Source organism: Phyllostomus discolor, chromosome 1, assembly GCF_004126475.2.
Source record: "Phyllostomus discolor isolate MPI-MPIP mPhyDis1 chromosome 1, mPhyDis1.pri.v3, whole genome shotgun sequence".
Lineage (NCBI taxonomy): Eukaryota > Metazoa > Chordata > Mammalia > Chiroptera > Phyllostomidae > Phyllostomus > Phyllostomus discolor.
Genome location: NC_040903.2, coordinates 128,015,541 through 128,087,629, shown reverse-complemented (window position 1 = coordinate 128,087,629; position 72,089 = coordinate 128,015,541).

The following is a 72,089-nucleotide window of genomic DNA, read 5'->3' as shown; positions in this document are numbered from 1 at the left end:
TAGGTATTTGTTTGTGAGACTTGGGGTCCCAAAAACATGATCTGAATTTATCTTCCCACCCTTTCCCATAAAAGCTCTAATTCCAAGGTTAGGATAAATAGAAGAGCCAGTTGTTTTCTCTCAGTAATGATATTGTTGTATTTGTTGTGTGTGATTTTCCTGGAAAATTGTTCAGCTTCAGACCAGCAGTTTCCATTGGTGAGACATTTTGGAGATGGGCAGCTCTGTTTCCTGGGCTTCATTCTCATGTGCTCCTTTCTAGAACTCACATCATATATGCTCCATTGAAGCCATAAGAATTACTTATTTTTCTATAACAAGCATTTGGAAAACAAATATTGATATTCCTAATTCACAAAACAAGCATACTTTACTATATCTTGTTTTATAATCTTTTTGCTGCAGGCTACCACATGGGCAAAATGCAGACAACTTGTGTCTGTGTTTACTTAATGTCCTCCAAATGTCCCTCACATTTTTCACTGTGCTACATTGGTAGAACTGGAAAAAGAGCAATATTTCTCAATCTAAGATAATATTTCCTTCCATCAGACATTTAGCACTTTCTAAAGTAACATTTGCCCATTCTGGTATCACCCAATCTCCACAATATTTTAAAATTTGCATATATTAAGGTTTAGTCTTTGGTCTATAAAGTCCTATGAGCTTTGACAAATAAATAGTTTTATATATCTACAATGAAAGAATTATAATAATAGACTTACTACCCTAAAAAGTCCTTTCTTCTTCACTTATTCAACCTCTCCTACCAAAGAAAATCCTGGCCATCATTGATCTGCTTACTGTTTCTGTATTTGCTGTTTCTAGAAGGTCAACGATAATAAAGTATATAGTCTTTCAGACTGACTTCAGTTAGCAAAATATGTTTATGACCTATTTCTTTGTAAGACTGTATAATACTCCTCTTTATTGCTGAGTGGTATCTATAGTAGAGGTGTACTACAATTTTTTAAATCCATTTATCTATTAAAAGGAATCTTGATTGTTTCCAGTTTGGAGTAATTATGTATAAAACTATCATAAACATAGTAAAGTGAAGACATAAGTTTTAAGTATGTTATGTAAATACCAAGTTATGTGATTGCTGGATAGTATAGAAAGACCATGTTTAGCATATTAATCCCTAGTTGAGCTAAGTTATATAAGAAAGACTCAATATTTGAATTACAATGAATATATCCATCTTCATTTGCTTGTCAGAAATCCAAGCATTCCTCTATCTACATGGTTTTCTAACCTGCATGATATAATCAATCACTTCCTATTAGGATCAAGCTTCACCATCCCAATAGTTATTATACTTTCCTTCATAGAGAAAACTCATCCCCTGATGTAAAGAAAGATCCTTGGTTTTTCCTTCCTCATGGCCTCTCCTGACCCATGTTTGATTGCCTTTGTCTTGTTTAGTAACTATGTACTCCTATCTATCTTTTGCCCTAATAGCTAATACTTACTTTAATTTACCTAGTTTCATGCCAAAGACTCCTAAGCTGTATTAGAATTAAAAAGTTCTCTCCTCACCCTGGCCAGTGTGGCTCAGTTGGTTGGAGTATCATACCATAAATCAAAAAGTTGCAGGGTTGATTCCCAGTCAGGGCACATGCCTAGGTTGCTTCAGGGTTTGATACCTGGTTGGGGTGCATATGAGATACAACAAATAAATGTTTCTCTCTCACATCGATGTTTCTCTCCCTCTCTCTCTCCCTCCCTTCCTGTTTCTCTAAAATCAATAAGCATGTCCTAGGTGAAAATTACAAAGTAATCTCCCTACACAAACCAAAAACAGAGCAGCAGTGAGGCAGTGCATGCAAGATGGCCTTTTGTTTTCTCCCATCTTTTCTGTCTGTGTCAGCAGATTTCACACATAAATCGAGCTTATACCCAGTAGTATATCCAGAGGTAGTGGTCACATGGAGGCAAGTCAGTAACCCCAGTATCTTTGGGGCTAAAAGAGAAGGTACCCTTATACTTCACCCACGTTTACTGAGTCAGTATATTTCAGTGTTCCATTTTTGCTGGATTGGTACCAAGGTCACAGTTGGGAGGTGAATATCCACCCCAACTGGACCTGAATGCCATACCTAAGTAAGGAGACTGACTGCTGAAAATACTGATTGAGTGGGATCCAGAGTCTCATCACAAAATACTCAAAAGTCCAGGAAACCACTGAAAAGTAGTCATTATAATAAGAGTTAGGAAAAAAATTGAATTAAAAGGCAATGGACAGAAAATAACATTAGCTGACTAATGTTAGGGATTACATAAAAATTTAAGGTATAATTGAAAAAAGTTAATTAACAATTACACTCTTGAAACAAAAGAATAAATAGAATATCTTAGCAAATATAGAAATGTAAAACCTAATTACAGAATCAAAACTGAAATAACCAAAATGAAAACCTCACCAGGCAACTCAATAATTGGAGATGGCAAGAAATCAGTAAATTTTTTTGAGAGGTTTACCTTGTTCTCAGAGAGAGAGAGAAGAGAGAGAGAGAGAAACACCAATAGACTGTCTTCTGCATTCCACTCAACCAGTGATTGAGCACCCAACCCAGGCATATGCCTTGACTAGGAATTGAACCAGTAACCTTTCAATTATAGGATGATGCTTCAACCATCTAAGTCATGCTGTCCAGAGCATTAATAAATTTCCAATGTATGTGTATTTTTCAGTACCACAAAGAGAATGAGTTGCTGATGTAATATCAAAACATTTCTACTTATGACATTGTATTAAAAATTTTTTTAGATTAAAAATTTAACCTAATAATTTATTAGACGGCTGTATGTACTTGATTTATATTTTAAGTAGTAAGTTAAAAAAGAAGTTAAGCTAAAAACTTTAAAAATGTAAGCACTTGCAAGTATTTATATGTTCAAATTAAAAGCATATTGTTTATGCTTTTGCTACTTTTATTTTTCAGTCCTTCATTCACTAAGATTCCCATACAATGAAAACAATAATAAACTTTAAATCTGATAATCTTGACTGTGGTCCTGTGGTCCTGGCTTTACCTGTAAATCACAGGATTTGGATCAAGGCATTTAACATTCTCCTTAAAATCAGTGTCATTTTAGAAAGAACATACACCATAGAGCTAAATTGCCTGGTTTATATCTTAGTTCCACCATTTACAGCCAGGCAGATTTTAACAAGTTATATAGCTTCTCTGTTCCTTAGGTCCTTCATCTGTAAAATAGGAATAATTATGATACCTAAAAAGGAGTAAATACATATAAACTACTTTGAAGATTGCCTGTCATATAATAAACATAGTGTTTTTAATCTTTTTGTAATGCTTCCTAAAAGTGAAGAAAGTATTTATAAAAATATGTGAAAGTAATATGAAACAACAAATGCCATAGAAAAATAAAACTTACTGCCATTTTTCCCTAGAAGATCCTCTAATCAGTAGCCCATATTTCTTGTTTATATGTTCATCTCTATCCAGTATTAGAATAATTTTGAAACTATCAATATTTTTACTATATATATGATATAATAGAAATCATATATATATTATAAAAAGATTTGAAAATGTATTCATGGACTTCACAACTTATTATCAGACAACAGATACTTTTTACCTTAGTCTCTCCCTTCCTCATATTACACTCTTAGCAAAAATCAAGTTTGAAGAACTTTGGCACTTGGGTTACAGTCCAATGTGCTTGAGAAAGAGGAGAAATTGGATCAATTACTTATATCACTAACTTTTTGGTATGGACTTATAATAAGTTCAGTGAAGAATAAGAAACAATTTCAGCCATCTTATCAAATTTGAAAGTCATAAATTTTAAGTCAAATTGAAAGATATATTTGAGTGACAAGGAATGAAATTTACATCTTAAAAGCTTGATATTGAAACTCTAGACATAAAATCCAAACTTGGGTATCTCTAATCCCATTTTAATAAAACCTTGAAGGATAGCAATTTTTAGGATGTCTAATATAAAGGATAAAATATCATCTCCATCAAATGCTCTATAAACAAATCTCAGCCTTCTCTCTGTCTCTTTCTCCCTTTCTCTCTCTCTGGCTATACACACACACACACACACACACACATTTACGTTTATACTACACATTCATGTAGTATGTATTTATGTTTATTTATATTTATGTTTATACCACACACATATAGTATAAACATAAATATAAATAAATTGGTCAATATTAAAACTGAATAAGCAAAAATATACCTGAATAGAATAAGTTCTATAAAGGTAGTATAAATTAATATAAATATTTGTAAAGTTTTAGTTAACAATTAAAATGTATTCATTAGTAATTAGTTAATATTTTAAAATATTTCATTTAAGGAGTACTAAAAATGGTGAGAATTTTGGTGTAGTACTTGCTTAATGAAAAATTCACTAGAAATCATTGTATAAATAATGAAAATATTTGACCTTCAATGTCTAGAATTATGCTATTGAATGGAAATATAATTAAAGTTAAATAATTTAAAAATTTTCTCTTAAAATACTTAAAATCTAAAATAGAAATAGAGGAAATTAATATAGTTTTAAAAATATATCAAAATTATCATTTTAACATGTACTCAACAGTTAAAAAATATATTGATATATTTCCTATTGTTTTGGTTTCTTTTTATCCTAAAGTTTTGTAATTCAATGTGTATTATATTTAAAACACAGCTAAATTTGGACTGGCTGCATTTCACATACTCAATAGCTGCATGTAACGACCAATTCCTGCGTTGGACAGAGCAGACTTAGATGGCATGAGAAAATATAAGGGAAATCTTTACAGAGGTGATTGCTGTGTTATCATCTCTGACCATAAAGTGTCCAGATGCTGTCATCTGATTGTTGGCTGAGGCAATTCCTAGTCTTTAAACATCCTTGCCAGGTAGGGAAATATTTTTAAGAAAAATATCTCAGTTTTTCTGAAACATATACATGTTAGGTTTTATGTTCATTTACTTTAAAATTTGCAGCCTAGTTTTTAATAAAATGTCAAATTATCAGCTAATCTTCAAATTAGAAAAGCAGAAGTGAAAGTAAAGGAAACCATTTCATAGGAATAATTAAGAATTTATCTTACCCTTTGAAATTCTGGGTTTCATAGTCAGAACATTGCCTTCAGAATGGAAGTTTAGACCATTCATGAATGTCACCACCAATTATCCTAGATAACTCTCACAAACTAATAAAACTTCTATCACTTAGAATAATGACAGTTTTCCTGACAGAGGGAAAGGAACATAGCAAATTAACTACTGGACCTTAAAGACTGGACCAGAAAGGTGATACTTGCCATTTTTGGTAGAGTATATTGATCATGCTAAGTCACATATCCAGACCTAATTTGAGAGGGCTGTGATGAAAGATTTGAACAAGCACAGAAAGGAGAATTGTAGAAGTGTATTTGTGAACAGTCCTAAGCTACTACAGGACATGATAGAAGCACAAGTCATGTTAAATGAGATAATGGCAGCCAATTTTAATGACTTGATGAAAGTCATATATTTCTAGATTGAAAAGACACACTTAGGTCCTAGAAGGTTAATGCATATTAATTCTATATCTAAACACACAGTGGAAAATATATTGATAGGAAATATTAGAAGGAATGCTAAACAAATGAAAGTCTATTTAAAAATTGATCAGTGGACTGATGGAAGATATCTACTAAAAATACCAGAAAATGTTAGTATATTTAAAATAATTCAAAGGAAAGAATTGCAATAAGCAATTGTGAGCACAGGTTATGGTAAACATGCAGGTAATTAATAAATTTGTATAATTGGTTTGTTATTAGGCAACTTATTTGTGTATAACTAAGCTGCATTTCTACAGTGTTCTCTTTGTAATGTGTCAGGTGGGTTAGACTGAACTACATTTCCCCAGATTCCCTTCCCTGCATATTTCTAGTTAGCCTGGGTGACAAGGGACATTATTTCATGAGATTTGGAAATCAGTAGCAAAGCAATAGCCTTTTTTCGGCCTGGAAGTTTAAGAAAAAAAATTTTTAATTAAATTTATTGAGGTGACATTGATTAATAAAATTATATAGGATTCTTCTGTACATTTCTATAACATATTATCTGCATATTATATTCTGTGTTCACAACCACAAGTCAAGTCTCCTTCCATCACAATTTATGCCCCCTCTTCTACCTCCCCCCACCTCCCTTTTCTTCTGGTAATCACCACACTGTTGTCTGTGTCTATGAGGGTAGTTTTTTGTATTTTTTAGGAATTGTTGTTTGTTTGTTTGTTTTGCTTATCCTTTCACCATTTGTTTGCTGACTTTACCTTGCTGGAGAAGCTCTGGGCAAGCAATTGAACCAACTCTTTCAGCATTTCTGCCTTCTGGACCAGGTGTGTACTTAGTACCATAAAGACAAATTCCAACTTCCCTTTAAGAATACATGTTAACAGGGTTGGAGATGACAAGATGAACATAAATTTCATCTTTTCTTGTGGATTCCAGCCTGCTCTTGCTCATAGGTCTCAGATCATTTTCATGGGATTAAGTCTGTCTCTACTCTCCCCTTCTCCACATCCTCATTTCCTGATCTTTAGACGTCAACCTCTGTGGAGGACGGTGAAGGTTGGCATCAAAGCTAAGGTTGAGTGCTTGGCAAAGCCACACTTGGCTGCTTGCATCTGCAAAGCAGATCCAAGCAGGTGGCATCAGCAGCCAGGACCAGTGGGAGTTGAGAATGAAATAGATAATCGAAAGCTTCAGCTGAATGTGACTGTAATTTTTGCAGAAGACATATTTATCTTTTAGATAGCCTGAGAACAGAACAATCTTTACCTGCAGTATCCCCTTAAGTCTGCAAAATTCCTTGAGCTTTAGATAACCAACCCTTATAAATTAAATGCAGAAATCATGTTCAGAATCATTGCCTCTCCATCAGAGGACAATGACCCACCTGACCCCTGCTTTTCCTTAAACTGTTGCATTGTGTCTTTCTTCATCTCCCATCAGCCCCACTCAGGGACCTTCACTCTGTGCTGGTCGTGGCAAACCTCCATTATAAAACACAAAGGCATTTGCCTTAAAGAGACTCTTGAACCATTAGTCACAACTGCATAATGCCAAACCCTTGCAATGGCTCTTTCACTTTACATAAAGGAGTAGTTATTCTTCTCTTATTGAGCTCTAATACAAAATTTGGTATTGATAGTGTTTCTGACAGACCAGAATCTTAAGCATATGCTCTCTGATTTTTTGGGTTATCTGGAATTGATCTGATTAGATTAAATGGTATTAGTGATTCTCTAGTGATAAAGAAAGTAATGATAGCTCCTGGCATTCAGTGGCAAATCATTACCTGAAGATAATGAAAATATCTCCAAAAGACAAAATTCTTAATGAAAAAGCATTTGTTGCCATAGAATGTTAGTAAATATGAGAATTATATTGTCATCTCATATGTGCACTGGAGACCATGTGGAAAGAAAATGCTAAGCTCAAGGTATCAAGTTAGTTTTGAATTCAAGGTCCATATAAGGGACCTGAAAGTTTCTGTGACTGTTCCAAAAGAAACACTTACATCTGTAGCCGCAAGGATGAGATTTCTGAAAACAATATCCAAAATCTACTCCTGCAGTTTCCTGAATTACAGTGCAAATTATGTTCCTAATCATGCAGTATATCTTAGGAAAGCATGAAATCTTGAATGCTGCTGTATGGGTAGATTCCAATGAAGCTGGAAACACTGAACTCTTTATTTATTTTAATTTAATTCATTAGGGTGATATTGGATAATAAAATTACATAAGTTGCAAATGTACCATTCTATAATACATCATAATATATTGTATTATGTTTGTTACAGGGTGCAGCCAAGAGGGGGACCCCAAATGGGCATTTGAAATGGGGTTCAGAACTCAAGGTGTCCAGAGTTTAAGATGTCTTCACCCCTTCCCCCACAGGTGTGAGTTGGGGGAAAGGGCACACAGAGCAAGAACATGCAGGGCAGCTTTTCAGCTAATCCATGGCATGGTCATTTAACATACCTATAGCCTCTGGCTTGCCACTTAGATATGCTAAATAACTGTGGCCCTGCTCTAGGCCAGGGGGATGGAAAGGGACCTCCCCTCTCCAAGATGTGACTGAGGGGCAGGTCCACTGAGTTACAGCGCCTACGTGGGAGCTCGGAGAAGATTGGCTCCATGACATGGGGTCACATCTGCCCAGACCCATGATGGCAACCAGAAAAGCTGGAAAGGACAGCAGAGTGTGGCATGTGAGGCTGATTGCAGGAGGAGTCGGAAATGGGGCTGCAGAGGAAGATTGGTGTGGGGATTTAAACCCAGACATAGCAGCCATTGGGAGGAGAAGCACGTGGTTTTGGCTGAGTGGGGACTCCCATGGCCCTGGGAGAGAGGACCATGTGCCTTTGCCAGAGTGGGGACTCCCAAAGCTTTAGAAGAGGGAACCACCACCTGGTTTTAGCAGAGATCCCAGCGACTCAGCTGAGGGTGCCGGGAACCCAGGGAGGTCTCCCAGTCGAGATGGAGTACTAACTGGGAATAACCAGAGGACTGTCTGAGCCATGGACTTCTATTCCCTTTCCTGAGATATGGTACTCTGGACTGGGCAAAGGGAGAAGAAAGGACTGTGTGTGTTTGTGGGTGTTTTAAGGGACTTCAGGATTTTTGATGAAGACATTAGGTCACTACTTTAAGTTTGTATAGCATTAAATAAACATTTCCTTTCCTTTTCAGGAATCTCTGGCATTGAGAGACATCTTTCCTCTGGCGGCAGACATAATGGACCTGGGGGCTTCTTTCAGTAATAGTATATCATCCCAGGCCCCCCCTTGTTGTGCTCTGTAACATGTTCACCATACAAATTAAAGTCTCTTTCCATCACCATTTATCTCCCTTTACCCTCCTCTACCTACCCACACCTGTAGTAGACCCTCCTGTGTGGCATGGACCCAGCTCCCACTTAGAGATGCACAGGACCCATGCCCATGGATAGGTTCTTCTGTGGGGAATCAGGCCTGCAATGTACCTAGGCCGCTTTTATACTTGCTTTTTGCTAAAACCCCCTCACCCTGAATTGAGGACATTTACTGCAAAGCAACTTCCTAAAAACCATGCTGAACTTTCCAAGGATGAGTATAACTGGTCTGACTACTTTTGCCTTTTCATTTGCAAATATCCCTCTTCTGTGATGTGATTAACAGCATTGGCTCCTTTGTTTTCTGTAAAAGGTAACCACCTAAAGTGAGCCTGTGCAGAGTTAATGAGGACCTTCTTGTAATGTGCCCAGTAAGGCAATAAAAGCTCAGTGGAGCAAAGGCTGAGGTTTTTACTCCCCTTGAGAGAAAAGCCATGCTGTCCCTTTTCCTCAACAGGACTCGGTAGTCTGTGTGAATGTCTCATTTTATCCATAATGATGTGAGCCAGGGCCTGAATCAGCCACCTCACTTTGCCTTTGCTAATCCCCATACTGTTATATGTGCCTATGAGGGTTTTTTTTTTTTTTGCATTTAACCCCATCACTTTGTTCACCAGCCTCTCAACCCCCCTTTCCCTCTGGTAGTGAGAATATAGGCTGGTATAGCCACTGTGGAAAACAATATGGAATTTCCTCAAAAATTTAAAAATAGAACTGCCTTATGACCCAATGTTTCCACTTGTGGGAATATCCAATGAACCCAAACACTAATTTGACCCAGGAAGCCAACCTGTTGTAAATTAGACTTGCAGAAACCTAGATTACTATCTCTGGTGAGAATCAGGAAGCTAAACAATAACTTTTGAAACAATTGCCTCCAAGTTTTGAGGACTTTATTAATAACTGAGAGCTTTCCAAAGTGTCCCAGGTTCGATTCCCAGCCAGGGTACATGCCTGGGTTGCAGGCCATAACCCCCAGCAACCGCACATTGACGTTTCTCTCTCTCTCTCTCTATCTCCCTCCCTTCCCTCTCTAAAAATAAATAAATAAAATCTTTAAAAAAATAACTGAGAGCTTTCCTTATTTTTGTTTCTGATTCCCGCATAGGACCAACCAGAAAAAGTCAAATATATACTCTCGCCAATCCCATAGGATACTCTGCATCTAGTTAGCCTCCCTCAGCATCCCCATGTCAAGTCTCCATTTAAGCTCTACCTAAGACCTTCCTATTTTTTATGACAAAGCTTCCCAACTCCCATGCCTACTTTTGAGTCTTCCAGAACACAGGTGATGGTGGGTGACTCTCTCTTCCTCTAGCAAGCTCTCAATAAATAGAATTTGCCTTTCTCATTAGGTTGGTCTTCTTTTATTTCCACAAAACAAATCACTATTTACAATAATCTGATGTTCAGAGAATTTTGGTTTGGCTGTTTGACAATGCTGTCCTGAGAACCAAACAGCTGGGCAGCCTACCAAAGTCCAACTCAATCTATTTAAACAGACAAGCTTTAGACCTAGTAAACAGATTGCTGACTCAAATCACCAAACTAGAAAGTCACAGTTCCAATAATATCTCAAATTGTCAATTCATAGACCCAGAACTTTTTGAATGAAGAGGAGGTTATGTTCCCTTAAAAAAAGAATCCTGCAGCACTGACAAATATTTATATAGTTAATCTCTCTTTCAACCTTTCCCAAGGGGACCTATGGTGATTATTTTTATTGAAATAAATAAAATGTATACTTTTATTTAGTTAGTTATCTATTCCATCTCCAATTATAGAGTGCATTTTCTTATTTGTGTGGGATGTATGCTAGGTTCAGAAAAATGATTTGATTTTAAGACCCGTGAGAATTTTAATTTTTGTATCTTCATTCTTCACTATTTAGAAAATAAAAAGTTAAGAACCATATGATTTCACTTTTATGTGGGATATAAAATAAAGCAACAAAGGAATAAACAATAAAAACAATCAAAAACCCATAGGCACAGATGATTATATGGTGGTTATTAGGAGGAAGGAGGTGGGGTAGTATAAAGGGTAAAGGAAGTCAATTATACGGTGACAGAAGAATATTTGACTTTGGGTGGTGGGCACACAATGCAATATACAGGTGATAATCATGGAATTGTACACTTGAAACCTATGTAGTTGTATTAAATAATGTCACTCCAATGAATTTAATTAAAATTCTTTAAAAGGATATAGATGAATAGTGTTAATTATGAATTATATTTTAGATGGAGTAGTAATATATAAAATAAACTTGAAGCTTAGATAAAAATATGCTTTCTTCTGTTTATTTGAAGTGTGTCCATTCAATGTAGTTTCCTGTGTATTAAGACCTCCATGTATTTTCGCTTTGTTTATGTGTGTACGTGTAAGAGAGAGAGAAAGTTTTCTATTACTATGCAACAGCATGAAATCAGCACTTTCTCACTGACTTTATTATCTTAGAGCATCTGTGGGTCACGAGTCCAGGTGCAGCTTAACTGGGTCCTCTCCTCAAAGTCTCATTAGACTGTAATCCACATGTCAGCCAGGACATATTCTTAGTAGAGGTTTGGCTGGGGAATGCTCCTCTTCAAGTACTTCAGGTTGTTTGTAGAATACATTGTGGTTGCTTCTTCAAGTCTAGCTAGCAAAGGGACTCTCTGACCTCAGGTAGGGACTCAGTCCTTAAGAATTTCTTGCCTGACTTAGGCAGGCTCATCAGGATAATATTCCCCTTTGTAATATAAAATTCAACTGATCTGGGACCTTCATTATACTTTTAAACCACTCACCCTTTTTTGGCTAGATGAAAATCACAGTTTCCATTTTTATTCAGAGGAGGGGATTTCATAAGCTTATAACTCAGTGGGGTCTCCTTAGGGTGTGTCCACTGCAGGGTGACGTACTGAAAAGGTCAAAGGGAAGGTCAATGGAAGGAAGGAAGGCAGGCAGGCTAAAAAGGAAAGCATGTATGAAAGGAATTCTGGAAATAAATAATCAGCTACAAAATTTATTTCTTACTTCTTCCATAAAGACCACCCTCATCATATTCCACTATTCTCCAAGATTTAGACCTGCCCCACCCTTTACTGTGTTCTTTGTTTTCCATTGTATTAGTTAGGGTTCTTAGAGAAACTAAACCAATAGTATATGTGTATGTGTATATATATATATATATATATATATATATATATTTACATATATTATACAATATTATTATATATGAGATGTTACATACTATAATATACAATATATGCTGTTGATTCAGTTTCTATAATATATATTATAATAATATGTACTGTATAGTAATATATAGCATATAGTATAAAATATATAATTATATATAAAATATTTATATTACAGAGCTTTATTATAAGGAATTGGCTCATACAATTATAGATGCCAAGAAGTCCCATGATATTCTGTTTGTAAGCTGGAGACTGCGGAAAGTCAAGGGTCTGGTCCAAGTCCAAAGGCCTGAGAATCAAGAACACTGTTGTCCAAATCTGAGGGTAGGAGAAGACCCATGCCAGCTATAGCTCACAGGCACCAAGAGAATTATCCCTTACCTTGTCTTTTGTTCTACTTAGGTTTCCAACAGGTTTCATGAGGCCTACCCTCATTGAGGTGGGTAGTCTGCTTTACTAAATCTACCAATACAAATGTTAATTTCATCCAGAAACACCCTCAGAGATGCACTCAGAATAATGTGTAATCAAATATTTGGGTACTTTGTGTCCCAGTCAAGTTGACACATAAATTAATTTTCACATCCTGTACTCAGTGTGGATATAACCCACCATGACATTTCTGTATTTATTTTGCTTTCAGATTTTGTGCCCCTTACAAGCTGGTGAGTTCCTCAAAATCAGGAACTCATTCTAATTCACATTCCCCCAAATGTGAGCAAATTAGGCAGAGGAAACACTTGGTTAAAGGTATTTGAGGAAAAGAGGAATAAAGTAGAGTGCCTGATACATTCCATGGATGGAGCCAGGCACTCTCACTTGCTACTGGTTCACTCATTGACATTAACACTAACATTAACATTAATTAATATAAAAGAGTGGGGTTACATAAAAACAAAAATAATCTGTGATATTGGTAAAAACAAACAACCTTTTGTATATATTATGATGTCAAATGAATAGACGTCAAACATGAACATCATAGGACATTTGAAAAGCATTCTGTGAAATTCATGGGATCCTAGTTATGGCAACCCCTTGACTTACAATTTAGCATATCTGAAAATTGTGCCTTTGCAGGGTGGCAGGTTATATGGATTTGGGTTTTTTCCCCCCACTTAGCTGTGACTTTGGAGGAGTTACTTTCTCAGTTATTTATCCATCAACTGACAGTAATAATAGTTACTGTTTCTGGGGGTAATATGAGAGTTCAATGAGTTGAATACAGTGACTTTGGTAGCAAATGAAAGGAGTGTTAATTGATGCATGAAAAAAAATACTGCTTTTGCATCTTGGGGAGGGGACACCCCACAAAGTACCATAGTAAAGTAGCTAAACAAGTAGAAAACAAGTTAAAACAATGCATATTTAGAAAGTAGAAAAATAAGTGGTTGCCAAAAATGGTCTGTTCCCTAGTTTGTTTGCTTTACTTATAATAAATGTAAAAACTAGTTTACATCTCTGAGTTATTGGCAAACATGAATTATACAGCTATAAATAATTTTGAAAAAAATGTTAAATGTTTCTTAACTGGCCTTTTAAAATATTTTGCCCATATGCCAACCCTCTTTTTCTATTCTTTTCCTGTTCATTGTATATTTCATTACTAATCTTAAAGTTAACTTGAAGAAGGTGGTGATTTTTAAATTTATAGTAACATACAAGCCTCCAATCAAATATCTGGCTTCATAATCAGATTCCCTATGCAACTTCTTTCAGATAGTACAAACCATGTCCCAGGAACATATACTATGATGCTAAGAACAATTGATACTAGCCCAAGCCAGTAGCTAACTGGTAAGAAGATAATTAAAATGGAATCAATAGTTTGCTATTTGTCTCCTTATATTTCTAATTTTCTTTCACTTTATCCCAGACAGGTACAGATCACTGGTTCAATGAATGGCTGTACTGACCAGAATGGATAAAGTTCTCAAGTCACCTTTACCACTCAGAGATTTGAAAATCAAAGAGTTGGGAATGTAGTATATCATTACTGAAAATTTTAGTTCTGCCTTCTTTTTCCACTTTTACCCAGTGAAGAACAGGAATGAATTTTTCATTAAAAATGGTAGCTTTAGATTACCAATGAATAGTATTTCTCAGCTGTTCAGCTCAACCAACAGCAGTAGGTTATGCAACAATACTGATCTAGATAAATTTAAAATGGCACATTTGATAGTATATATTTTATTTTACACTGTAAGCACTAGTGAATATGTTGCACTTTTTGGTGTCATTGATCAGGGTATGTGGTAGGTGTTTGGCATGATAATTTATTTACAACCCAAACCCCAAAATTACATAGGTGCTATTGTCATATTAAAGACTGAAGTTCAGAGAAGTTAACACATAGTAAGTTTTAAATCCAGGAACTAAGTACATTTCTGAAATATCTCCAATGGATACATCTGTAGCTTTTTATAATTTTTAAATCTTACTGTTAGTGATATTTATGCCAAATGTTTTTCTGCAACTTTGGCTTGATTTTAGAATCATTCAAATGGAAATCAAAGAAGAGTCATCTAGCTATCATCAATATCACACCTGCATTTTTTTTTTTACAGTTCAGTACATGTTCAATTGCATTCAAAATCATTCAAAGGCTTTTCTTTTCTTTCTTTCTAAGTCATTATTACTTAGATGGTTTCTCTTCATTAGGCTGAATAGGAGTGCAGATTTCCAATTCCTTGGAGAGATTCAAAGCTATCTATCCCTGTTACCTTTTCATTATTCTTTCAGAGGCTCGTTTTTTACCATCTGGTAAATTTCAAAGGCCAAAATGTTCACTTCAGACATATTTTCTGATTCTTAGATAAAAGTCATACCTGAAAGCATAGTATAAGCGAAAAGAGATGGAATCTGGAAGGGTTAGGGAATTTCAGTGTACTAAATCAGTTTCAGGATCAAAACTTTGTATTTTATTTTTGGTTTTCTTGCTTAGTAGAGAGCATCTAATTTATGAAAACAGTTTCTACATGCATAATTTTTCATTCATCTGGCTTAGCTTCTTAAACTTTCCCACCCATTTATACAAATTAAATCTTCTCTTCTAGGATTCCTTTCATAGTTCTTTTCTTTATGTCCAGACCTCCTCTTTTTTATCCTTCTCTGACTTTTATTGTGCCTATCATTTCCTCTTTTCACTGCAACTGTTAAGCTTAAAAAAAATCAGAAAGCTATTGATGTCGCTATCTTTCTCCTGTCACTTTCATCAGAAAAAATAGAGTTCCAATGTGCAGCATCCAGTTGCTTAGCAACAATATTTTCAGCATCCCTGTCAGCATGAAGAGTGTGAAGCTGTGTCTGCTAATGTGGCTGCATTATAAAAAGAGCATAGTTTAACTGGAAATAGGAAAAAAAAAATGAAAAATTCAACAGTCTCAGAATATAATGAATGCAGAAAATGATGAGCCCTTTTTCAGAGGGAGATTTTTTTTGTTTTTTGTTTTGCCACATGACGTATCACTTAGAGAAAAGTTTGTTCCCTCTAAATCAACACTTCAGCAGTTATGTAATCAAAAATGCCAACATGACTGTGTTCTGAATCAAGTTATTACACTGCCCAGTTACTTTATTTCTTATTCATGTATTTACAGTTCCAGGAATAATTAGCATTACTATGAAAATTTCTGGCACAAGCTAAAGTAAAAAGCATTTAATTATATATTTTCAAAGTTTGTTACCATTATTTATTTTAATAAATAAGAACTAATAGCTTTACTATAGAAGTGTGTGAATTATTTTTAGGAATTTTTATTTTAATCACACAGTGTCTTTCTGTAACAAACAAGTATTTTTCCATGTTTAGTATCTTATGAAGATTTTTAAATAAAATGTTTTTATCCTTTATATTTATGTTGTTTATGGTGATGTGCTTGAAAGTGGATAGATGATATAAAGACTGAGATTTATAACCACTATAATTAAATATAGATATCTTTTTAATTAGAATATAAATACTATTTATATATACCTTATATTTTATAGTCACTTTTAAAATTCATTTTATATTGTTTTAGAATTATGTTTTTTATTAATTCAGAAAACGAATTATTAACTTACTTAAATTTGTTTGTATTTTATACATTTTAATATAATGATGTTGTATTCTATTATGGATGAGAGTAGCCAAAGCTATTAAATCTTGTGTTTCCAATTTTGCTTTGACTTTTATCTGCTTTGTAATCAAGACCATGTTTTTAATTTATCTAAGATAAATTTTGTTCATCTTTAAGAATAATACTTCCTAATTTCTGTTGTACAACAAAAATTAAAGTAAGATAATGAATGTAAAATACTAAACATGTCTGATAGCAAAAATAATCAGTAATTTAAAGCTACTGTTACCCAGAGATTTTTGCAAATAGACTGCCTAGAGCAGATGAATTTTTTCCAGATACTTCCTACTTTCTTATAGAAATACATGTTTAATCATTAAATTATACTGGGAGTAGCAGCATTCTTGATAGTAAATGTTTAAGTGTAAAGGATCCAAAGAAGTTGATGAGTCATAAAAAATTAAAATCTTAGTAATAACCAGAAATGTTGAGTGGGTAGACATTAATATTTAATGTTTGTGAATGTCCATATTGGACTGTGGGCAACATGGAGATAAAGTTCTTTATTTCCATAATTATGGCTTCTTTCTTTTGTGAAAGGAAAGTCTTCCATTTAAAAAGTAATAATTTAACTTAGCATAATGGTATCCAGTTCCACCCTTGCTGTCACAAAAGGTAGGACTTCTTTCTTTCTGCTATGTAGTATTCCATTGTATAAATATCCCAGAATTTTTTAATCCACTCATTTACTGATGGACACTCAGGCTATTTCCAACATTTGGCTAGTGTAAATAGCACTGCTATGAACATAGGGGTGCACAAGTTCTTTTGAATTGGTGTTTCAGGATATTAGGGTATATTTCCAGCAGTGGAATTGTTGGGTCAGAAGCCAACTACATTTTTAATTTTTTTATGAAATTCTATCCTGTTTTCTATAGTGGCTGTACCAGTCTGCATTCCCACTAACAGTGCACTAGGGTTCCTCTTTCTCCACATCCTGGCTGGCACTAGTTGTTTGTTGATTTATTGATGATCTCCATTCTGATAGGTGTGAGGTGGCAGACTATTGTGCTAAGTGAAATAAGCAAGCCAGTGAAAGTCAAATTCCATATGACCTCACTTATAACTGGAATCTATTCAACAAATTAAACTAATGACAAAAATAGAGCCAGAGACATGGAAACATGGAACAGACTGACAGCTGTAGGAAGGGAGGAGAGAGGAGCATAATTGTAGAAGGAAGGGGAAGGACTTAGTTAAAGAACATGTTTGAATGACTCATGGACATGGACAGTGGAGAGGGGATTGACTGTGGGTAGAGTGGGTTGAGAGGGACAAAGGGGAAAATAAATATTGTAATAGAATAGATAATAAACAAACAAATTAATTTAAAAAATAAAAGTTAACTTCATGTTTAAAATGGCAGAAAATTATCTCCAAAGACCACAAATGGAAATATGGAAATATTTTAGATGGTGTAAATTCATAAGAATGTAAAGAAGGGCTATAAAACTCTGCAGACACTGCCATTTAAGAGGATTCATCAGTGCTGACTAGTGTGGCTCAGTTGGTTAGAGCATCATCCCATAAACTGAAAGGTCACAGGTTTGGTTCTCAGTCAGGGCACATACCTGTGTTGTGGGTTGTCCTAGTCAGGGCACATGTACCAGAAGCAACCTGTACATGTTTTCCCATATCGATGTTTCTTTCCCTCTCTGTCTCTCTCTCTTTCCTCTTTCTTAAAATTAGTAAGCATGTCCTTGGGTGAATACAAAATAATAATAAAATAAAAGGATTCATTAGCTGGCAGTAAGGCTAAGGAGTCATTAGTTAGGAATAAAAATGTGCGCTGTATTTCAGGAAAAAGTCAATTGAATATGTGTCCCACTGAAAGCACTCAGAACTTTAAGATAATGAACAGGCAATATGGAATGTGGAATTATGATATGAGGTTAAGGATAAAGATTCAATTTGGATTTAATATGAAATATTAGACCCCTGTATTCTTGATACCTTGGAAGAGCACTTTGCAGTCAGACGAATAATGATAGCTTCTTACAAAAATGTCAGCATTTTGGCATTTGAGAATTTCAAACTCCATCACCATTTTTTTTTTGAACAATTGCCCCAAAGTGAAGATCTCTGGACCAGCCCTACAGAAACACATTTAGAATCATATTTATTGACTCATTCTTAACTCAAATACGTATAGAACCACAGTGTATTTGAGAAAAGTTTGGAATACAAAACACATAATGAAACATAAAATAAATGTTCAGAGAAGCATAAAAATAAAGAAATCTAAGATATTCTTAATGACAATAATGAAAATATTGTCTCTGTAATATGTAAAGAATGCTGAAAATAAATTAAAAACCAAACAATTTATAAGTTAGAATTTTGGAAAAATTTTAGGTTGATGAAATAGCTTCAAAAGGAGTACAAAAATAAATAAATAAATAACCAAAGATAAAAAACATAAAAATACAACCTAAAAACTCCAATTTCTGACTCATAGGATTTGTAGGTAGAAATAAAAATATGAGACTAATGTAATTTTCGAAAAAAGTGAAAGCATTTCTAGAGCCGAAGGATGAGAGTATTAGATTATAAGGAATTCAGTAAGTTCCTAGTTTCCCAAAATTAAGCAATATCTGTATATAGACATATTATTATAAATTATCAGAACATCAATGATAAACATTAAAAATTCTAGAAACTGAACAATATAATTACAAATAGATGACTTGCAGAAACTTTGCATACAATGGGACAATAGATTAATAGACTAAATGAAATTTATTTTAGATTTAGGATAATGTATCCTGCTAATCTCTTAATCAAATATAAGGACAAATTAATAAAATTTTCAGATATTCAAGGTCTCAGAAATTTCACTCCCCGCATATTAAGGATGTTCTTTTGTAAAATCTAAATGTAAACCAAGAAAGAGGCAGGCACAAAATATAGAGGGGGTACAACCCATGAGATGTTTAGAAGTATAAGGAATAATTGCTTCAGATAGAAACAGAAATATTTAGGGCACAATGATACAAGGATCAAGGAACAAAGAGGAGCCCAAGAATTTTTGTATTATCCTTGACAAAATGAAATGACTAAAAAGATGTCAACGTTGATTTAAAAAGGGGATTTTAAAACTCTAGCAAACACAAAATGTTGTATAACAGGGAGGGGCAGGGGAGGACTCATAGCACATTGTGCAGTGAATAATATTAAAAAGTCATAACATATACTGATTTTGAGTGTTTTGTGAACTCTTAGTGGTAACCCATGAACAAACAGTATTACGTATGAACTAATATTATACAAGTGAAATGGAGTTCTCCTGGAACTCAGTTTTAGTTCTGATGACAACAGACTATTCTTTCCATCTGCCAATCATCTTCAAACTAACAAACAAGAACAAATAAACAAACAAAAATAAACAAAATCTGAAACAGTAGAAAAAGTCACTGGGTTTCATTTTCTTATCATCACCATCATCATCATCACCACCATCACCACAAATTTAGCTGATGCACCTATTTATGTTTCAGAGTGCTTTAGTAATAAAAGCAAGGACTTTGCAAAATAAAATTTTCTATCAGATAATTAATCTATTTACATGGCAAGGGATAAAGGAAAATAAAACAATTGATTATTATGAAAGTGCTGTTAGTGTAAGGATAGACATCTTCTCAATTATTTTTTCCTGCACACAACTTTTGGCTGGTTTTATTTTATTTTTTTAAATCTTTAAAAAATTTTAATCTTTTTTTGTTAATATTTGAATACAGTTGTCTCCATTCCTGCCCCCTCTCCTCTCCCCTGTCCCACCCACCCCCACTTCCCACCCTCAATCCTACCCCTCTTTGGCCTTGTCCATGGGTCCTTTATACATGTTCTTTGAGGACCCTCTCTCAATTACTTTATAGTGGGTAGCTATGATGACTATGGTAGGAAATTCCTGATCTAACCGGTTTATTTAGTTTAATTCATTTCTTTTTTTTAAAGATTTTATTTATTTGCTTTTAGAGAGGGAAGGGAGGGAGAAAGAGAGAGAGAGAGAAACATCAATGTGCAGTTGCTGGGGGTCATGGCCTGCAACTTAGGTATGTACCCTGACTGGGAATCGAACCTGTGACACTTTGGTTCACAGCCCGCACTCAATTCACTGAGCTATGCCAGCCAGGGCTAGTTTAATTCATTTCATGAACAGCCAAACATACCTACCCATGACTTAGCAATTTTCTAATGTTTTCTCTATTAACCTTTATATAACTAAATGAAACAAAGATATTATTTTTAAAAATAGGTTGTAGTTCTGGCTAATATCAGCCTTCTTTCAGAAAATGAACTTAAAATAAAGCACAAAGATACATTTTCTTCTTTTTTTACCCTTGAGGTAATGTTTTTGTAGAGAGACTGTGACATGATAGACTATTGAATATGCAAAATTTATCAAGCTATATATTTTTGTAAATGTTGCTTTGTTTTCTCTGTTCTAGATTTTCATCATGGATTAGTCTAAAATTTAAATTCTAATGAGTCTATTTTTGTCATTTTCCCCTAGCTTTCACTTTCCAATGTGCCTATACACATGTGGGTTAAGTAAGAATTGGGTCATATTTGAAGTTAATCATTTATATCTAGAAAATATTTCAAAATATTTTAATAGATTATCAGTTCATTTTTATTATATTAGAAGTGGATCTAAAGAATAAACAGTGTATGCAGTTTTAGATGATAGATATTTTATTATTCCGTATGTCAAAACAGGAACTTGGCAACACAGTTCTCAAAGGTGAAAAATAGTAAGTTATTTGTTCTAATGACTCATTTACCTCACTTGTTTATTATTCTAGTCATTAATCTATATATTATGTAAGTATTCTTTTTATACACAGCACACCAATAAGGATGACATTTTATTTCCTATAATGGCTTTTTTTTTCAACTTTTGGCTGTTTTTGGTTTATGCAATTTCTTCATTTAGTATTTTTACTGTTTCTTATTCACAGAGAAAATTTAACTTCTAGTATGATAAAACAAAACAGTTTGTTGCTGCTTGTTTTATGGTAATGTCCTTTCTTTAGTGTAGAACTGATCTAAAGTAAATTGTCAGTCTTATCTTCAGCTGAAGGTTGGCATTAGGTTGAAAAAATCTCTAGCTGTGAAAGAAATCCCTGTATATTTTTATCATGACAGGTTTGATCATTCTCAAAGCTAACTGTTGCTACATAACATGGATTGATTCATTATGTTTTATCCTAGCACTAACAAATTTTAATTATTTAAGTATAAAGAAATATATCAATATGTTATTATTTTTCCAAAATATGACATTTTATCCAAATATTACACAAATGTAAAAGACACTTTGTTATTCTGGGTTTCTCACAGAAGGCCTAAATGTTTCTGAACAAACAAAACATTTTGTAATGAAATTAAACCATGTTGATGAACAAATCTATTTCTTGCAGGATTTAATCTTGGTCATTGATCTTACTCCAAAGATGTCCTTATTAAATTGTGTGAGATAGGCAAAATATCTGCTTTGAGAGAGTACAGGTTTTTTTAGCTTGTAGTTCTTTGCTCTAAGGAGGAAAAATAGTCAATAAAGTGTTTTAATGAAAGTTCAGTGCAAACTATGCCTTTATGAACTTTAAAGGGGAGTAAAAAGCAAAAGTGAAGGAGAAAATAAGAAGAGTTAGAAGTCAGGACATGTGAAAATAATTGAACAAAATGAATTAGACATCCTAATTTTGAAGAGTCACAGTAAAGAAATCCTGATAAGAAGAACTTTGTTATATGAAATAATGTAAGAGCATCAAATATAATATGACCATATGTTAGTGTAACATGAGAAATGGGGAAAATTTATAATCCCAGATCTCACTTCTCTAATGATCTGTGATATTCTACTGCCCCCCAACCTCAAACACAGGAAGAAAATGTGACGATATTTTTTAGGATTTCTTAATCCATTTTCATTATGATTAATTCTTCAACTTTTCTTTCTCCAATACACCCACATTTTAAACCACACAATAGACATCCAATAAATTCTTATTGAATAATAAATGAATGAAAACATGTTATAACAAAGGAGAAGTATTTTTAGTGAGTGAAGAATATAGCATTTATTTAGTAATTCTGTGTCTTAAAATATATTTCATAACAAACTTGATGAGTGCTATGAGCTTGATATTTTTCTGTAGTAATTCTTTTTTTTAAGATGTCATTTATTTATTTTTAGAGAAGGAAGGGAGGGAGATAGAGAGAGAGAGAGGAACATCAATGTGCGGTTGCTGGGGGTCATGGCCTGCGACCCAGGCATGTGCCCTGACTGGGAATTGAACCTGCGATGCTTTGGTTCACAGCCCCAGCTCAATCCACTGAGCTACACCAGCCAGGGCTCTGTAGTAATCCTTAATGGATTTCAACATATAGAATACACTCTGGCTTTTATATATATTAAAATATTTTCTAATTTTTGTTTACTATAATTTTAAATATTTTGATGATAAATAACAAATTTTATGTGATCATTTTTCAGCATTTGGTTTTATTAAAATTACTTATTTTATTAAAATTACTTATTTTGTGCATAAAAATGTATGTAGCCAATTCCCAATTAGGAAAAATATGTTTATATCTTGTATCTTTTATAATTATATATTTAGACAATTTAGAATTTATTTGTGTATGATTTGAAGAAGGGATCTATGCCAGAGAATATTTGGCGTGACAATATAAATTATAGATTTTTTTCAGTAAAAGAATCATGCATTTATTTGGGTATGACAAAGATTATAGCTAAACATATATGCAAGCCTTCTCTCAGTTAAGTAGTTAGGTAAATAAATTTATACCTGTGAGATGTGGTTAAAAAGATTATGTTGGACATCTGAAAGACTTTCTTAAATGGAATTGAATAAACTAAAAGCACACTCCTATTAATGTCTTTAACTTATTAACACACAGATCATTCTATTCCTTTTTTCATTAGAATTAACTCTTATACTGTGGGGAACAACTTTATCAACCAGAATACAGTGTTTACCACCATTCCCCTACCTTCAGTATTACAGTCTTCACTCATTTCCAGAGTTATTTAGGTCAGCATGTTTTTTCTACAATGAGGTTGTTTCATTATCTAGAAAAACAGAAATATTCTTTTGTCACCATCTTCATTCTCTTGTGGTATCCCCAGATTTCTTAAATGATTTTGATTTAACAAGCATACATTAAGTTGCATGTTTTGCGCTGTAATGTTCTACCAATTTTGACAGTGGATAGTGTCATGTATACACCAGTGTTTATCATCCATGGTAGCTTCACTGCCTTAAAAATTCCCCTCTATTTCACATATTCAATTATATTCTTGTACCACAATACTCTCTCTCTCTTCTGTAGATTTCTAACTAAAGTCAGAATTCTAAAGTACTATTGTGGGGGAGAATCAAGTCAAAACCAAATTTCAACACTGATAGATAGCCAGGTAACTTGTCTGGTATTCTGCAGCCAACCATCTATACTTTTCCAGTAGTCATGCTCTTATGTAATATTTATGTAAACCACACTCATCTAATGCAAAATTGACTCAAAGCCTAATGGTGCCCATAAGAAGTGTTTCTCTAGTGAATGTAAGCTGCAGTACCAGTTTATTACCCAGAGAATCAATGGTATCTGACCCATCTGTAGTTGACCAGAGGCAGACAGAGCTTGAGGCAAGTACTAATAAGACAACTACAGAAGAGATTCCAGTCCTAGGCAAGTAAACATGTCACCTTTGAGAAATAGATTTGACATGATATATGGACCTAATAGAGAGTAACTAACATACCAGGGACAACAGGTGACAACCTATCATGGATCATATTACCGTACTGATGATATTTCATTTAACCAGAGGCAGCACTTAATCCTGTTCTCCGATATGGTACCACATTCCATGAGAACTAGCTAATTCATTAGGTGAGTGTTGGTTACTATAGCTACTTTTTATTATGGAAATATCAGATATTTGTCCCCCTTGGAATAGAAACTCAGCCTAGATTTATATTTTCTATACCTGCAAACATATATCATCAGTACTACCATTTCTGAGTTTTCTGAATACTTTTATTCAGCATTATTGTTTCTCATATAATAATATTACTTCTGTCCAAGGAAATTATTTTTCTTTTTTTAAAATATTTTATTTATTTGTTTTTAGAGAGGGAAGGGAGGGAGAAAGAGAGAGAGAGAGAAACATCAATGTGCGGTTGCTGGGGGTCATGGCCTGCAACCCAGGGAATTGAACCTGCAACACTTTGGTTCACAGCCTGTGCTCAATCCACTGAGCTACACCAGCCAGGGCTTAGGAAATTATTTTTCAATTAAATTTGAAGATAATTGATTAAAGCTTATAGTTTTTATGTTTCCCCTCTTCCCCAGACCATTGGTTGTATAGAACTATATAATGATCACTACAGAAACACTTCAGAAAAAATATCTTAACAGTTTGGGATGCTATTCTAATGATTGCAAAACATTCTCTGAAACAGGCTGATACATATTGCTTTTTATACCACAGCCAACATATGCCCTGTGTTAGAAGAAACAAGGGGAAAAATAAACTGCCCATTTTCAACATTTTGACAACCGTCTTTGCCACTCTGGGTTCCGCTTCTTTGAGCTTTTAGAATCCGAATGTGAAATACTTCTATCAGAAGACAATCCAAGTAACCACCACTTAATAAGCTCTGCTTCCTTGGAGCACAGCCAAAATAGGGGAAATGCTGTTTGACTCATAGATTTTGACTATCAGTGTTAAAAATAATCACTACTATAAAATTAGGTAAAATAAAAATATATAGATGGAATCAAAGGAAAATGCGGGGCACATTTTAGAACTTTGATGATTCCCCAACATTTCTGGTGATTCTGGGAAAAAAAACCCTCCTTTTAAAAATATTTTTAAATAAATTAGTTTTTTTTATTCCTAATTTTGGAATTGATAATACCTCCAGAAAATCAGTGTAGTGAAAGATGTTTTTAAAGTGGACACTAAATGCACAAAGCATAAAGGAAAAGACAGACTGATTTAACTAGGTTATAATTCAAAACAAATTCAGAAAAAACATGTTCTTAAACAATAAAAAGGCAACTACTTCCTTTTTACAAAGCATACATTGATTCATGTTATGTCCTCAAAAAGACTGTAAGCATCTTGATGTTAGGAATTATCTTATATTGATGGTGATTAACAAATATTAATTAGGGTATTTAACTAAACTTGAATATTATAACCAAAGATTTTTTTAAAAGACTATACCTTAGAAAATAACATACATGTGAAAGATTAACATCTATTTTTATTTGAACATATAAATTTAAATTATTCAACAGTTGAAACAAATTACATAGTGATCCATTGTTGTATAGGAGACCATTCTGCATGGTATGGGAAATGTAGTCCAGCCCCCACTCAGAAAGGCCAGTGGAAAGTGAGGTCTAGCACACAGGACCCATGCCCATGGATAGGTTCTCCTGTGAGGAATCAGGCCCACATTGTACCTAGGCTGTTTTGAGACTTGCTTTTTGCTAAAACTCCCTCACCCTGAATTGAGGCAGCAAACGTTTATTGCATATCTTTAAAGTAACTTCCTAAAATCTATGCTAAACCTTCCAAGAATGAGTGTAACCAGTGCAACCACTTTTCGTATTTGCAAATATCTTTCTTCTGTGTTGTAATTAGCAACACCCTCTCTTTTGTTTTCTGTAAAATGTAACCACCTAAAGTGAATCTGTGCATAGTAAATGAGGACCATCCTGATGTAATATGCCCAGAAAAGCAATAAAAGCCTGCCCAGGCAAGAGACAGGGCCAGCCCTCTCTTTCACTGAGAGAGTAGCTGTGCCATCCTTTTTCTCCACAGGATCTCTGTAGTCTATGTGAATTTATCTTATCCATAATGCTGCAGATACTGTGGGCCAGTGTCCGCATTATTGTTATAGCCAATGAAATGACATTCTCTAGTAAAGTTTGTATAAGTCTATCACATGGACTATAAAATGAAATTCATGTGGCAGTTTGGAAATAATGCTTCAAAAACTTTATAATGCTCAAATTTCTTAATTTTCATGTTTTTAATAAAGCCAAATAAGAATCACCAAAAGCATGATCAACAAAATATGAAAGCCACCCAGAAAACAATTAAAAAATAAAGCCACAAACAATAACTTCAAAGTCCTAAGCATGGAAAAATAATAGTCATTCAAGATGTATCTGGTTTTATACATTAAAATCTTAATTGCCAATATAACTGTACTTGGAGATAAGACCTTTAGGAGGTTATTAAGGTTAAATGAGATTATTAGGGCATGACCCTAATGAAATAGGATCTGAGGCCAAAAGAGAAGACCATTTCTATAAACCAGGAAAAGAGCTCTCACCAGCAATCAAATCAGCTTGTGATTGATCTTGAACTTATCAGCCTCTGGAACTATGAGAAAGAAATGATTTCTGTTGTTTAAGCCAGATGGCAGTCCAGCACTGCCTCAGTCAAAACGCCCTCTGGAGACATTGGCTCTCTCCTGTGTTCTTCCTGCCTGGCTAAGGGCGACATAATACCAACCATTCTCCTTGTGGAAAGTCAGTGAAATCTCAGTGTATTCAGATTGCTGTTTATGGCTTGTGTAAAAGGTACACGTGCAAAAAAAAAACCCACAAAAAAACCTTCCATATACCATTCAGTTACTATTTAAAGCAAATATACATAGATTTATTTTTACTCAGATTTATATTTTTAAACATAAAGGGTACATATTACAAACTTAATATCTGTTTTACAGTATTACATTTCAATTAGTATAACATGCAATTGAAGTTTAAGGAACAGCCCTTCACTGAAAATGGTGATAACTTCCATTGGTTCCATATTAGATAAGATCAACTATTAACAAGTATAAAACAGTTCCTTTTATATAAAATTTTAATAAAACCTAGCCTTCAGTTCATTGTTAATAATGTAGAGTGAGCAATGTTATCTTAATGTAACATTTTAGAAATTTAAATTTGTAGGCCTTCACAAATACTCTATTCTTGAAAATTCTACACGTTAAAATACATTTAAATATACAATATTTTTTCTTTTATATCTTTTCTTAACTATTTATTAGTCAACTCAAGCTGCCATAACAAATACCATAAGTTGGGTGGCTTAAACAACAGCAATCATTTCTTTCTCATAGTTCAGAGGCTGGTAACTTCAAGATTAATCACAGGCCTATTTGATTGCTGGTGAGAGCTCTTTTCCTGGTTTACAGACAAGGCCTTCTCCTTTGGCCTCAGATCCTATTCCATTAGGATCATACCTTAATAATCTCATTTAACCTTAGTAACCTCCTAAAAGTCCTATCTCCAAATAGTTATATTGGGAATTAAAGCTTTAACATACAAATTATTTTGGAGGTATGGAGGTATAATTTAGTCTATTACATCTATTAAAACCAAGATTAAATGGCTTTAATATTTAGTAGAGCCTATTTCCTTTCTGGCCACATTTGCATAAATGATAATCTAAGAAAATATATTCTATTACCTATTTTGTGTATTTCCTATTAAATTATTTACTGATTTCTACTATAAAAATGGAGAAATTATGATTGTTAGTATAATTGAAATTTAAAGTGAAAAATGAAAGAAAAAACAGTGCATACTATAAAAGAAAAAAAAAAGTAGAGCTCACAAAAAAAATCCAATGTATATATAAAGAAGGTAAGTTATCAGTGGATACAATAATAATGGATGGTTTCTTTGAAAAGAAAAAGTTTCAAAACAGAATCATTATAGCCTTTGAATGCAAAAGAATCAGAGCAATAAAGAAAATAAGTTGGGGAAAAGTGTTTCAAAAACAAGACTGTGAGTAGGAATTCACTTTTAGAACCAGATAAGATTAGAACTGAAGTAAAAGAAAATCAATATATTAACTTGATATTCAAAATAAATACAATGTGTGAATTCATAAAATGATAATTAATTACATAATTTCATCTATTATTTCAAGGAGCATAATTTACCATCTTCAAATTGTGTCATGAACTACAAAAAAGAAATTATATAAAATGAGGCATGGCAATTATTTTTAAATGCCTTTCTTTCTTATGAGGACTCTATATTTTTCTTTAAAGGAATTAATGAAATACAAGTAAGAAGCATATATTATCTGAAAAAATGACTAAAAACATAAAATGTACAACTTCCAGCAGGGGTGAAAAATATTTATTTAAATCGAAGCAGTTAATTGAAAGCCATGAAAAGTAACCCATTATTAGAAAAACTTTAGTAATTTTGTAACCTACTGAATTTATATAAATATAGAACAGAATAAAATTCCTTAGCAAGAATAGTAAAAGGCAAAAGATATATACAATCTGAAGAGAAACGAGAGTATAGAAAGAATAGTAAAATGGATGTGTTTTAATTGTGAAATAAATGCCAGTGTTATACTAGAATTACCTCTATACTACTTTATAAATTTGCATGACATATGCATGTATTGTATCTTTGACATATTAAAAAGTAGCTAGAGGCTGAAACTATTGAATATTTAAATGTATTTAATCCCTTTAGTATTACTATTTCATGTATTGTTCTTCAACAAACAATTTTTCATTAAATTATGTTCTATTTATAAGAAGTAATGAAAGTCTAGTAGATTCCTAGGATTTCTATAAGTTTCTGTTTTCTGAAAACCACATAAAATCATATAAAATATTTTGAAATTGGATATTAAAATTTGAAATAAGGAATGGGTACAAAATGATCTTCTACTCTGGGGTAAAAACTATATTCTTAACTTCCTGTTATTAAGGGGATAACTATGTAAAATATGGAGAAGACTGTTTCCTCTATCACTTCAGAAAGAATGATTTTTTAAATGGTCCCATCATCTTAAATAAAGTAGTAGAGACAAAATAAAGAGAATATTTGTGAAGAGGATTTTTTTTGTGTGAAGACGAATTTTGTTACCATGTCTCAGCAGCAACCAGAAGTTAACTCAACTAAGGAAAATTAGAGGGTGATTTTAATAAAGGAACTATCGTATAAAGTTGTAGACACAATATAATGAAACTACAGAGAACAGTTCAGCACTCCTGTGCTTTGCCTTGTGGAATTGTAACCACCCCAAGGCTTGGAAGAATGAGAAGTAAGAGTCATTTCTGGAAACCAAAGGAAAGTCATATACAGAGGGACACTCTGAGAGAAACAGTGTCCTTCAGTTAAGGACAATTACCCAATGGCCAGTCATCAAAAAGAGGGCCACATATATATGATATTTAATCTCACTCTCCTCCCTCCTTTCAATCTCCTGCCAAGTTCCCTAATTAGCTGAGATTGGCTAGAAGGCAGAACACAAGGATTCCTTTGGTGCAGTCCATGGAGGTCAGTCTCCTGGCATAAGGGGTTAGGGTAGAGAAGGGTGGAGAATGTGTATTAGTCAGGATTCTCCAAAGAAATAGAACTGACTCTGTGTGTGTGTGTGTGTGTGTGTGTGTGTGTGTGTGTGTAACAGGCATTGGCTTAAATGACTATGAAGACCAAGAATTCTCATGATCTGCAATCTGTGGACTGCAGAACCAGAGATTCCAATGATGTAAATCAGTCCAAGTCTGAAGGAGGCCTGGGAGCAAGGGGAGCCAATGATGTAAGTACCAGTCTGAGTCTAAAAGCCGAAGAATGGGGGATCAGTGGTGTAAGTCCCCTCCCAATTACAAATGCCCAAGATCCAGGGGCACTGATTCCTCAGGGCTTGAGAAGACAGATGCCCCAGCTCAGGCAGGAAAGCAAGTTTACCCTTCCTTCATCTGTTCTTTCTATTCAGAACCTTAATGGCATGGATGATGCCAGCCCACATTGGTGAGAGTGGATCTCATTTACTCAGTCTACTGGTGCAAATCCGAATCTCCTTCAGAAAGACTCACACAGACACACACAGAAATAATGTTTTACCAGCTGTCTGGGCAAGAACAAACAAATGATAGCTATCTGGAATTTAGTGTCTTTCCAACAATCTTTGGAAACTATTTATAAAAATAATAATGTAAAATGCTACAATATTTTACCAAGGGGTTAAATATTTTATTTTATATAAGGGGCTTGGCATTTGTCAGGGATCCTCAAAGGTATCAAGGGTGGACTGTCCTCTCTTCAGCAAATTGAATAAGATTTTTACAAAGTTGACAGAAAAAAGCAGTGGGAGGATGAGGAAATGTAATTTTTTTAGTTGGAAAAACTATTTCCACTAACAAAGTTAAAATGTCTTTTTAAAATGTTTATCGAATTTATTGGAGTGACATTGGTTAATAAAATTATACAACTGAGGTGTCGTATCAACTTCTGTAGGTTATGCCTTTTCCTTACTAGTTAATCTTTTCTATATTTTCTGAGGGTAATTGAAAAGGCAAGAGACAATATCACAGAAATTGATTTCTATCTCTATCCTTCTTCTAAATCTTCTTTATATTTTTCATAGTTTTATAGCATTAGTATGTTATTAACATGGTCTTTTCCTCCTAAAATTTTTACAGAATGAATGTGATTTATACTACATAGGCTTCAATGTTCAGATCAAGTCTAGGCTGCTCATTGGGTAATCTCTGATACCTTGTATTCTCACTAACATCTGTTTTCTTCTGAATTACTGCACAACGTATAGGCATAATGGTTCTAAGTTTGCTCAGTGTGATAGCATTTGGTGAAATATACTGTTGAACATATAGAATGTGTAAAGTATAAAGAGTATTAATTTACAAGCTGAGTGGATCTGAGGCTGAGTTTTCAAAAGACCATAAGGTTTCTTGTGATATTTCTATTGAATGAACTCCAATTATTTTTGAGACTAGATTAGACTAATACCATTCCTATATCATTTTGCACTTGTGGCAAAATTGTTCACTTCATATACTTGTAATTGTTTTGGGGCCATTTTCTTTATGATGATTAACTATATTTATTCTTTTAAAGATTTCCAGTCAAATCCACTATAGATTTTACCAATTTTACATTGGCTTTTGTCTAAGATTTGCTACAAGCTATTGCTTTTTAAAAAATTTTAACAGTTTTTTAAATTAAATTAAATTAATTTTTTAAAAAAGATTTTATTTATTTATTTTTAGAGAGAGAGGAAGGGAAAGAGAAAGAGAGGGAGAGGAACATCAGTGTGTGGTTGCCTCTCTCATGCCTGCTACCGGGGACCTGGTCTGCAACCCAGGCATGTGCCCTGACTGGGAATTGAACCTGTGACCCTTTGGTTCTCAGCCGGCACTCAGTCCACTGAGCTATGCCAGCCAGGGCCCAATTTGTACTTCTTATTCCCTTTAGCTTTCTAAGGCAAATCAATATTTAGAATAAATAATTATTTTCTAATCTATAGTTTTTTCTCATTTCATTTAAAATTTTATTTTATTTTTAGTAAGAACATTTGACATGACCCTCTTAACAAAATTGTAAGGTACATAGAGTCCAATGTTGTACAGCAAATCTCTGAAACTTAACTCTTCCTGCTTAACTGATATTTTATGCCCCTTGATTAGCAACTCCCCATTCCCCAACCCCTAACCCATGGCAACTACCCTTCCACTCTTTGCCTGTATGAATTTGTATATTTTAGACAATTCATATAAATGACTCTGTACAGTCTTTGTTCCTCTGTGATTGGTTTACTCAGTATAATTACCTTAAGTTTTCTTCATTTTGTCATATATTGCAGAACTCCCTTCTTTTTAAGGCCAAATAATATTCCATTGTATGTATATATCACATCTTCTTTATTCATTCATCCATAGATGAACATTTAGGTTGTTTCTGTTTCTTTGATATTGTGAATTGTGCTTCAATGAACATAAGGATCTCAAATATATATTAACACTCTACAGTTTAAAATATTAAAAGTTCAGTAACCAAATTGGAGACTTAAAAGTTTATCCTAATATTACCTTCAAAAATTGTTGAATAAAATTTACATTATTAGATATTGAACTTATATTTATATTCTAATTATACTTGATTTAGACATTTATTGACCAATGTTTATTTAGCACTTCATACTGTATACAGGGTGGGGCAAAAGTAAGTTTACAGTTCATATGGAAAATAATTTAATAAATAGTAATACAAGAGTAAACTTTGTATTTCACATACTCACAACTGTAAACCTACTTTTTGTCCCACCCTGTATATCAACTGTTCTGTCAGTTGGCATAAAATGAAAATCAAACATGTTCACTTTTCTCCAGACACTCATGGCCTAATGTGAGGTATGTTATAAACAAGATCTGAAATGTAGTTTCAGTCCAGTGGGGAGATCCTTGAACCCTTGGGAATTCTGGAAGATGATTACATTTGAAGTTTTTTCTGAAAAATACGGATACCAAGCAAAGTGAATAGAGAAGAATATTTTAAATAGGACCACATTTATAGAAGAATGAAAATTTAATGGATTATCAGATGAAAGCTTTATGTGCTCTTTAAATTTTTATGCAGATATTTGTATATATACTATTTTTAAAGATTTTATATATTTTGAGAGAGGGGAAGGGAGGAAGAACTGGAGGGAGAGAAACATTGCTGTGAGAGGGAAACATCAATCAGTTGCCTCTCGTACTCACTCTGACCAGGTACCAAACCCACAACCCAGAGGTGTGCCCTGACCAGGAATCCAACTGGTGACCTTTCACTTTGTGGGATGACACCCAACTAACTGAGCCACACTGGTCAAGGTCATATACAAAGACTAAATGTATATATAGTATATATAGTATCATACTATATATAGTATACTATACATAGTATACATACTATATATAGTGTTGTGTGTATATATACACACACACACAGTAACTATATATATAGTATACCCAGTAAATGTAAAACAATATAGGAAAATGAAACAAAGTAATGATTTTTTAGTTGAACTTTAACTTGATGTGGACCACTGGCAGATCTTAGGCTACATTACTTTCTTATTCTCTACATCAGAATAGCACCACAATTGTTGGCCACAGCATTACCAATTCACCTTCTCCTTTTCTCCTAGTAGGCCATTTATCTCATTTTTTTAAAGAAACTTAAAAATAGTATAAATGCTTTGCTAGAAATAATAAAATTTTATTCAAGGGCCTAAGGATTTGCAAACTGGAAACACAACTAAGCAATACCCACAGTGTTCCAAAGGAAAAAGAAAAGCTAAGAGTTTTTATAACAAAAAGTGCATGCTTCTTTTAAAATATTTTTAAATTGAATTTATTAGGGTAAAAATAGTTAATAAGATTATATAGGTTTCAAGTGTACAATTTTATGATACACCATGATCTGTATATTGCATTGTGTGCCCACCACCTTAAGTCACCTTCTGTCACCATATATTTGGTGCCCTTTACCCCTTATTCACCCCCACCCCCTTCTCTCTGGTAACCACTATACTGTTGTCTGTGTTTATGATTTTCAGTTTTATATCCCACATATGAGTGAAATCATATAGTTCTTAGCTTTTCTGACTGATTTACTTTGCTTAGAATATTCTCAAGACCCATCCATTACAATTCATAGTATTTCATCCTTCCTTAGGGATGAGTAGTATTCCATAGTATATATGTACCACACCTTCTTTATCCAATCCTCTATTGAAGGACAGTTTGGTTGTTTCCATGTCTGGGCCACTATGAATAATGCTGCAATAAACATAGGGGTACATATAATGTTTTTAAAATTTTTTGTAGATACCCAGAAGAGGAATCACTGGCTTATATGGTAATTCTATTCTTAATTTTTTGAGAAACCTCTGTACTGTTTTCTGTAGCAACTGTACCAGTCTACATTCCCACCAGCAGTGAATGAGAGTTTCTTATTCTCCACTATCTTTTCAAGACTTGTTACCTGTCTTGTTGATAATAGCTATTCTAACAAGTGTGTGGCAGCACACACTTGTGGTTATATCATTGTAGTTTTGATTTTAATTACCCTAATAGCTAATGAAGTTAAGCATCTTTTCATATATGTGTTTATCATTTGTATCTCTTCTTGGGAGAAGTGTCTGTTCAGGTCCTCTGCCCATTTTCTAGCTGGATTTGTGTTTGTTTGGTTGAGTTGTATGAGTTCTTATATACTTTGGATATTAACCCCTTTTCAGAGCTCTTTGCAAAGATCTTCCATTCAGTTGGTCACCTTTTTGTTTTCTTAGCAGTTTTTTTTTTTTGCTGGGCAGAAACTTTTAAGTTTGATATAATCCCATTCTTTTATATTTGCCTTTATTTCCCTTGACTTTGAGGTCAAGTTCATAAATTTTTCTCAATGACCAAGGTCCGTAAGTTTAGGACCTATGCTTTCTTCTATGTAATTTATTATTTCAGATCTTGCAGGTCTTTGATCCACTTTGAATTCATTTTTGGACATGTGGACAAATTGTCACCTGGCTTCATTCTTTCCCATGTGACTTTCCAACTTTTCCAGAACTATTTATTAAAGAATCTTTCCTTCTCCATTGTCTTTTCTTTGGCAACGTTGTCAAAAATTATTGGCCCATACACATGTGGTTTTATTTTGGGGGTCTTAATTCTGTTCCACTGGTTTTGTTCCTGTTTATCTTCCAATGCAACGCTGTTTTGATTATCATGCTTATTTGAAGAGTCAAGGGAAACCTGATTCTTCATTGCTCTGTAGTATAATTTTAAATCAGGTAGTATTATATTTCTGGCTTTTCCCCACCTCCTAAGGATTTCTTTGACTATTTGGGGTCTTCTGTGGTTTCATACAAATCATATTTTTGTTCTATTTCTTTTAAAAATGTCATTGGGATTTTAATGGAGATGGCATTAAATCTATATTTGGGGGTAATATGGACATTTTAATTGTGTTGATTTTTCCAATCCATAAACACAGGATATGGATTAAAAGTTTAATCTCTTTTAAACTTTGTAGTTTTCAGTATATAGGTTCTTCATAGCTTTGTTAAGTTTATTCCTAGGTATTTTATTAATATTGTTGCAATTATAAAAGGAATTTTTGAAAATTAGTTTTTAAATTTCATTGTCAGTATATAGGAGTGCAGTGGGTTTTTATACATTGATTTTGTACCCTACAAATTTACTGTATTTGTTTATTGTTTCTATTTTTCTTTTTTTGGTGGAGTCTTTAGGGTTTTCTATATAAGGAATTGTGTTATCTCCAATAAGTGACTCTTTTACTTCCTCATTCTGAATTTGGATGCCAAAATGTGCATTCTTGAGAAGAATCAGTCCTGTATTGCAAGTCTCTGGATTTTGGTCATAGATGGTAGCCCTCTAGATGGCAGGTGGTCTGGATAATGGATGTTGGGTGGTGTGGTCATGTGAACTTTCTTTCCTTAGTCCTTCAGGTGTAATCAGAGGGTTATCTGGAGGTTTGATGTATACCAAGCATTGATACAGGACTTGAAATTTCAAAAGTTTAAGTTTCCAAGCTGGTTACAATAAGAATAGAATTATTTCCTCATGCCTCAATTTCTTTGATTTAAGAATTTAGCAGCTTGATTTAATTACTTCATTTTATTTTTTTTCACTCTATTCTCCATCTTCTAGTCCATATCTGGAGTGAATAGACTAGTTAGCTAATTTTCATTATTCCTATTGAGTAGAGCCCTCTATTCAAGTCTCATCTGCATAAATGCACAGGCCAGTTTTTTACAATTTACAGCCTAACACTTCCTTCTTTAGTAGAGATCTGTTTCAGAAAAAAAAAAAACATGATCATGAACTTGAAAAAATTGTTATTGAGTAGTATATAATAAGAATTTACAAACCTATTTATTTTAACATTTAAACCACCTTTTTAATGATGTACTATTTGAAGAATGTGTTTAGGTTTCAGAACTTCACACTGTGTTTTTACATTCTCTGATGGCCAAGCAAATGTTTAATAGATTATTTTTCATAAACTAAAGAAGTGCAAAAAAACCCCAAAGAGAACATCTATAACAATTATTTTTCATACACTGAAAAAGTGCAAAAAAGGAAGAGAACATATATAAATGTGGGATTTCTCCTACATTTCATATGCAAATTTCCATCCTTTATATTCAAATTATTCTTAGCTGGCCATCCTGCTATTTAAATTTATGTAAAAATATACATGTTTAAATTCTATTGATGACTGTAGCTGAGATGCACAGAATTTTTAGAATACTTTTAATACATATCAATTAGTAGAGATTAGCCTTCAAGGATTTCTAGTTATGTTTTAGAACATTTTTATTTTTATTTAGAGAATGGATAAAAACTTGAAAATGATTGTTTTCTTATGGGGAGGGTGACTCACTTATTTTGACCAAAACATTTCTATTTATTACAACACTGCTATTATTAGGCAGTGTTGTATTTTATCTTTTTCTTAGAGAAATATTTGTGTTATTTTTGCTCCTTTTGGCTTTATTTTTTCTAGACCCATTAAGCTGTTAACCAGTTACCCCCTTTGAATGTGAAAAAAAAATTATTGACAGTTCTTCACTGATAGGTTTCAGTGTAGGAATTGTGGAGTTATCAAAGAGATAAAGTAACATCTCCTTATACAATTTTTATTAATCAAGTACTTTTGTCCAAGTATATATAAATTATATAAATATTTTAGAGGAATTTATATTTATTAATTTGTACTTGTTAGTAGGTTCCTCAGGCTCGGAACTGAGTTTCCTAGACATGGGTTTTAAAAGATGTTGTATTGCTGCAATCCCTCGTTCTGTCACTGTTATTAATTCACTTCCAGAAAGCACAAGTAAACCAGTGACTATGACTAACTGGTACCAAAAGTAATCAAATATTAATTAACGAGCAAGAAACTATGTCTTGTTAATTCTTTTCTATTGATCAATTTAATAAGAGAAAATATGTGAAGGTTTTATGTGGACATGTGTTCTGTCAGATTACCTGAAATACAGTTTTGGAATATGTTAACAGCACCAAAATAGGCATAGACCTACTTTATCTAGAAGTGTTCACATAGCTAAGATGTGACTAGAAAATACAAATGCCAATTTATTTACAAGTGTCTCTTACCAAAAAAAAAAAATGAGGGAACAGCCTGAAATGGGTAGGAGAAGAGACCACAATTCATATATTGCTTTCTCAGGTCTACATTTGACTTCACTTTGTAAGCAGCAAGGAAGATGTTTGACCATCTAAGCTTCAGTTTCCCTCTGCGTAAAACAATGCAGTGTAAAATACTTCCTAACTGGTTATGAGACAGTTCTTTAAATGATGAGAAATCCAGATTTTATCAGTTGTGATTTTGAAATGAAAGATATTTCCAGCTTATATATGAATGAGAAATTAGTGATTTGTTTTTGTGACTTAAAGTGAATAAATTGCCATATCTTTTATTTCTTTGGAAAATAAAATGAGGCACATTAAATTACTAAAGGGTTTGATATTACACATGAGATATTTTTGATAAAAAGGTGTGTTTGCTGTTATAGATCTTTACCCAATAGTGTAAAGATCTACACTATTGCCTACACAGTAAAGAATTAAAGATCAGCAAGTGTATTAGCATGCAAGCACAGTTTACTAGTGATACTTTTTAATGGAAGAGAACAGACCTTGCCAAGGTGGGAAAGAAAGGCAAGAGCAAGGGTAGCAAGAGCCCCCGGTCCTTTGTTCTGAGGACTTATATGGCTGGCAGGCTGGCACGGGGTGGGGGGGTTACATTTTGATTGGTCAGTAAAGGTGATGCCAGCTTCCCCCTGGGGGGACATGAATATCCAAACGTATGTACTTGTGGGGGTTCTTTCCCAAACAAAGGAAATGGTACATAGAATTGCAAGGACTTCTCTCCTGCCTTCTATGTTTGGGATGTTTAGGACACCCACAATCTTAGTAAGATTGTTACAGAAGCTTACAGAAGCCCACTGTCAAGGACTCCCCTCCTCCTACACTATCTTTGCTTGTGTTGTTTGTAATGCCTGGCAATCTTATTGAACCAGGTTCAGGACTGCTGGGTAGTGGGTGAGATAGTCTCCTTCCTCCTCTCTTCCTTGGTTTACTATCTATCCTACCTAAGTGCTAAAAGATGTTGCCTGGAAACCAGGATGCCCTGGCCAGCAACAGCATACAGCCTCAGGGTTCTTCCTATGGTATCTCCTGCCTCAGTATAATAGATTTACCACAGAAGAAACTTTCTTATTACCATTTAACTTTTATTTATCACTGTGATTTAAAATGGGATGTACAAGCAGTGTGCAAAAACATAGTTTAACTATGAATAAATATGATACCAAATAAAGGTAAAGATAAGTATGTATCTACTGAACACAGGGAAGGTAAGGCTGCCAGTAAAATCCTGATATCAGAATGAAACATGCCCTTGATCAGCATTCTCTAGACAGCTGCATGAGCCCTGCACCAAGAGTTGCCTGCTAGTACTTAAGAGGCAGTGAGAGAAGGAAGCCCATATGCTGCAACATATCCCTCAGGTCTAAATAGTCTTTTGGATTTGGTTTAGTGTTTGCAGCTGACACACAAGCCACAGGGTGGCCATCCTCTTAGTCTTCCCTAAAGATTTCAAATTAGCTTTCTCCCCATGAATAAAAGACAAAATGAAAATTTTTTTATAGTTCAAGACCATACTTCTGCCATAGGAACATCAAAAGCTTCACTGTGGTTGTACATGGCAATAGGAGGGACCACCATTAATTCAGGGACACCATGTACCTGCAGCATTCACAGCAGTGGCGGTGGCTCCTCTGCTCCCCCACAGGGCAGGCCAGCCATTTGCCAACACTGGCTCCATCACAGCATGTACCTGTGTCTCCTTGGGGAAATAGTCACTGGAGTTACTGGCTTACAGATGTATCTAGTGTGTGACATGGAATATACTGGTACACAAGGAGCAAAAAAAAATATGTCAGAATTACTTTATACATTCTCAGTCTTTGAAGTTTTGGGGGCAACTTAATTTTATACTCTCATGCCCCAAATCTAAATACAGTAGCAAAATGGATAAAAGAAGTTAGAGAGGCCAATCAAGCTTTTCCAGCTGTTATAAATCATTACTATATATTTATGAGTTTTAAAATACCAAATTATTTGAGATTTTTAGATAAAATAATATTACTCTGCTATCAAATTAGTTCTGGGGTTAATTTTTCCCAGATATGTTTTTCAGTTTTTCTCTTTCCTTTTTCCAGTTTTGCATAGGAATTGTCAACATTAAGTTGCCCTCAGGATTTCCCAAAAGCTTAAAAGGTTTCACCAGACAAATTATCCCCATACTGAAGGATGACACTTGAAAATATATGTCTGTTTCCTAATTGAAAGGAAAAGGTTACATTAAGTTAGAGTTTGAATTTAATGCATCTGAACATCAGATGAGGAACTGAGTTTTTATCAAAGCTATAGAAAACAGGAAGATATTTTTCTGGAAAAGAAAGGATTATAGTTGATCACACAGAGTGATCTGATTGAACATTCTTCAGGATCGCTGTCAAGTAAAACAGTTGTTCAACAATAATAAAAATAATAATAAATGTCAAAATAATTAAAAACAATAAAAGTGTAAGAATTGCTATTGTCTTCATTGGCACATTGTTGTATCACTTTTTGGTTTATTTTAGTAGAGAGATTTGTAGCAACATAGGTGCATTATGAAGAATAGTTTTACAGATCTAAGACTTTGATTCCTCCTATGTACAGCTGGTGAATACCTCAGAGAAGGGTGGCTTCAGATGGCCACTCATCCCCAACTTTGAGACCTTTAACCAGCAATGCAATGGAATATTAATTCATGACTACCTTTACTGCAGTCCCTGAAAAATGTGCAGATTGATGCTTTACAAGTAGCAATATGATCACGTTGCTGCCAACATTGCTCATACCCTCCCTTTCCACAACTGAAATACCTCAATAAGTTTGTAATGCTTCCAGGACAAAAGGAAAAGTACTATTCAATAAGGTATTGTTGTCAAAAATATATAAGAAACTCATACAACTCCATAGCAAAAACAAACAGACAAACAAAACAATCCAATCAAAAAATGGGCAGAGGTCATGGAAAGGCATTTCTCCAAGGAAAACATACTGATGGCCAATAGACATATGAAACATCACTAACCATCAGGTAAATACAAATCAAAATTACAGTGAGATATCAACTCACGCCTTTCAGAATGGCTATTATCAAAATGTCAGCAAATAACATGTTGGTGAAGATGTGGAGAAAAGGGAACCCAGTGCATTCACTATTAATTGGACTGCAGATTGTTACAGCTCCTATAGGAAACTGTAGAGGAACTCTTTAGAAAAACTGAAAATAGATATACCATATGATCCAGCAATTCCAATTCTAGGTATTTATCCAAAAAAAATAAAAACACTAATTCAAATAGTCATATGCACCCCTATGTTCATTGCAGCATTTATTTATAATAGCCAAGATATGGAAGCAATCTTGGTGTCTGTGGACAGATCAATGGGTAAAGAAGATGCGGTATACATATATAATGGAATACTAAACAACAAAAAAAAGGAAATTGTACCATTTCTGACAACATGGATGGATCAAGAGGATATTATACCAAGGAAAATAAACCAGGTACAGAAAGACAAATATCATATGGTTTTACTTATATGCATGCCATTCATGAATATTTTCTCCCATTCAGTAGGTTGCCTTTTAATTTTGTTAAAGGTTTTCCTTACTGTGTAGAAGCTTTTTAGTTTGATATAGTCCAATTGTTTATTTTTGCTCATTGCCCTTGTACAATGTTACTCAAAGAGAAGTCAAACTGTTTACTTCAGATGTTTTCTTCTAGGATTTTTATGGTTTCAGGCCTTACATTTAAGTCTTTAAGCCATTTTGAGTTCTTTTTTAACATGCTGTAAGAGAATGGTCTAGTTTAACTTTTTTTTTTGTTTTTGCATGTATTTGCCCAATTTCCCCAATATCACTTGTTGAGGAGACTATCATTACTCCAGTGTATATTTTTACCTCCTTTCTTGTAAATTAGTTGGCCATATAAGCAAGGGTTTATTTCTGGGTTCTGTATTCTGTTCTATTGATCTATGTGTCAGTTTTACTGCCAGTATTATATACTGTTTTGATTATTATGGCTTTGTACTAGAGTTGGAGATCAAGGGAGTATGATACCTCCAACTTTGTTCTTTCTCAAGATTGCTTTGGCTGTTTGGGGTACCATGTAAACTTTAGGATTATTTGTTCCAGTTCACAGTAGAATGACATTGGTGTTTTGATAGGAAATGCAATAAGTCTGTAAATTGCTTGGGTAGTATGGTCATTTTAACAATACTAATTCTTCTGATCCATGATTCCAGTATATCTTTTCATTTTTATGTGTGCTCTTCAATTTATTTTGTTCAATGTTTTATTTTTTTTTAGAGTACAGGTCTTTTACCTCCTTAATTAAGTTTATTTCTAGGTATTTTATTATTTTGGATACAACTGTAAATGGAACTGTTTTCTTCATTTCTCTGTTGATAGTTTGTTATTAGTGTATAGGAAAAGCAACAAATATCTTTATATTTTGTATCCTGCTACTTTACTGAATTATGTTATTAATTCTATTAACAGTTTGAATTTATGATTTTTAAGACTTGGCAGATCTGTTCTTGATCCATTTGATATATCAACATGTAACTATTCTCAGTCCAAAAGTTTCAGTAATATTTTCTTCACATATCATATACATGTGTAAACATATTATTTGTTCAAAATTATATCTTTTATTCTCTAATCATACCTATTTTGTAGTACCTTATTCTCATTCTGTAGCTAATGTACGTTAGAATTCCCCCAAATTAAAATTTGTGTTCTAATTATATATGATTCATTGTATTTTGTTTCTTTCATCTCTGAGTTTAGGTCTTTTTATTGATTTTTAATTAATTTTTCTGTCTGTATCTCTTAAGTATATGCTGAGGCTGAATTCACATTTACAAATTTAAGAATATATCATCCATTAGTATATAGGTAGTTGTCATAGATTATGTTTACATTTATGTTCTGATTTTTTTTTAAAAGAAGAGATTCTTATTTCCTGTTTCCAGGGTACTTTAGTGGTATTTATTTCTGGATAAAACTACTTTTTTCCCTCTTGTCTCATATTTTTATTATGAGTCATCAAAGTTACCTCTAGCTTTTATTATCTTCATGCTGTATCTCCAATAAAACACTGAACCCTCTCCAAAGACAAATATTAATTTCATTTAGAAAAACTCAGAGTTTAGTTTACAAATGCTATGGGGCATGGGTTGGTATATGAAGAAATTGGTAAAATAATAATATAGGCAACTCAAATATAATATTTTCTTATCAACAGATTTATAGTTTACTCTGTCTCTTTGCCTGCTCTAAGTTTAGTTCTTCTCAGAGGTAGTATAATAATACATTTTCCCAACATCACCATAGCCTCTATTGTACTTGTTAAGTTATGGTTTTTGTGGCTATGCATTATCCTTAAATATTGTCTTATTTTGTTTTACACAAAGTAAATGCTGAATATACTTTTACTACAATGGGCTTTCTGGAGAAGCAAATAGTAAACACCCCATCCTTTCAAAACTAGAAATGGCTTTTCTCACATATGAATGATATTGTGGTTTTCCTTGATATTTGACTGGTTGTATAGGCAGCAGCCTGAAAGACTACACCTGGAGCTTAAAAAAAAAAATTTTTTTAGCAGTCCTTCCCTTAACTACATCTTGTTGTGGTTCAATGTATTATTGGACTCCCCAAAAATTTCCCGAGAGTTTGCAGGCCAGCTTCTAGTCACTAAGAAATAGAAATTCCTTGGGGGCTAGGTGTGGAACTTGTGGTTTATTGCAGTGCCATGGATAAATAGTTATTTTAACAACTGCTTCAACATGGAAATGCCATTTAATTTTCTTAATGAAGTGTTTTATTCCTTACATTTAAGTGGAAAATTTTCAATGTTTTTTAAAAATTAAATTTATTGGCCCTGGCTGGTGTAGCTCAGTGGATTGAGTGTGGGCTGTGAACCAGAGTGTCACAGGTTCAATTCCCAGTCAGGGTACATGCCTGGGTTGCAGGCCATGACCCCCAGAAACTGCACATTGATGTTTTTCTCTCTCTTTCTCCCTCCCTTCCCTCTCTAAAATAAATAAATAAATAAATCTTTAAAAAAATTAAATTTATTGAGGTAACATTTTTTCTATTAAAAGAAATTTTAGATCTAAGATGGCGTCGGAGTAGGAAGGAGCAGATTTGGCTTTCCTCTGCTCAGGGGAGAGAGTCCTGACCGATCTTTGGAGTGGGAAGGCAAGCAACCAACATATTTCAGCATTTTTGAGAACGGAGGACCAAGGATTGTGGCAGAACCGAAAGAACAAAGAACAGATTGCTGCATCAAGGTAGGCTCCCGGGACAGGCGTGTGGTACCGGGGCTGCAGCCCCAGGCCCGGGGGCCGCGGCTGGGTTTGCCCTAGGGTTAGTGGGAGAGAGCCAGGTCGGCGGCTCCCTCCCCAGCCGAGCAAGGTCTGGGCGGCTCTGGGAGGAGTCCAGGTGCTGGCGGGCACACCGGGTGGCGAGCAGCTTTGGAGGCGGTGAACGCCAGAGCCGAGTCGCGCTGCGGACCCAGACTCCCAGGGTCACCGTTCAGGCTGGAGCTTTGGCGGTGAGAGAAACCGGGCCATTGGAAAGCAGCGGCCTCGATCGGGAGGAATTTCCCAAGAGGAAGGAGTGGATGGACACAGACGCTGTTTGGGGAATTCTCCTGAAGTGACCAGTGGCTCTGGCCTGTTTGCTCCCCAGCTGTGAGCGCGCAGGCTGCGGACAGGCCGCGCCCGCCCGCCCGCGGGGGCACCGGCGTGCGGCAGACGGCCGTGCAGGCGCCCGCTCACCGGAGCGCGGGGAGCGAGGGTCGCGCTGGTCACGCTGGGCGGCGGCCGGGCCGCGGAGCCAGTGCGAACCCCACGGGCCTAGGAAGAAAAGCCAAACAAGTCAACCTTCAGACTGCCTCAGCCAGCAAGAGCAGAAAAACCGGTTTGGCCACTTTGAAATCAAGAGACTTTTAATTTGATTCTATTTTTTTAACAATTTTTAATTTTTTAAGTTTTATTGTTTTTATTCTCTTTTGATTTCTTTTTCCTCTCTTACCTGATTTCTTGTTTTATTCCTTCCTCCTTCCTGTCCTCCAATTTTATCTCTTCTTCCTGCCTTCGTCTGCCTTTTCTATTTTTTTTTCTTTTTTAAATTTTTTCCTAAATACCTACAAGTGAGACAAAAGCCTGGAACGGTGAAAAGACCAAAGTTGAACCCAAAGAAGGGGCATCACAACAGCTGGGACAGTGAGATAAATGTCACTCTGCTATTACAAAGAACCTGCAAGTTATTGCAAATTTGTATTATTATTATTTCTCCAGTGTTCCTACATCCTTTTTTTTTTTTTTTTTTTTTAAACAATATTTTTATATCCCTCTTATTTTTGTATAGCCTGCTTTGCTAGGCTGGTTTTATTGTATGACCTCACAGCTTTCCCCTGATATCTCTTTCTATACCGTATTACTAATCTACTGTCCATTAACTCACCTGTGTCCTATAAGCATACTACTCAATGTTTGGTACTTCATATCCTTATTACCTAAATTTCATAGACTCTGCCATATGAATGTTGCCATAATATTATTGTAAATAACTGCTGTTCCATGCAAGTGTAATTACTTCACAACACCCCCCCCCCCCAGATCGTAGCCCATTTCAAAGTTTCCTGAACTCTATTACTGTAGTGGTTAACTCTATTCTCTCACACACTACACCTATTTACTACCCTTTACTGTCACCTTACCCCAGAATCTGACCGCCCACAACCTCTCTGCTTTATAGATCCAACGCACAATCCTTCCTCCCCCAACAAGAGTCTTATCTTCTTTCCATCCTTTCTAAAAATCAGCTAGCTGGGTGGAAGACCACGGTTAACACTATACATAGTGAAAGGATCTCCTATATCTTCCCTACTTGCTACTACTGTAAATAGCATAGAATTCTCGGTAGCTGTCTTAAACCATTTTGCCCTCCCCTCCATCTGATGACAAAAAAGAATAGGTGGAGGAGGTGAACACCAGGATACCCACTGGAAGAGGAAACCCAACAACTAAGGAACCACTAACAGATAACAGCAGAAGAAGGTGAAGGAGGGAGTAGTAACCACACAAACCTCAATCCAGGGCTTATCTGGAAATACAACTAAACAGTAGAGACAGTACCCAATACAAACAACTGAACAAGATTTCTTTAAACCTTGTACACACAGAAGAACCAGCCTCAACACAACCTGCCCTCACCAGCACAACAAAATATAGAAGGTGGTGGACAGAGTGACCCACATTTAACCAGCTGGAGGGAAGGAACCATCAAAGAAAGACTCAACAACAATCAGAACCCAAAGGCAAACACAAAGCCAACTTAAACAACAGCCCAAGACCAGCGAGCTTGGGGGGTCAAGGAAACAGTACCACTGAAACTCACTGCTACTCTACTAAAGAAGTTCACATCATAAACCGAGGGAGCCAGAACAGATCAATATAAGAAGCTGAGGTGAACAAGAAGAGTCTCACAAACAATGGGAAGACAAAGAAATACTCCCCAAATGAAAGGAAAGGAGGAAGCCTCAAAAAGAATGCTAAATGAAACAGAGGCAATTCAACTATCAGATATTGAATTCAAAGCAGTGATTGTCAGGAAGCTCAATGAGCTCACAATGAGCTACGAGAAGCTACAGGGAAGCTACAATGAACTCAATGAAAACTACATCAGCATAAAAAAGGAAATAGAAACTCTCAACAAGGGCCAAGAGGAAATGAAGAATACAATCTCTGAAATGAAGAACACAGTAGAAGGAATGAAAAGCAGGATCGATGAAGCAGAAGATCGGATCAGCGAGCTAGAGGACAAAATAGAAGAAAACACCCAGAAAGAGCAAGAAAGGGAAAAGAGGCTCAGAAAGAATGAAGAGGGATTAAGAGAAATGCAAGACAATATGAAACGTAATAATATCCGTATAATAGGGATACCAGAAGGAGAAGAAGAAGAACAAGGGATAGAAAACCTAGTTGAACAAGTGATGATGGAAAACTTCCCTAATTTGATGAGACAAAAAGTCACACAAATACAGGAAACACAGAGAGTCCCAATCAAGAGGAACCCAAGGAGGCCCACCTCAAGACACATCATAATTAAAATGGCAAAATTTCAAGACAAAGAGAGAATCTTAAAGGCAGCAAGGGAGAAGAAGGAAGTAACATACAAGGGGGCTCCAATAAGGCTAACAGCTGACTTCTCAATGGAAACACTCCAAGCCAGAAGAGAATGGCAAGAAATAATCCAAGTAATGAGAACCAGAGGCCTGCAACCACGACTACTTTACCCAGCAAGGCTCTCAATTAAGATAGAAGGCCAAATAAGAAGCTTCTCAGACAAAAGAAGTCTAAAAGAATACACCTCCACTAAACCAACTCTGCAAGAGATGCTGAAGGGACTGCTTTAAGGAAAGAAAGGAAAAGAGAGAGTGAGAGAGGATCACACGTACATAAAAGGCAATGAATAAGTACCTATCAATAATAACCTTAAATGTAAATGGACTAAACGCTCCAATCAAAAGACATAGAATAGCTGATTGGATAAGAAAACATGACCCACACATATGCTGTCTACAAGAGACCCACCTCAGGATAAAAGATCTGCACAGGTTGAAAGTGAAGGGCTGGAAACAAATTTTCCAAGCAAATGGACAGGAGAAAAAAGCCGGGGTAGCAATACTCATATCTGACAAAATAGACTTCCAAAGAAGATCCATAAAGAGAGACCCAGAAGGTCATTTCATAATACTCAAGGGAAGAATTCACCAAGAAGACATAAACATAGTAAATATATATGCACCCAACATAGGAGCACCTAAATACATAAAGAAAATCTTAGAGGACTTCAAGAAAGATATGGACAGCAACACAATTATTGTGGGGGATTTAACACCCCTCTATCAAAAATGGACAGATCTTCCAAACAAAACATCAACAAAGATATTGTGGCATTGAACAATACCCTAGACGAGCTGGGCTTTACTGATATTTACAGAACCCTCCATCCCAAAGAAGCTAAATACACATTTTTTTCAAATGTACATGGAACATTTTCAAAGATTGACCACATGATAGGACACAAAACAAGCCTCAACAATTTCAAAAAAATTGAAATCATACCAAGCAATTTCTCGGATCACAAGGGACTGAAACTAGAAACCAACCCCAAGGAAAAAAACCCAAAACACTCAAATTCGTGGAGATTAAACAGCATGCTATTAAACAATGAATGGGTCAAGAATGATATTAGGGAAGAAATCAAACGGTTTTTGGAAACAAATGAAAACGAACTCACAACAACCCAAAACTTATGGGACACAGCCAAGGCAGTCCTGAGAGGGAAGATCATAGCGATACAGGCCCACCTAAAAAAGTTAGAAACATTTCAAACAAACAACCTAACCCTACGTCTACAAGAACTCGAGGAACAACAACAAAGACAGCCCAGAGCAAGCAGAAGGAAGGAAATAACCAAGATCAGAGCAGAATTAAATGACATAGAGGCTAAAAGCACAATTCTAAAGATCAATGAATCCAAGAGTTGGTTCTTTGAAAAGATAAACAAAATCGACAAGCCTTTAAGCAGACTCATCAAGAAAAAAAGAGAGAAAACCCAAATAAACACAATCAGAAATGAAAGAGGAGAGATTACAACAGATACCACAGAAATACAAAGGATTGTAACAAATTACTACAAAGAGCTGTATGCCAAGAAATTTGAAAACCTAGATGAAATGGACAAATTTCTAGAAAAATATAACCTTCCAAAACTCAATAAAATGGAAGCAGAAAGCCTCAACAAACCAATAACAGCAAAAGAAATCGAAGCAGTAATCCAAAAACTCCCAACACACAAAAGCCCTGGACCAGATGGTTTCACAGGAGAATTCTACAAAGCATTTAAGGAAGAACTAACACCTATCCTTCACAGACTATTTCAAAAAATCCAAAAAGATGGAAGACTACCAAACTCTTTTTATGAGGCCAACATCATCTTAATCCCAAAACCAGATAAAGACACAACAAAGAAGAAAACTACAGGCCAATATCGCTGATGAACATTGACGCTAAAATCCTCAACAAGATACTGGCAAACCGCATCCAACAGTACATTAAGAAGATCATACACCATGACCAAGTTGGATTCATTCCAGGTATGCAAGGATGGTACAATATACGCAAATCAGTAAATGTAATACATCACATAAACAAAAGCAAAGACAAAAACCACATGATCATATCGATAGATGCAGAAAAAGCATTTGATAAGGTACAGCACCCATTTATGATAAAAACACTCAGTAAAGTGGGAATAGAGGGAGCATTCCTCAACATAATAAAGGCCATATATGAGAAACCTACAGCCAACATTATACTCAATGGGCAAAAATTAAAATCTTTTCCACTAAGAACAGGAACAAGACAAGGATGTCCACTTTCACCACTTCTATTCAATATAGTACTGGAGGTTCTAGCCACAGCAATCAGACAAGAAAAAGAAATAAAAGGAATCCAAATCGGAAAGGAGGAAACAAAACTGTCACTGTTTGCAGATGACATGATAGTGTACATAGAAAATCCTATAGACTCCACCAAAAAACTGCTTGACCTAATAAATGAATTTGGTAAAACAGCGGGATACAAAGTCAATATCCAGAAATCAAAGGCATTTCTGTACACCAACAATGAAACAGCAGAAGCAGAAATCAAGAAAAAAATCCCATTTGAAATAGCAAAAAGGAAATAAAATACCTAGGAATAAACCTAACCAAAGAGGTAAAAGACCTGTATGCAGAAAACTACATAACACTGAGGAGAGAAATCAAGGAGGACACAAACAAATGGAAACATATACCGTGTTCATGGATTGGAAGAATTAATATCATTAAAATGTCCATACTACCAAAAGCAATCTACACATTCAATGCAATACCGATTAAAGTACCAATGGCATATTTCACAGACATAGAACAAACACTTCAACAATTTATATGGAACCATAAACGACCCCGAATAGCTGCTGCAATTTTGAGAAAGAAGAGTAAAGTAGGAGGAATCACAATACCTGACATTAAACTATACTACAAGGCCACTGTAATCAAAACAGCCTGGTACTGGCATAAAAACAGGCACATGGACCAATGGAACAGAACAGAGAGCCCAGAAATAAACCCAAGCCTCTACGGTCAATTAATATTTGACAAAGGAAGCAGCAACATAAAATGGAATAAAAATAGCCTCTTCAACAAATGGTGTTGGGAGAACTGGACAGCTACGTGCAAAAAAATGAAACTCGAGCACCAACTTACACCTTATACAAAAATAGATTCAAGGTGGATAAAAGACTTAAATATAAAGCGTGACACCATTAAAGTCCTAGAAGAGAACGTAGGTAGGAAAATCTCAGATATTTCACGCAGAAACTTTTTTACTGACTTGTCTCCTAGAGCAAGGGACATAAAGGAAAGAATAAACAAATGGGACCTCATCAAAATTAAAAGCTTTTGCACAGCTAAGGAAAACAGTATCAAAATAAAAGAGAACCAACTGTATGGGAAAACATATTTGCTAATGATACCTCAGACAAGGGTTTAATCTCCAAAATATATAAAGAACTTATGCGACTCCACTCTAAGAAGACAAGTAACCCAATTAAAAAATGGGCAAAGGACTTGAACAGACAATTCTCCAAGGAGGACATACAGAAAATCCAAAGACACATGAAGCGATGTTCAATATCGCTAGCCATCAGAGAGATGCAGATTAAAACCACAATGAGATACCACTTCACACCAGTCAGAATGGCCATCATAAACAAAGCAACAAATAACAAGTGTTGGAGAGGATGTGGAGAAACGGGGTCCCTAGTGCACTGTTGGTGGGACTGCAGACTGGTACAACCATTATGGAAAGCAGTCTGGAACTTCCTCAGAAAACTAAAAATGGATCTGCCTTTTGACCCAGCAATTCCATTGCTGGGACTCTATCCTAAGAACACTAAAACACCAATACAAAAGAACCTTTGCACCCCGATGTTCATAGCAGCACAATTTACAATAGCTAGGTGCTGGAAGCAACCTAGATGCCCATCAGTAAATGAATGGATCAAAAAACTATGGTACATTTACACAATGGAATTCTATACAGCAGAAAGAAAGAAGGAGCTCATACCCTTTGCAACAGCATGGATGGAGCTGGAAAGCATTATGCTAAGTGAAACAAGCCAGGCAGTGAAAGACAAATACCACATGATATCACCTTTAACAGGAATCTAAACAACAAAACAAAACAAAACAAAAAACTAGCAAAATATAACCAAAGACACTGAAATAGGGGATAGTCTGACAGTGGCCAGAGGGGAGAGAAGAGGGAATTTCAGGGGGAATGGGTAGGGATTACAGGAACAAATTTGGAGGACACATGGACAAAACTAAGGGTGGGGGGTAATGGGGGGAAGGGAGGAGGGTTGGGTGGAGGGGCTGAAACGGGAGTAGGGGGCAGAAAACTGTACTTGAACAATGATTGAAATAAAAAAAAAAAAAAAAAAAAAAAAAAGAAATTTTAAAAATTTTGCATGAATTTTTTAAATTATATTTTTTACTTTACCTTTTCGTCCCCTTATACTGCCTTTCCCCAGCAATCACCACACTGTTGTCCATGTCCATGAGTCCTTTTTCTTATTTGCTCAATCCCCCCACTACCTGTCATCCTGCCCTCCATCTATGAGTCTGTCCCAATTTTTCTTGTTAAATCAGTTTGTTCATTAGATCCCACATATGAGGGAAATAATATGGTATTTGTCTTTCTCTGATTGGTTTATTTCACTTAGCATAATGTTCTTCAGGTCCATCCATACTGTTGCAAAGGGCACAATTTTCTAGTTTTTTTTATAGCTGAAGAATATTCCATTGTTTAAACATACCATAGTAGTTTTATCTACTCATCTCTTAATGTATACTTGGGCTGCTTCCATATCTTGGCAATTGTAAATAACATTGCAATGAACATAGGGGTGCTTATGTTCTTTCAAATTAGTGTTTTGGGTTCCTTCAGATAAATAATCAGAAGTGAGATCATTGGGTCAAAATGCAGAACCATTTTAGTTTTTGAGATATCTCCAAACTGCTTCCCACAGTGGCTACACCAGTCTGCATTCCCACCAACAGTGAAAGAGTCCCCCTTTCTCCATGTGCTCACCAGCACTTGTTGTTTGTTGAATTATTGATGATAGCCATTCTGACAGGTGTGAGATGGTATCTCATTGTGGATTTAACTTGAAATTATCAGCTTATTAGTGACATTGAGAATTTTTTCATATGTCTATTGTATGGCCATCTGTAGGTTCTCTTTGGAGAAGTGTCTATTCAGGGTCTTTGCCCATTTTTTAATTGGGTTGTTCATTTTTTTGATGTTGAGTTTTATAAATGCTTTGTTAATTTTGGATAATTACCCCTTATTAGTTGTATCAGTGAATATATTCTCCTATTCAGTGGGTTGTCTTTTTATTTTGTTATTTCCTTTCCTGTGCAAAACCTTTTCAGGTTGATTTAGTTCCATTTCTAATTTTCTGTTTTGTTTCCCTTTCCTGGGGAGATACATCCAATAAAAAATTGCTACAAGCAATGTACAAGATCTTGTTGCCTATGTTTTCTTCTAGGACTTTTATGGTTTGGGGTCTGACAGTTAAGTCTTTGATCCATTTTGAATTTATTTTTTTGTATGTTGTAAAAATGTGGTCTACTTCCATTTTTCTGCAAGTATCCCTCCAATTTTCCTAACACCACTTATTGAATAAACTATCTTTGGCCCATTATATGTGCTTGCTTACTCTATCAAATATTAATTGAAATTAAAGGTGTGAGTTTATGCCTTCAGTCTCTATTCTGTTCCATTGATTTATGTGTCTGTTTTTATGCCAGTACCAGACTGTTTTGATTACTATGGCCTTGTAGTGTAGTGTGATATTAGGTAGCATAATCCCTCCAACTTTGTTTTTCTTTCTCATGATCACTGTTGCTATGCTGGGTATTTTGTGGTTCAATGTAAATTTTTGAAATGTTTGTTCTATTTCTGTGAAATATGTCATTGGAATCTTTATAGGAATTGCATAGAATCTATACATTGCTTTGGGTAGTATGGATATTTTAATGATGTTAATTCTACCTACCATGAATACAGTATGTGCTTCTGTTTTATTTGTATCTTCTTCACTTTATTTCTTCAGTGTCTTATAATTTTCTGAGTACAGGCCTTTTACATCATTGGTTACATTTATTCCTAGGTATTTTATTCTTTCTAAAGCAATTGTAAGTGGAATTGTTTTCTTTTTTTAAGATTTTATTTATTTATTTTTAGAGAGGGAAGGGAGGGAGATAGAGAGAGAGAAACATCAATGTACAGTTGCTGGCGGTTATGGCCTGCAACCCAGGCATGTACCCTGGCTGGGAATCAAACCTGCGACACTTTGGTTCACAGCCCACACTCAATCCACTGAGCTACACCAGCCAGGGCTTGGAATTGTTTTCTTGATATCCCTTCATGTCAGTTCATTATTGGCGTATAAAAATGCAATTGATTTCTGGGTAATAATATTGTATCTTGCTACTTTGCTGCATTCATCAGTTCTAGTAGTTTTTGGTGAAATATTTGGGATTCTCTGTGTACAGAATTATGTCATCTGTGAGTACAGTTTTGCTACTTTCTTCCCAATTTGTATGCCTTTTATATCATCTTCTTGTCTGATTGCTATAGCTAGAACTTCTAGTACTGTGCTGAATAAGAGAGGTGAAAGAAGCCCTGGCTGTTGTAGCTCAGTGGACTGGGAGTGGGCCTGTGAAACAAAAGGTCACCAGTTTGATTCTCAGTCAGGGCACGCACCTGGGTTGCCATCCAGGTCCCCAACTGGGGGTGCACAAGGGGCAACCACATATTGATGTTTCTCCCCCTTGCTTTCTCCTTCCTCTCCTCTCTCAAAAAATAAATAAAATCTCTAAAAAATAAATGAGAGGTGAAAGTAGAAATCCCTGTCTTGTTCTTGATTTTAAGGGGACCACTTACAGGGTTTGTCCATTGAGTATGATGCTGGCAATGGGTTTCTCATATATGGCCTTTATTAGGTTTAGGTATGCTCCCTCTATTCCCATTTTACTAAGAGTTTTTATCATAAATGGGCGCTGGATTTTATTAAATGCTTTTTCTGAATCCATTGATATGATCATGTGGTCTTTATTCTTCATTTTTTTATGTGGTGAATCACATAAAACAGTGATCTTTATTGATCTGCAAATGTACCAACCTTGCATTGTAGGAATAAGTCACACTTATCATAATGTATGATCTTTTTGGTTCATTGCTGTATTCAATTGCTAATATTTTGCTGAAGACTTTTCATGTATGTTCATCAAGAATATTGGCCTATAATTTTCTTTCTTTGTAGTGTCATTATTTAGCTTTGGAATTAAGATAATTCTGGCCTCTTAAAATGAGTTTGGGAGCTTTCCCTTCTCTTGAATTTTATGAAATAGTTTGAGAAGCAGAGTTGTTAGTTATCTCAGAATACCTGGTGAAGTTCCCCTGTGAAACCATCTAGCCCAGACTTGGTTTTGTGGAGTTTTTGATTACTGCTTCAATTTCACTAGGTGTGATTTGTCTATTCGGATTTTCTGATTCTTTCTGATCTAGTTTGGGTGGATTGTATGTTTCTAGGAATTTATTCATTTGGTCCAGGTTATCTAGTTTATTGGCATATAGCTGTTCATGATATTTTTTTTACAATCCTTTTTATTTCTTTGGTCTGTTATTATTTGTTCTCTTTCATTTCTGATTTTATTATTTTGGGTCCTTTCACTTTTTTCTTGATAAGTCCATTTAAATGTTTGTCAAACTTGTTTATCTTTTTAAAGAATCATTGATCTTTTGTACTGTTCTTTTAGACTGTATTTTATGTATTCCTGCTCTGGTCTTTAGTATTTCTCTCTTTCTACTCACTTTGGGCTTTGTTGTTGTTTTTCAAATTCCTTGAAGTATGAAATTAAATTGTTAATTTGAGCTTTTCCTTGTTTTTTTTTTGTTTGTGTATTTGTTTGTTTTTGAAGATAGGCCTCTAATGCTATGAATTTTCCTCTTAGGATTGCTTTCCCATTGTCTCATAGATTTTGCATTTTTGCATCCTCATTTTCATTTGTTTCAAGATATGTTTTGATTTCTTACTTGATCTCATTGTTGATCCATTCATTTTTTAACAACATGTAATTAGCTTCCATGTCTTTGAATGTTTTTCAGTGTTCTTTTTGTGATTAATTTCTAGTTTCATAGTCCTGTGGTCAGAGAAGATGCTTAAATGATTTTAATCTTCTTAAATTTAATGAGACTTGTTTTGTACCCTAACATGTGGTCTATCCTATAAAATGTTCCATATGTACTTGAAAAATATGTATATTCTGTTGTTTTTGAGGTATAATGCTCTGAAGATATCAATTAAATCCATTTGGTCTAGTGTGTCATTTAAGGCCACTGTAGGTTGAAGCTTAATATCTGAATAGTATAAATTGTGATGAAATAGAAATAATACAACTAAAATATTGGTGGAAAATGGAGAGGAAAGAAGAAAACAGAAAAAGATCATTGTGATACATGTTAAGGGTTCAACAAAGTTTTTAGTAAAGGAACAAATATTGGGTTGGCCAAAAACTTAGCTATTTTTTTTTTCATAAGATGACTCTAGTAGAGGTTAATTGTCTTGAACTTCAATTGAAACAATTTTGTTAGATTGTATTGTTACAGCTCTCATATCAGTGTACATTTAAGGAAAAGCTTACCAAATTGGGGAATTTTTGTGTAGCAATTTTAAGTTGAAGATGGAAGAAAATAAGTTACATTTTTGAAGTAATATGCTTTATTATTTCAAGAAAGGTAAAACACAACTGAAATGTTTAAAAAACTTTTGCAGTGTATGAAGAAGTTTCTGTGACAGATCAAATATGTCAAAAGTGATTGCGAAGTTTCATGGTGGACATTTTTTACTGGACAATGCTCCATGATCAGGTAGATCAATTGAAGTTGACAGAGATCAAACTGAGACATTAGTTGAGAACAATTAATATTATACCATGCAGGAGACAGATGATGTACTTAAAATATCCAGATCAGTGAAGTTACTACTGAAAATGAAAAAGGTGTCTTTTATTTTATGGAAAAAAACATGTAGACATTTGGCCAATGCAATATTTAATAATGTTGTCTTTTATAGACCATGCAGTCTCTGTTGCATGTATTCAACCCAATGTAGGGTCAAATCAGTCATAAATAATACATAATTATCATGACTGTCTTTTAATAAACTTCTATTTACAAAAATAGGTGGCAGGCTGTATAGGTATTAGGTGGGTGTTAAATGGTACTGAATAAATCTTTAAAAAGGTTAAATTTTAAAAATGAAAAAATCCAGGAAACTAAAGATATGCAAACTTTAAAAGTACAAAGGTAAACAAAAAACTAAAGCATAAAACTTTGTAAATACCCCAAATATATAAATAATACAGCAAAAGCACTTATCTTACAAAGAAAGAAACATAACATGTAAAACCAAATAAAATTATGAAATATATCATTTTTCATACTAAATGTATTGTCATATTAATAAATGCAATGAACTTAATTCACTCATTAAAAGAAAATTATTGTGAGTTTAACTGAAATCAAAAATCAACTATTTTCCACAAACAACAGATGCTATTAACAAGGTGATTAGTAAGGTTAAAAGTAAAGTAAGGCACTAAAGTATCCCAGGATAATGGAAACAAAAAGTGAGCAGTGGTAGTTATCCTGACATTGAAGAATTCAATCTCAAAAGCTGTCACAGAGAAGGATCCTTTGTAATGCTGAAAGTCACAGTTGACACTGAAGATATAACACTTATGACATGTTATATCCTAAATACAGCAACAGCCTTCGTGAAATGAAAATTATAGGAAATGTAAAGAGAAACAGATAGAAACACTTGCAACTGTAGACTTTACTATTCCATGCTTAGTACAAAACAGATCAAGAGCATATACTCACACACACAAAAGAATAAGGAGATAGAAGATCTAAATAACATAAATAAGATGTAGACCTTATAGGCATGTATTGAACTCTCCTCCTATTAATACATAGTCAAATATACAGCACATGCCCAAGCATTAAGCATATATTAGGTTACAAATAAAATAGTATCTTTTAAAATGTGGAAACATTCAAACAATACTTTGATTTAAATGGAATAAGACTATTATTACTAACAAAACTAAAATATCTGACATTTGTAGTTGGAAATTCAAAAACTCCCTATTAAATATTTCATGATAAAGGGGAAATAAAAACTAAAATTACACAAATTTTTTAAACAAATGATGAGAATAAAATAAAATTACATATCAGAGTCTATAGGATGCATTTAAAAGTAGTAATTAGAAGACACCACATTGCACTAAAATATTCTGTAAATAAATATGAAGGAATGAAAAATGAGTAAAATTCTCAGATCATAAAACTAGAATCAAAAAATAAGCCAGAAAGCACAAAGATATAACAAATATTAAGCAAAAATGAAAAAGCAATAGATGTAGTTAATAACAAAATTCTTTTTCTAAAAACCTGGCAAAATGGATGAATTATTAGCTAACAATTTTAAAAGAGAGAAAACACAGAGATCCAAGGTGACTGCAGGATGCTTCTACTGAAAGCTCGGTCCACTTGCTTCCAGACCTGGACCAATCTTGCAGCTAAACCACAGAGCAATCAACTCAAAAATCCAGCCAAGAGTCAGTGAGAGTGTGTGTGAGTGAGTATGTACATGGACTAGAGTGTGGGCCTGCGCATCAGTGGGCAAGAGCCTGCTCACCTGCAGGGCAGTGGGGAGTGGGTGGCCCGGGCTTTCCTAGCAGAGCAGGTACTGCTGTCACTGCCCAACCTGGCACTTTTGGATGTGCAGATTTGGGGCAGGAGCTACTTTTAGAAATTTAAAGTATCCTCTTGGGAAGAAACCTCCAGAGTGCCTGCACTTTAGTGTCCAGATATGCTCCTGTGTTGTTTACCCTGGCAAGCCATGAGCCAGGATCCATGGACAGAAATACTACTGGGGAAGGAGTTGACACCTCCCTGATCCCAGGCACCATGTGAACTGAAAACAGAAAAAAAATTGACTGAGGAGACTGTGGTTTGGCGCAGGAGTGTGAGCTCTGGGGGTAGAAAAAGAGCTGAGGTAGCGCTGGCTGCAGAAACAGCATGGTGGGAGCAGGGCGCCAGAGGCTGAGTCACTGGACAGAGCAGGAAAGCACCCCGACTGTTACAGAATGGATAGGGGGGGGTCCACAAGTATTGGGCCACTCATGGACACCAAAAATTGTTACAGAACAGACCCACACACATAGGGGGTTACTATATACTATAGGGGGGTTACTATATACTATTACCAAAAGGAACCCCCAAGTTCGTTATGTCCACTGCCTTATAGGAAAGATATCTCTCAATGCCAGAGATTTGTGAAATGGAAAGGAAGATTTGTGTTTATTTAATGCTATACAGACTTCAAGTAGTGACCTAACATCTTCATTAAAATATCAAAGTCCTTTAGGATACCCACAGATGCCCACAGTGCTTTCTTCATCCCCTGCCCTAATTCAGGGTACCATAACTCCACAAAAGAAGCAAACATCCATGTTTCAGGCTCCTGGTACCATCAGCTGTGCCACTGTCCAGGCAAGATCTCCAATTAATCCAAAGCCATGTGGCCTCTTATGGCCTACTGGCAAGAGTTCTTTCACCCTTCTTCAAGGCAAAGTCTCTCCTGCTTCCCAAGCAACATGGTCAAAGGGAACACTCCAAAGCTGCGTGGTCCTCTTCTAACAAAGCTGCAGGGGCCGTACCTTGCCAAAACCTTGTGGATCTCTTTTCACCTAAGCTTCAGGGAGTGGGTGGGTTGCCAGTCTGGCCAAAACTGTGTGGTTCTCCTTTCTATTGCCACAACCACATGGTTCTCTCTGCACTGCCACAGCTGCATGGTCCTGTCTCTCACATGGCCACACCTGCCAGCACTCCTGTATCCTTCCAGCTTTACTGGGCTGCCACAGTGGCTCTGAACAGGAGTGGCCCCATGTCATGGAGCCAATCTTCTCCAAGCTCCCACGCAGGCACTGTCACTCGGGGGACCTTCCCCCCATTTACGTCTTGCGGGTGGCTGGGGTATTTCCATCCACCTGGCTCAGAGTATGTCCACAGCTATTTATCATATTTATGCAATCAGTTAAAGGTTATAGATATGTTAAATGGCCACATCAGAGGTTAGCTGCAAAGCTTTTGCTGTACAAAACAGCTCTCAATGGCCCTGTTGCATGTGTCCCTTCCCCCCAGCTCATACCTGTGGGGGGAAGGGGTGAGGACATCCTAATATTTCCTGGACACCTTAGGTTCTGGACCCCCCTCCAAATCCCTATCTGGGGCCCCCAGTGGGATTCTTCCCAGTGCCATCTGGGAGAGACACAGAAAGAAAGTTTTTCTAAAACTGTCAGAGGATCTGGCAGGCTGTGGCCAGCCCTGATCAGGAGAGTCTTTGTGCATTTTGGGAAGGGAGAACTGTGGGAGAACAGGCTCCACAGGGCTCGAGCTGCAGTGTGGAGGCCACACAGAAACACTTTTTTATCTTTATTTTTATTTTTAAATTTTTGTTCTATTATAGTTGTCCCAAATTTTCCCCACTGCTCTCTCCTGCCCTGCGCACACCCTCACCCCCACAGTCAATCCCTACCCTCTTGTCCATGTACATGAGTCATTTAAACTTGTTCTTTCACTAAGCTGTTCCTGTTCTTTCCTCCCTTATCCCATTGTCCTCACCCTTCTGGTCCCTGTCTGTTTGGTCCTTGTTTCCATGCCTCTGCTTCTATTTTACTCGTTTGTTTCTTTTGTTCATTAGGTCTCTGTTATATGTAAGTTCATATGGTATTTGTTTTTCACTGCCTGGCTTATTTCTGTTAGCACACTATTCTTCAGTTCTATTCATACTGTTGCCAAAAGTAAAAGTTCCTTCTTTCTTTCTGCTGCATAGTATTCCATTGTGTAAATCACAGGTGGCAAACACAAGGTCCATGGGCTAATTCCAGCCCTTCACCTTGTTTTATCCAGCTGGCACCTTCTTTCTACCCAGAGGCAGCACTGATTTCCTTACCTTTTGTTAAGGAGTAGTTACATTTATGCAGTCCTAAATTTGCATTTGGCCCTTTGAAGGCAACTGCAAGGCTGATGTGGCCCTTGGTGAAAATGAGTGTGACACCTCTGGTCACTGTAAATATACCATAGTTTTTGATCCACTCATTTATTGATGGATACTTAGGCCATTTCCAGTGCTTGGCTATTACAAATAACACTGCTATGAGCAATGTGATGCATAGTTTCTTCTGAATTGGTGTTTCAGGGTTCTTAGTGTATAATCTCAGCAGTGGAATTGCTGAGTCAAAAAGCAGTGCCATTTTTAGTATTTGATGAAATTCCATGCTTGGTTTCCACAGTGGCTGCACCAGTTTGCATTCCCACCAACAGTGTAAAAGGGTTTTCTTTTCTTTGCATCCTCACCTGCAGTTGTTTGTTAATTTGTTTATGATAGCCATTCTGAAACATGTGAGGTGTTATCTCATTGTGGTTTTAATTTGCATCTTTCTGATGTCTAGTAATGCTGAGCATTCTTTTGTATGTGTCTGAGCATCCTCTGTGTGTCCTCATTGGAGAAGTGTCTGTTCAGGTCCTTTGCCCACTTTTTAATTGGATTGTTTGTCTTCCTGGTATTGAGCCGTATGATTTCTTTATATATTATGGAGATCAAACCCTTGTCTGAGGAATCATTGGACAATATGTTTTCCCGTAAAGTTGTTTCCCTTTACATTTTGATGATGTTTTATTTAGCCATGCAGAAGGTTTTTAATTCGAAGTAGTCCCATTGTTGTTCTTTCTTTTATGTCCTTTGCCTTAGAGGATGTATCAGTGAAAACATTATTGCTAGGATATCTGAAATTTTACTATCTCTGTTTTCCTCTAGGACTTCTAAAATGTCACAGCTTATTTTTAAATCTTTTATCCATTTTGAGTTTATTCAGGTATATGATGTAAGTTGGTGGTCTAGTTTCATTTTTTTTTTCACTTACCATTCTAGATCTCCCAACACTATTTGTTGAAGAGGCTATTTTTACTCCAGTTTATGATTCTTCCTTCTTTGTTGAATATTAATTGACCATAGAAACATGGGTTTATTTGGGGGCTCTCTATCTTATTCATTGATCTATGCGTCTGTTCTCATGCCAGTACCAAACTCTTCATAACAGTGACCTTGTAGGATAGTTCTATATTAAATATTGTGACGTACTTTGTCATTCTTTCTCAAGATTGCTGATACTATTTGGGGTCATTTTTGGTTCCATATAAAGTCTTGAAATATTTTTTCTAAAACTGTGAAATATGAAGTTGGTATTGTAATAGGAATTGCATTGAATGTATAGATCACTTTGGGTAGTATCGACATTTCTAATGATGTTGAGTCTTCCCATCCATGAACATGGTATATGCCTCCATTTTTATCTTCCTTAATTTCTTACCTCAGTGTTCTATAGTTTTCCAAGCACAGACCTTTTACTTTCTTGGTTAAGATTATTCCTAGGTACTTTATTTTTCTTGTTGCTATAGTAAATGGGATATTTTTTCCTAGTTTCTGATTCTGATATTTCATTGCTGGTATACAGAAAGGCCTCAGATTGCTGAATATTGACTTTGTGTCCTGCTATTTTGCAAGATTCACTCATTAGGTCAAGTAGGTTTTGGGGAGAGCCTATATGGTTATCTATGTACACTATCATGTCATCTGCAAATGATCACAGTTTTACTTCCTGAAAAAATTATCTTATGCTTTCTCGTTATTTTCTATAGCTAGTCAATACTGTATGGGGGAAATGAGAAATCATGAACTTCTAAAAAAATTCAAAGGGACATTAATTTTTTCTGACAGTTTATGGCATAGATTCCTAACTTTTTGCCAGTTTGGGTTGCCTTTCTAAAGTCTCATTAGCCACTGAATTTTTCCAAAACTGCATGACACCTAACATAATAGCATCTTGGCTAAAACTCTATTCTGTACTTTTCAATGTTTCTTACAACAAGAATCATAGTTTTTATTACTTAGCTTGAATATTTACAATTGGATAACTGCGTGCCATGTAAAACAAAATTTTGCCCAAATTACATTGCTCATTTTTTTCTGCAAGGCCATCTTTTCTTGATTTTTTCATCTAAACCCTTCCGTAACTTTATCATGTCTTATATCTACTCAATTAGCACCTTTCATCTAATTCCAAAGAGTTTTAAAATATTGAGAAGTAAACAGACAAAAAGTTCAAATGACTGTAATTCATTTATTGTGCATGTATAAAAGATTAATTCCCCTAAATCCATGGAGGAATTGTGAACTCTACCCCTATTGATATCAAACAGACTTCCTGAATACAGACTCTAACTCATTCTTTATCCACCTCATCCCCTTAACATTTGTAAATGTGCCAAAATAAGCCTAAAGTCATCTTAATTACTGAATTTTAAGCCATATTTGCAAATAGTCTTCCTCTCAATTTTTCTGATTTCCTTAATTCTTTGTGACTCACCTGTCTACTTAATTTTACTTTTGCTTGTTTAGTTTTTAACCATTTCTTGTCTATAATTAATTTTAGGTCTTTTTTTTTCAGATTATATTTATTGATTTTTAGAGAGAGCAAACAACAGAGAGAGAGGGAGAAACATCAGTGTGTGGCTGCCTCTTGTATGTCTGCTACTGGGGACCTGGCCTGCAACCCAAGCTTGTGCCCTGACTGGGAATCACACAAATGACCCTTTGGTTCACAGGCCGGCCCTCAACACACTGAGCCACACCAGCCAGGGCATAGTTTTTATTTTAAAAAATATTTATTACTTTCATTCAGAGATTTCATTAAACATACCTTAAACCAGCAAGCCCTCTTCATGATGTGAAAACCTGGCAATTTAACTATCTGTAGGCAGGCAAAATTCATTACTATAGTACCAATACACAGAAAACATTTTTGACAAATATTAAGGGGAAGTATGTGACTCTGCATTTTATGGCAAGTGTATGTTTAAATTAAGTAGTGCCTCATGCTTTTCCCTGAGTTGCAAACTTCCATTGTGAAGGGAGCTTAACAATTTATCATACTTAAACAGAAAGGTTTGGACTATATTTAGATCTACTGATACAGTCTGAAAGGTAGTCACATCAAAACTATCCTCCATGAGTAATTTGGGCACTGTCATTTCCTTACTGGTATATAGAAAATGTGCCAAAACCTTAGTCATTAACTCTGTTTCCTGTGGAGATGTGATGGCAGACATCAGGAGAAATGCAAATACAAGGCACAGCCATCACCTCAGATTTAACAAGGGGGAAAATGCACAGCTATATGAGTCTGGACTTCTGCCATAAGCAATCTTGAATAAATAAGTTTGAACTTAGGCTATATGGGCACATTGAAATTTGAATGAGGGCTTGAGAGTTGCAAGGTTCATTTAAACACCTTAGGATAAAACATGTTTAGTGGTGCTCCCAGTCCTCTAACAGATTCTTTGGGACTGTAGTCTGTCTATATCCAATTTAACCTTAAAATAACTTTGCTTATTCTATGTATTAGGATTATGTGAATTTAAAAAGTACTTAAAGATAAACAATAATTAATGAGTTGTTCATAATTGAAAATATTTTCCTCAAAAATCATTAATTAGGAAAAATTCTACAATCTACAGGTGTATGAATAGATTTGTTTTGCTTAAGGAAAAAATAACATTTCTTTGATTCATATTTGTCACACAACCAGCAATTTATTGAGTTTGTTAAAAGCAAACAAAAAAGGAAAACAAATCTGTTACCTCCATTAAGAACTACATGTAAGGATGAATTTTACTCTAGCAGGTCTCATAATCTGGAACTGCCCTGAGCATATCAAGACATACAGTCCCTTGGGTTTTGGAGGGTGTATATATACTGACTCATCTTTTTTGAAAGTGGCAAACGATACCCTCACTATTGATTAATCTATACAATCAACCATCCTACTCTCAAAAGTAGATCAAATTGTTTTAATTAAAACAACATGAATTGACATTATTTTATTGATTTAGTCATAGGAAGTTTTAAATTTTTCTCATTTTCTGTGACTTTTTAAGGATATTTGGACACTTGACCTCCTTGCATAACCAAAATAAGGACAGCAACAAATTTAAAAACAAAAAATCACCAGAAATGCCAGAAAATCAAACTATATGGAAGTACAACAACCGAAGAGTTATAGAAGAAACATTTATCCAGAATGGTAGGAGGGGGTGTAGATGGGCAGCCAGAGTGGAAAGGACTCATGGCTGGGGGTTGGAGGTGGGGGAGATGGGGAGGTGGTGGCAAGGAGGTGGCAGCTGCCAGAGTGGGTGGTTCCACATTTCTGTGGAGATTAACTGGGAGGAACAACTGGGGAGAGAGACAGACCACACAACCCAGGGTTCCAGTGCAGGAAAATAAAGCCTCAAAACCTCTGACTGAAAAAACCCATGGAGGTTTCAATGGCAGGAGAAACTCCCAGCCTCACAGAAGTGTTCCTTGGAGAGACCCACAGGGTCCTAGAATGTACACAAAACCACCCACCTAGCAATCAGCAGAAGAAGGGCCTAATTGGCTTGTGGGTAGCTGGGGAAGTTACTGAAAGCCAACCAAGACCCGAGCAAATCCCATTGTTCCCTCTTGGACCCTCTCCCCCACATACAGCATCACGATGCAGTGACATGGATTTCCCCACCCTGATGAATACTTAAGGCTCCACCCTTTACTACCTAACAGGCAGACCCAGACAAAAACAAATGGCCCAAATGAAAGAACAGATCATGGCTCCAAAAATACAACTAATTGATGGAGGTATAGCCAGCCTATCAGATGCACAGTTCAAAACACTGGTAATCAGGATGCTCACAGAAATGGTTGAGTATGGTCACACAGTAGAGGAAAGAGTGAAGGCTATGCAAAGTGAAGTAAAGGAAAATATGCAGGGAACCAACAATAATGGGAAGGAAACCAGGACTCAAATCAATGATTTAGACCAGAAGGAAGAAATAAACATTCAACCAGAAAAGAATGAAGAAACAAGAATTCAGAAAAATGAAGAGAGGCTTAGGAACCTCTAGGAAAGCTTTAAATGTTCCAACATCTGAATCATAGGAGTGCCAGAAAGAGAAGAGAAAGACCCAGAAATTGAAAACTTATTTGAAAACATAATGAAGGAGAACTTCCACAATCTGACAAAGGAAATAGACTTTCAGGATGTCTGGGAAACCAAGGGAGTCCCAAAGAACTTGAACCCAGGGAGGAACACACCAAAGCACATCATAATCACATTACCCAAAATTAAGGAGAAGGAGAGAATAGTAAAAGCAGCAAAAGGAAAGGAGAGGGCTACCTATAAAAGAGTTCCCATAAGACTGTCAGCTGATTTCTCAAAATAAACCTTGTGGGCAAGAAGGGGCTAGAAAGAAATATTTGCAGTTATGAAAGGCAAGAACCTACATCCAAGATTACTCTATCCAGCAAAGCTATCATTTAGAATGGAAGGGCAGATAAAGTGCTTCCCAGATAAGGTCAAGTTAAAGGAGTTCATCATCCCCAAGCCCTCATTATATGAAATGTTAAAAGGACTTACCTAAGAAAAAGAAGATGGTCAAAAGAAGTAAAATGTCAACAAACTCACAACTATCAACAACTGAACCTGAAAACAAAAACTAAAAACAAGAACAAACTAAGCAAAGAACTAGAACCAGAACAGAATTACAGAAATGGACATCATAGGGGTGATTATCAGAGGCGAGGGGAAAGGGGAGAATGGAGGACAAGGTAGAAGGAATGAGAAGCATAATTGGTAAGTACAAATAGACAGGGGTAAGTTAAGAATAGTATGGGAAATGTAGAAGCCAAAGAACTTATATGTACGACCCATGGATATAAACTAAATTGGTGGAATGCTGGTGGGAGGGGGGTTGCAGGGTAAAGGGGAATAAAGGAGAGAAAAAAAATGGGACAACTATGATAGCATAATCAATAAAATATATTTAAAAATAGAAAACAGAAGGATACTTGTCAATTATTTCTTGCTTTTTAAGTTAATCAACTATTTAGATTTCATTTCAGTAATGGGAACCAAGAACATTTTAACAAAAGTTTAATTTGGATGCAAATCCAACTTATGTGTATAGAATAAGGAAGAAAATCATCTTCTTTATTCCTCTCCATTATTTTTTGATGATTAAATATATTTTGGGTTCACGAAAGTAACATGTCCCGTGAGGACAATTCCATTCCTAAGCAGATTGATGACACTGTTACTAAACAGAAAAAGAGAGGGGGTTTGGTTTGTCTCCCTGCTACCAGAAAACAAAACCAACCTACCAACCAAACAAAAAAAACAAACAAACTCATGAGGCATTTGTTGGTGAAAAAAGAAAGGAGTTTTATTCAGATGCTGTGCAATCTAGGATAAAGGCGCACTCCCTGTCTCAAAGCTCATCTCCTCTGCAAAACCCGGAAAAGTGCAATTGTCTTCAGTAAGACCAAAACAAGAGCCAGTGCCCAGAGATACTGCTCCATTTTAAAGTACCATCTTTTGGAGCCTGTAAGCAGCTGCTAAATGGTCATCAAGTAGCTTAACTTATTCCTGACTACTGCCTGCTTCAGGCTCCCTCCTGGAGACTATGGGCCATGCAGCAGCTAAGGCTACAAGGTCACATACTCCCTGGAGAGAGCCTGGAAAGGCACCAGCGAATGCTTCACCAGGTCAGCAGGAAAGCAAGAGAGGTATTTTCCTGGAGGCCATGGGCCATGTTGCTGCTATAAGGCAACATGGCACATGTAGAATATAGGCCAGTGCACTGTCCAGTGCAGATCACGAACCTGTGATCCACAAGCAAGAAAGGGTGCTTCTTTGTTCCTTTGAAACTGTATTAGTTTTAAGTGTGGGACAACCAGATACTTTCCCAAAATAACTAATCAACTTCTCAAACTTTCCTGTGCTTTGGGTAGGTCCACCTCTAAACCAAACCCTTCTTTCCCCAGGCTAGACTAACAGGCCTCTTTGGTCCAGAATCTCCTTCTGTACCATTTTGATTTCTACTGCACATGTGCCTGGCCCCACCCCCAATCTGGTACCTGAGGGGCAGGGGGAAGGTTTTATTTTGTATGTTTGTTTTGAGCTCAGTGTAAGAGCCTCTTCCTATCACAGTCTTGGCTAGGGAGGGAGACACCGCTGGCTTCCACTATCCTTCCACTGATAGCAATATCACTATCAGTTTTTTTGTTTTTGCTTTTGTTGTTTAGCATTTTTTCTTTGTATAGTTATAACAGTTGCTTGATGGCTAAGTAAAATCTGAAATATATCTAATTATTAATTTTATTTTTCATTGAATAAGTTGGTTTACAAATTAAATTGTTTTATTATATTTTATCTTAGTAAAATTAAGTTTACTTTAAGGAAAAATGCTTAACAATTTAATAGTCCTAGACAAGATTCTTTACTATGTAAAGTTCTACTATAGCTCTATGTCAAGGGAGTGGACTTAAAAGCAGGGGATGCCTATGACTCTGAACTATTTACATTTCAGCATGAAAAAAGGTATTTAAATGGCAACTTTGGTGACATGAAAGGCTGAAATTAATGCAGTGTTCTATCCAATGCACCTGCACCTTTTGAATTATCTCCAAAATATTTCATTTTTTAGTTGAAGTGAGTTTTAGTTATACCTATTTACGCACGTCCTATTCCCCCACTGAAAATTAAAGGTAGTTATGCTGCACTTTAGCATAAGGTAGTTCATGAACTTGCCAAAATGGATTATACACAAGCATTTTTTCCAATGTCTATATTTATGGAGAGCTCTGCCTTCCTGTGATTTTTCACATCCTGGCTCACATTTCTAAATGCAAATCCAACACTAAAGGATATTGTGAACTTATGACACATGGTAGATGTTATTTCTGTGGACAAGCCTTACTCTTCACGTATTTATTTTTTTTCAATGAGAGAAAATGATTAAACAAAATGATGGTGTGATTAAGTTAAAGTAAGTTTTATGTGGTTAATTCAATTTTTAAAGTGAGAACTTATTGCCTATTTTATTTTAATTTTATCTCTTTTATTTAATGAATGAAAACAGATGAGTTTCTTTATTACAGATGAGTAATAACAAGGAGATGGACTGAGGGATGTACTAATGATGCTAAGACCAATTTTAGAACCACTTCCTTAAAAATACATACATTAAATTATAGTGCCTTTCTTTGTTCATTTTGACCTACATTTTTAAAAGCAGAAATTTAAGTTTGGTAATTAAGTAGAATTCAACAAGGCAGGGAAAGGGAGAGCTTAAATGCCAAGTGTGTTTTTCTGATTTAAGTAACTATAGTGGAATTTCCTTAAAACAAATATTTCCAACTGGCATATGACAAGACAGTATCTTCTTGTAGACTTTGGCTTTACACCATTTTCTTGAATTTAATGAAAAGGTTCAGAGAAAAATATTGCTACTTGTTTTTTTGTCAAAACATCATTCATCCAGTGATGTTTTGATCTAATAATTCAAAATAAATTATTGAATCTTTATTCCTTATGACTGTCAGTACTCACCACGTTCTCTACAGAATAGTGCTGTTTCCACTGCTTCAGGCTGCCCTATTATCTAACCTTCTTCATGAGAGCTATTTAATTTGCCTGAAACATTTCTACGCAATAATGAAATTATGGAATAACTTCATAAGCTCTCCCATAGATATTCATGATGAAAATAATGAACATATATAAAATTATTTGTATGTGAATTGATTAATGATACAGCAGTCTTTATAACCCAGATTACATAATAATCCTTTTGATGTAACTGTTCATGATTTTCACTTATTCTGATGAGTAATTAATGACTATATAGAAACATGACAAAATGGTTTTAAACTAATGACTGCCTGATTTTTAGAAACATTTTACAAATTTAGATATCATAACCTGCTATTTTAAATCATTTTAACAAACATTATTATGTGACTAACTAGTTAACTTTGATGATATAAATAACAACTTCCCAAACTGTTGTTGTTTCTAGGCTCCCACATAGTTTTCTTTAAATTTACATCAAATTGGCCCCTTAGAAAAATTGAAGTTTCTCATCTGTGTCAAGTCCTGGCACCTACAAGTAAAACATAAAAATAGCAAAAACTCAGCACAAATGATAGAGGCTTACAGTAAATTGAACCTTTTTTAGTAGTCATTCTTTTTTTATGAACTTATTCCAGTGACACTGGTCAATAAAATTACACAGGTCTTAAGTGAACAACTGTACCACACACCGTCTGTGCACTGCACTGTGTGTTCACCACCACAAGTCTCATCTTTGCCCATCACCATTTATTTCCCCATATCCTCCTTCATCTCCCGACTCCCATTCCCCCTCACTGTAGTCACCACACTGTTGTCCATATCCATAAGTTCCCTGTCTCTTTATTTTTTGCTTAATCCTTCCACAGCCAGAGGCAATAATCTAAATCTTCAAATAAGTTTACTATTAAATTTATTTTATTCATTCTATTCTTAACACTTCTTGATGATGTGTTCTCTTGTCTCCCTACCCCTAAATACCCACTCATGAACTCATTTTTACAATAGATGTATTTATTCTCATATCACAGTACACTGATTAGAAATATTTCATAAATACTTTACCCCTCCTTAGACTTTTAACTATTATTAACTTGGGAAAGCACAGTACCAGTTTAGTATGTTGAGCTATGATCAATAACATTGATAGATTGCTATTGTTGTTTGTTGGTGTTATTATTATAAATCATTATAAATCAATCAAAGTAAGTGATATTAGTAGAACTGTGCACTCAGGATGGGTAAAGTACAGTAATTAGATGTAGCTTTATATTAATTATAGCCTGCATACTTTTCATATTTATGAAACCTTAACATATAGCAAAGATTCTATGAGGCAAATATCCCTGCCTAGGAAGTTTACTAATTACAATGCCCCATTCTTCTCTCGTCATGCTAGCTTTGTACTTTTATAATACTGCCTCAGTATGTAAGTTTGAGGAAGTGAAAATTACTATCCTATTTCATTGACCTTGATCTAGTAGAGTTGAAAGAAACATAAGACAAAAAACAGCATGAGGAAATGTGAGTTAAGGACAATGACTAAGATGCAAGTAAGGATTCAAAGTAAAGATAGTCCACTTTACCTTGAGTTAATCAAGGAAAGAAAATCTGAGTGGAACCATTAAGAAGTCATAAATTCTGCTAAGATATGTAAATGAATATGTAGTCAAGGCAGGGATATTGTGAGGGTATTTTTGGTCACTGAAATGCAAAGAGCTTATACCTTGAGATAAGAAATAACAGGATGATTGATCATTTGACATGTATTTAAGGAGTAACTACAATAGATACCTAACCTGTGTGGAGGATACTGGCCAGCAATATCCATCCCTGCTGCAGACGCTCATCAAAACATGAGAAAAACATACACAGGGACAACCGAGTCTTGTGGGGAAATAAAGACAAAATGGCCACTCTCTCTAGTGGAGAGTGCACTGAGCCCCCGCCTCAGTAGGTTTTTATTAAGAATACAGACACAGTTTGTGGATTCCAGTCTGGCAGGGAAGATCAAACAAGCAGGTAATTTTCAAAGGTGCTGACAAAACTCCTGCTAGGATTCTGGCAGAGTTTGGGGTTTTATCACTACAGGACCTAAAAGGCTAGTCCCCGTGCCTTCATATTGTAATTCAATAGCATCCTCCAGCAAGCAGATCTCACAGGATCTTGCATATTCTATGTCCCAGGCCCAATTACCCCGGGGGTCCACCAACTCTAGTCTGGGCTGCACCGCCCCTGTTATTTCCGCAGGCCTGAGTCAACAGAGGAGACAAAGGCAGCCAGAAGACTTGGAATTCTCACAACTAAGAACAAGAACTCGGGCTTCGACAAAGCCGAGGGGGCAGAGGTTGATGTTGATCACCCCTTCATTTCTACAGCCCCATATCTCTTCCCTGAGGCTTCCATGTCTATGTGATCATGCCTGTCTTGGATGATTCCCCCCTTGGGAAATCTTACCCATTAGGGCTAACTGATCAAGCATAGGAGGCCAGGCACAGAACAGGCAGTGTTCATGCCAGGGAAATAAGTTTTATCTCCTTAGTGGCTCCTGGTTTGGAGGTCTCTCACTCAGCCTAAGTCATGGGGGGTTACAGCTTCCTGAGACCAGGCAGGGTGGGCCCCAACAAACCTGTTTTGCTAAAGCCAGACAAATTGTAGGAGGATTAAATCTAATATATATAGTAGATTTGAATCTAGATTTTAAAGACCATTATCTTGAATCCAAGACAGAGTAATTTGGACTTTACTTAATAGTATTATCTTATGACAATACTATGTTGCCAGTACTAAAAGGCTAAAAGTATATGAGGAGGGACTCAAAAAGACCCTGGAATTTATTATAAAAACTTTTATATTTATTCTTACATGCTTAAACTTCAGTTATCTTCAATGTACTGTCCATTTAATGCAATACACCTATCAGATTTTTTCCACTGCTCAAAACAGTTTTACAAGTAATTGATTTTGATGCTTTTTAGTGCTTCTGCCATTTTTTGTTTCTCCTTTCTCCCATCAGCAAAATGTTTCCCTTTGAGGACCTTTTTTCATCTGAGGAAACAAAAAAAAAATTCTAGTAGCTAGATTGGTTGAATAGGGAAGATGGGGCATGGTGGCTATGTCATTTTTGGTTAAAAACTGCTGAACAATCAGCGTGGTGTGGGCAGGTACACTTGTAAATCACCCATCATGAAATGAGCAAACATGTTGAAGAGTCTTCAAAATAATTCACTGAAGCTGAACATAGTCTCTCTCAATAATGTCAGCTGGTACACTGATACAGATGTGTTCCTAGAACACTCACTTAGTGAGGGAAGCTTGTACAAGGGGCCCACCCTCCAGAAGATAATTTGAGTTTTGAGGGGTCCCACCTTGAATAAGCAATAGACCAGTAGGACCTGAGCATCAAGAGAAAAAACAAACAAACAAAAGAAGGTATTGCAATTGCAAATGCAGGAGGTAATACTGTATGAAGTAGTGAAATAGCTATAAGACTAAGGAAAAGGATTTTGTAAAATGAAAAAGAACATTAAAATTATATTGCTGGCTCTGAAGAGTAGATTTGGTATTCATAGTCCAAGATAGTTATGTTGTGGTTGCTGTTTCAGCTCTCAAACCACATCAAAGTGTCTTGCTGATGATCCTTTCTTTATTATTTAATTAAATAGTGCATAAGCAGTACATTAAAAACAAAAAATGCTTGTTACAGAAAATTTAGTAAAGATTAAAAATCAAATATATCATAATAAACCTCAATCCAACACAAGTATACGCAATATATATTTAAAGTATATTTCCAGCCATATTTTCAGTTATTTAATTTTAATTTTAGTTTTGAATAGTTAATATGCAAAATACCAAGTTTTATAGTCTGCTTTTTTCAAACATGTTTCATTGTCTTTTGACATTAGTTTTTTAAAAGCTAATTTCATTGTTAAATAATATGGCATGAAATTTACTGAATTGTCACTTGTGGTTAAGCATTTAAGTTGCTTCTTAATTGTTAGACTTTAATATCACATTCTTTTGAGATCTTTATTATTAAAATCCTT